The sequence below is a fragment of the Pieris brassicae genome, chromosome 11 (genome assembly GCF_905147105.1).
Source record: "Pieris brassicae chromosome 11, ilPieBrab1.1, whole genome shotgun sequence".
NCBI lineage: Eukaryota > Metazoa > Arthropoda > Insecta > Lepidoptera > Pieridae > Pieris > Pieris brassicae.
In genome coordinates, this window is record NC_059675.1 from 6,778,859 (window position 1) to 6,837,566 (window position 58,708).

The window sequence follows — 58,708 nt, forward strand, 5'->3', positions numbered from 1 at the left end:
ATGTAATAGGAGGCAAACGAGCCGGAGGTTCACCTGATTTTAAGTGATACCGCCGCCCATTGACACTCACGTTGCCAGAAGGCTCGCAAGCGCGTTGCCGGCTATAAGAATTGGAACTCTCTTTTCTTGAAGGATCCTAAGTGGAAATGGTTTGGAAATACTTCAGTGGGAAGCTGGATCCGCATTGTTGTGGTGGGCTGCAAAAACTGACTTAAGAATCGCTCAGTTGTAGAACGTCGGACTTCGAGGTAATACGGATGGTATTTTTTGTTCTGCTATATCTTTGACGTTTGATTGGCTGAAGCCTGAAGGCAACGGCACGGCACTACCACTAGGAAGGGGTTGACTGATTGCGCTGATGAAATAACCTCTGTCACAGATTATTTCACCAGTGGGCGATGGGGTCGGCCGACGACGAAAATTTTTTATAATATATATAAACGTACCGTTTCTTCTATTGAACATTTTTATAGGTAAAGATTAGAAGTATAATGTATTTATACTTCTTTAAATTATTTGTATATTTTCAAAGTTAAGAAACAGAATTTTAAAATATCACACAACTATAAAATATCAGACTAAAATTTATAAATTAAATTTATATTTTCTAATCTCCGAGGCGATTAATACATTACCTTTGAGACCAGGAAAAGCCGTAATGGAATCGAATATGCCGAAGTCTCAATGTATTCTCTTGAAAATCTTTATTCAATGATTTTTTTTCTGCTGAACAAACAATAATATATGCTTCATTGGTTTCCTTTGAATATCAGATAATTGTAAAAAACAGCTTGTTATCTTCAATGACTTTGCGATGCAGTATCGCAGCTACTCTCATAAAAAGGGAAGAAATGTGGTCAGCGAGGGTTGCGGGCGTTTGGAAAAATCTTTTATGCAAAATCTGGCTGAGAAAAGGGTATTAAATATACAACTCTTATGACTTATTCTTTATTAGATAAATATTGCGAATGAATTACCAGTAATTAGCCTTCTGAAGGAAAAAAATATGTATTAGATATTTTGCAAATCTGGCTATTATAATTGCTATAAAAAGTTTAACATTGTTTCAGCATTCCTAATTAAATAGTTAATTTTTTAAAAGATCACCCCAAGAAGCTGTTTTTGTCTGCGGTAGGCAGAAGTGGAATCTATTGTATATTAACAAAAAATCTTGAAACCCCAATGTCTTTTGTTCTACGTCTTGAACAGGAAAATGCGACGAAAACGAAAGTCGGTTACATTAAAAATATAGTCTTTGAAATAAAAGTGAAGTCGTATAAAGAACTGTTTGTAATTAAGAAATAACGGGGTAGTTGTGAAAGTAAAGTCAAACCAACTCTGAGTCAGAGTCGCAACATTCGTCCATGTTGCCACGTCACGTTACTAGGAGACAGACTCTTGCTGATTCAAACGCGACGGGAATTCATGGTCAAATGTGATTCATTCAAAATATGAATAAACTTTAGTAAGTACATTTTCATTGATTAAAGAAAGAGTTCTTCAACCTCCCTTCACACACACACGTACAGGTACAGGAACAGCAGCTATGGTACTCTTAATAAATAATAATAGGCAACTATTATCGAAATAAATACATATTACAAATTAACGTGGGTATACAGAGAGCTTTGTCCAAACTTGAGTTGAAACTGAATTTACTATACTCGTTATAAACTACCTTATCAAGTTGACAGGAGACACACTTTAAACAAATTAATTTCAATTATTTTTACTAATTAACTAGGCTAGTAATTCCTGATACCGTTCCGTATAATTTACAGCGGTTACAGAGAAAAGGGTAAAAACGGTAATACTGACAATTACCACCATTCCCAGTCCCAAGTGCATTGTTAAATCTCGACGATCAGATTACATTTTAACCTTTATTGTCCACTATTTCTGTTCAGAATTTACGATAATACATATTACACAATACGCATTAAAATCGCGTATTAAGAACAATGGATTTACAAAAGTATAACTGAAAGCGAGCTTCATATCTACTGAAATGTCCTTTTAAAAATACTGCGTAAGTTATTTAAAAGTGATGTACAAATTAATCTGTATTATGGTTCGTTCTTTCATTAGAGTAACAAATTCTCAAAGTCGAATTAATGCCTCAATCACGCAACTATTTAATTGTCAATTGTTATATACATTATGTGGTATATATTAATGTACGATATATGTAATGTTCAATAACATTAAGCTAATAGCATTATAATAAGTCTTAATTACATGTATTAATGTATTATAGATTTCACGTAACAACAGATCTTCAATGGATAATGAATTCCTTTGTAATCCATTATTCACCTATTTCAAGTTCTATCATCTAAAGCTAATATGTATTTATATGCGGACGGTTTTCTCTAACTTCAGTAACACTTATACATTATATACAGTACAAATATTATTTCTGAATATCTAGATATTTAAAAGAATGTTTAATTTTTTTTGTTTCAAATGGCTTTATGTGCTGTTATTTCATATACACTATTTGAAACTTACGAGAGACGCGTCGTTTCAATTGGTGTTTTTTGCAAATAGTCGTCAAGGTAAGAACTATCAAGGTACTAAATCAATCTTGAAGATCAAGTAACTAGGTCATATAAATGTAGCACCGCGAATGGGCAATTTGAACAAATCAACGCAAGTAGGTCATTACAAGATAACCGTAGAGTATGAGATGTGGCTTTTACGATTTATAGACCTTTCTAATGGACAAAATAGCAAAAAGAGTATTACGAATTGCTATAGTAAATGCTATTCGTAATGTTGAAATAGGTTAATCATAAAGCTTCTAACAAGTCGATTATAATGTTATAAATCACTTATAACTTAGTGCAAAGTTACATCGAATAAACGTAAATTTTCGCATATATCGAACACAATTAAACCTGACCTTTTTTATCATTGCAAAACTTCTAACTTTCAAAATACGTTCAATTCACTTACACGTTACGCGAAATAAATAAAGATTGCCATTTAATATAGCAGAATGAAATATTAATTAATTAATGATTTATTTTAGTGTTATTAAGGTAAAGCATTATAAGTATTACGTCGTCAATGTGTAGATGGGTAGAAATGCTATGGCATATCCTATGGCACTGTGTACACTTTTAGAAGTAAAACGCAAACATGGCTGTCCGTTAGGTAAGTATTAAATTGTTAATGAAATATAGGTACATAATTTTATTGCTGACTAAGACATCATCCACGATTAGCGTGCATTATTACTGTTAGATAAAGTTCTCCAAATGTTCGGCGACTCTTTTTTATGACATTTATATAGGATTGGCCTAGTGGCTTCAGCGTGCGACCCTCATCCCTGAGGTCGTAGGTTTGATCGCGGCTGTGCACCAATGGACTTTCTTTCTATTTGCGCATTTACATTCGCTCGAACGGTGAAGGAAAACATCGTGAGGAAACCGGCTTGCCTTACAACTAAAAAGTCGATGGCGTGTGTCAGGCACAGAAGGCTGATCACCTACTTGCCTATTAGATTAACAAATGATTATGAAACAGATACAGAAATCTGAGGCCCAGAAAGGTTTTATTTTTATGCAGGATATATTAGACACGTGTCTGCATATGTACTCAGAACATATGTCGTTCTCAAATTGTATGAAAACCTATGTAGCCATCGCCGTACATGCCGATGTCACCGCAAAATATCCTACCTGAATATAAAAACACATAACAATGAGCGGTTTAGGTTCCATATTGTGCAAGATACAATACACTATAGAATGCATGACCAACAAATCCATAGAGAATTCATATGCAATTCGTCAATCGCAAATTGTTTCGCTTTAACTATATGAATATTAATTAATTGAGGTAAGGACACCAACACATTCCAATTACGGCACGCACCTTTTGTTTTAAGTCCTTCATTATGATAACTCGCCACTTCCTGGGCCTAGTAGATATAAAGCGTTGTATATATATTTTGTGATTGCTCTGTACATATATTGCAAAGTAAATAAAGTTTGTAATAAGTGTTAAATTTATTATTGAGTAGCATATAGAATTACGTACCTTGTACGATGTAATCTTTAAAGTAAAAAGTAAAAATTTATCTCGTCTCGCTATCTTTATTTCTTTATAGGTAGATATAAAAACTACTATTAAATTGCCTCGCTTATAAACTTTTAATTTATCCAACTCGATTAAGTTAACAAGTCAACTCCAAGTATCGGCAGTCTCGCCAAACATTCTGATGCCCGTTTAGCGTGTGTAAAGTACTTAGTATGACCAAAGTTCTCGTTAACAATCGATTAGTTTTCTATGAACAAATTAATTTATAAGTGGCCGATTCTATGAAACTCGACTTTATCCAGGTTTAAATTATTTGTATAAAACATTATTGTAACGCGACAGATCGCGTTGGCGTAAACAATATCACACTACGAAAATGACGCGTACACGCAACACACACATAGAAGCGCACGGCTTTTATATAATGCAGGATCACACCAAGCTCGCGGCCTGCTTCCATCCTGGTCTTCAGGAGATTGAACAGCTCGAGACGCCCTTGCGCTAGTTGCGGGAAAAACGCCCATTACGGCCTGTAAAAGCCCGTAAGGCCAACAGCGAGATTCCTTTAAAAAAAATTCTCGTGGTAATCGCTAGACGTCTGCGAGCACGATAGCCCACCGGGTCGTCTGCTCGTGGATCTTTGGTAGCTTTTCTTGACCGATACCCCGCGTTGTTAAGTTAGCCTTAGGTGAACATTAGGGTTGCCATGTCCCGCGTCTTCCCTACGGTTCAATGTAAGGTTACCCATATTGTTTGTACCTGTACTTGTACTGGAATGTAATTAATATTGTAGTATTGTCTTTTGTTAACATAGCGTTTACACATTGAAAGAAAACACTTTTTAACCGGATTGAAGCTATGTATACGTATAATTATTTTACATAATTTAAAAAAAAAATTCTGACGTTTCGCGTGCTGTACCGTGACCGTAGCTTTAGCATAATAATACATAGCTTCAAGCCGGTTAAATAGTGTTTTCTTTCAATTAATATTGTATTAAGAAGAACAATAAATTATTTTCTTAAGGACAATTGAATTTAATTCTCAACAAGCCCTTAAATTATTCAATTGCAGTTACAACATATAAAGAACATATCCTTTAAAACAATAATGCTAAGCATATCTAGACATCCTTATCGAAGATAGAATACTTAAAAATTACAATACACTTAATAAACTAATAATTTTCATCCAAACATTGCAATTTGAACGAATTTGTTCTGTAATGAATACTAATTATAATTATTATTTAAAGAGATCGGTCAAGGTGATACTTAAGTATCATACGTAGGTATATATAATAAAAACGTTTACTTACATTTCAAACAATATCACAAAAAAAGTAAAAAATAAAAGTAGATAGTGGATGTAAATGGGCGGTCTTAATGCCAAGTGCCGGTCCTTCCAGACAAACCAGGTGAAAAGTAGATAACCATTTAAAATATAAACAATTATAATATAAAATAATTTACTAATATAATAGTATTTAGTATAGGATTGAAATAACTATTAACCTCAACACTATGGTAACCTGAAAATAATAATAAAGAAAAAATAATAATTTGCAGATCTATGCTGTGTATCTGGTAACTTCTAATACATAGACGAAAAAAGCTTTACTAATAGGCGTATTAATAAATTTGTATAATGCCTTGTGCGCCATAATCAAACAACAGGTCGCGCGACGTCTCCTATCAATACAATTTATTTCCCATATTTAAGATACTTTTAATCGAATCCGAAAATGTTTCGATTTCAAAAAGTTACTAACCTTTTCGTCCCTTTTACCTAATGTCGGTTGAAACCCTCGTAAAATCCAAAGCACGTCGTGAAATTTTTCGATGTATCATGATAATAATATATGTCAGAAAGATGAATTACTTATTTTATTTCTACTATAAAACGACGAAACTACTATAACACGTTTTAATTTACAAAATACTTTGATGTTTCTTATTCTTTTACTTCTTCTATTTCTTGTTATCTTATTTGAGTAAAGTGAATTGGGCTACCATTTGTTGTGATTTTATGTTGTTAGAAGAAGTGAATATTTGCAACTGTCTGCTATGTTTTAATTGTATATACATACATTAATGCTTTGGCAATATTTACGACAAATAGATATCAAATATCGTCAAACAACTCAATATTTTCAAAACCCCATTGGTTAGTCAAGCAGTTTTTTAGCTATATGTAGATTAATATTCAAGACATTTATGCATTGGCACATAAAGATAACAGGCGAAGTTAAGTCAACTTAAAAGGGGTTGTAAGGCTAAAGTGACCACAATACCACACCAGGCAAGCAGCGCGAGTTTGTTAATGTGAATTGCAAAGCGTAGGGAACTACCTATTACCCCTTACCACAAACAAACTAAATTGTCCACATACAACTTTAACCGAGCAATTAATTCGTTCCCTAGTAAATTCATACACATGAATGTAGAATTGTAACTGATATCTGTATAAAAAGATAACATATGAAATTTTTTTGCGATGGGAAAAAAATTACGACACAAAGCATTTTGTATGTTAACAGATAAAAGTGTAATCTTTGAAATATTATTCGTCTGAAGATTTATGTGCGCACTGTGTATTTATGCAAAGTTGCCCTGCGTCATACGAATACGCACAAACCGACGAAACACATTTTCTAATCACATCATCCATATATCAAACGTGCTAAACAATTTCAATACTCGCTTGAAAGTATGAGTCAAATCCAATAAAACAAATGCAAAATAACAGATGAAAGTCCTCGCGTAGATTGAAATTTTAAAATTCGTATGAATAACTAGGTCGTAACAGACGGGAGGCGGTAATGCAACTCGTTATTGCTGTTTAGACGATAAGTAATTCACGACGTGCGACAAGGCCCAGATTGTCGCGGGAAATGTGAAAAGTTAGCAACTTAACCCGATATCTTGGTCGCACATCTGCTTAGGCACGTGCCCTAGCGAGATTCTAAAGGACTTAGATACTTGCTATGTAATGGCGGTAGCTATTATATAATCGGTGGCTAAGTAATCGATGTATAATTGGAGTTTGGACATGTAAAATTCGAAGTTGAAATTCGTGCGTTGTTATAGATATTTAATTTGGTAATCCTTTATGTAAGTGTACAATTCCTTGAATGTTTGAAATTAAATTACAGACGTCACATTATTATTTGCCGTCGTATTAAGTGTTATTACAAAAAAAGCACATACCACTTATGATTTCAAGATCGTTTGGTATTCATACATACTCTATGTATTGATATATCTCGGTTAAGGAAATTCTGGAAGATTAATTTAGCAGAATTTTTTTTATAAAGTAGAATTGTTACTCACAATTTTTATAAAGCTTTATAGAGAATAAAAACAACCCAAACATTTATAGCCCTTTTAAAAAAACGTTACGTTTTCCTATTTGTGTGTTGAATTAAAATTAATTATACATTTTAATTAAATATTGAAGTATGACCAAGATTGTATAGTATAAAAATATATCCTAATACAGATATCGATGAGAGAAGTAAATGTTAAATTAACTAAACCAGTCTTGGCCCGTGTTCCTGAGTCAGCACCACTTTGTCCACCCACAAGGATATTTTGCAATTGAGTACATTATTCGCTTACGTTAGTTTCCTTTTTAAGATAGCCAAGACAATATTTCCATTATAATCTCTATACTAATATTATAAAGTTGAACAGATTGTTGATTTCATTGAAGGCATAAGACTCAGAAATTACTGGTTTTAATTGAAAAATTACTTGTGTTAAATGGTCCATGATTTTTGTGAACTATGTGAACAAAATTTCGGTCAATCAATTTGATTGTTAAGGGGGCTTTTCGAAAATTTATTAATGATTTGGACATTTGTATTTCAGTTTTTAAGTATGTTTGGAAATTTACTTACACAGAGTAATAATTTCCTAGAAATTTCTTGCCAAAAGCTATCATTTAAGGTTCTTAAGTAAACAATTCAACTTTTTTTTAAATTATGTATGTTACATATTCGCATAAGGATTTTATAAATTTTATAAATTAATAATTATTATGGTATATTTACTGTTTAATACTTATTTTGAACCATAACTACAGTTGTACTGTGTTTCACACTATTAAAGCTTGGTTCATGTGTGTTTTGAATTATTATTCTAACGACGAAAAATTCTTGTAGAAAATTTAAGAAAACGTAATAAACTTCAAGAAGTAGTATTTTAGTATTTCTGAAGTTGCTGCAGCTCATGTATAAGGGAACACCTAACTCTTATGACGGTCTCTAGATTCTGTGCCGGAAAGCTCTTATAATAATTTACAGCTTCAAAGTCGCACGATTTCTTTGCGTTGGCGGAAATAAAGTAAACCTCATCTCATCCTAATTTTAGAAATACGTCCATGTTTGTTATGTAAAATATATTAGTGTCATGGATCATGTATGTCAAGCGTAACTTTTCTAGGTGTCCGAGAAACATCTGAATATTGTAACTTATAGGTGCCTTCATTTGCAATACATTATAGTATTTAGTATAAAAAATATCCAAGAACGATACAACATATGACAGGTGAAATTATTTATTGTTACTTACCATAGGACAATCATATTCGTAAATTCTTTATGCATTTTGTTTTGAATTAGCATCGTAGCGATTTTTCATAAAAAGTGCATAATTTAATTGGCTTAAACGTAGCATAAATTTGACTATGTATTAACAATATTTTATATGGAAGTTTTTAAAAATGTCTAGTTCATTTTATAGAGATAATCTCGGTTGACTGGGCCGGTATACGAAGCTAACCTTATTACTTGGGGATCGGCTAGATTCAGCAACATCGTGGACCGTATTTCATTACCCGCAACTAGCGCCCGGCGCCGATCATTTGTACTCGCCGCCTCGTGATTACTGGAACCCTCAATGGGAATGCACCAATTGCAGTCTGCATTGCACTCTCATTCAACGCTATTTTACGGACATATTATAGCACGTAAGTGTGGGCTCGGTAAGTGCAGTCCTCCAATTTAAATTAACTGTATTTTCCTCGAACAGTTTAACGATGTCGAGACTGCAAATTTTATATGTACTCTGTTAGTTATTTATGAAGTCGATCGTAAACTAAAGGTATCTTTTAATTGACACAAAGATTCTATTTGTACATTTGTAATTGTTAAACAACAACACAAACTTGCAATGCTGACACTACAGAACGTGTAGTATAATAAATCTCGATAAATCATTAAGGTTTAATTAAAACAAAAAGGTTTCTCGATTGACAACAGACAATACTACTTAAAATGCGCATCGATTTGCGGTGCAGTCTGCAATCAGTCTCATTGACGCTGCGGAAGGCTCCGATGCGATGCAGGCAGGGCGACACTGTCGCGACAACATTTTTCATCCCCCTGACATCCGCTCTGTTAGCGTCAGCGCACTCGTAAATTTATTCGGACGTAACTCATGCGTTGGATGGAAATAGTGTTTCACGTATTGCGTAGACTCCCCGTATCAATATAAAGCTAGTTAGCCCGCTAAGGCATCCATCAAATGGGCAGTCTGTCAGGATTTAATTGATTCACATACAACGGCCTATTTTGGCAGACTGGATTGGACAGAGATTTCGTTATAGATTGTTGATATATGTAGATAGTTTGTTAACGACATAGGTACCTACCAATGTAAGACCAATTCTTTGAGTTGAGCTGCACTTCATTTAATGACGTCTTAAATACAGCCAAGATCTTAACTTGCACCTATATCATTTTGTGTTAGAAAAATGTTAGCGGATTTCCAATTTAAATTCCACTAAGAATTGTACCGTATACCTCGTGACTCGCGCTCACAAATGCTTAGTACTAGACTAAGAAGGTAGGAAATTATTGGTTAATTAGTTAGTAATTAATATTTATTTAAATTAGATTGATTTAAGTAATATTTTGTATTAAATTAAAGTAATTAAGTATATATGGTTGAACGTGATACGATCTTATTTACACATATTAACTTCCCTTATTTGTATTTGTAAGTACACAAATAAACATGACTTCAAAGCGAGTTACAAGATTAACAAAACTTGTCAGCTTATAAATATTAAATAAATAAGGGATCTAATTTAGAAAGTTATTGAATGTTACGATTTATATTAATTTCCAGTACCGTAAATAATATTACACTAGATAAAGCTATGGTACAGGACGTGGTATTTTTCAAGTTATTTAGTCATAATATTTATAGATACCTTTTATTTCGCTGATTGGATTCTGACCCTGATATATTGTTGCTGATACGGAAAAAATGCAAGGATAATCATTTTAAAAACTAATGTGCGCGATCTTCTACGCGTTCTCGCGTTTTAAGAAACAGTTAGCCTATTGATTTGTAAGGCTTTATAATAGTTTATTTTTGAATAAACTAATGTAGTATATGTAGTTTACTATGAATGAATAATGTAGTAAATTTAGTTTACTTTAAGGAAACAAAGGAGACATCAGAGGGATGTGTTCTAAAAATGTTTTTCACTTAAATACAAAATGCTTCAACTGAACATTTATCTAATACGTAGACACAACATGTACAAAAAATGTCTATTACATATTGAGACATTTTAAACAATCAAGACGGACACAAAACAGCATATAACACATTTTAACATTTCAAAAATTTGTTGTTTCACATATAAACGTTGATTTCGATAGTAGGTTTCTATGTTAATTATCACCAAGACGGATATATTTCGATTGATGACGATTTGATTGTTCTTGGTTCGTTTACGACTATAAAACAATCGTTTACAACAAATGAATTGGCCATTTTGACCATTTATGTCAAATATTTGTGTAATTGCGGAAAACGATTGCCCAACATTGTAACTTTTTTATACGGAAATATTTTATGTTCCATATAGTACAAAAAGTGTATAATAAAATTAATAGATGTAATTATAAGTTATTATTTTGTTTTTAAATGTTAGTTATATCAACTTTATTACATTTAAATTAGAAAATTTTAAAATTACTATACAAAAATTAATAGAAATATTATTTCTTTATAATAAGATTTAGCAGTTATTTTTAAGTAGTACTTCTATTCAAAGTTTATCAGGTTTATGATTTGACATTTGACATTCGAGATAGAATTCGGAATCAATTCTTTAATGAAGAAACCAAAGTGCATACTATTTTTGTGTACACCATTGTTACATATTTTTAATGTAACTAGTATTTTTTCTTGCTTTGTTATGGTGACTTCAAAATTGAATACTGTGAAATCTTAAATCCCGAATAAAATACAAAATGGTAGCTGGTGAAACTTAGAAACGGTAGGAAGAGTCAGCGACCAAATTATGTGATTTTATTTTGTAGTCAAACATCTAGTTACTAACAAACTACTTACAATGTACTACGTTCTAAGTTAACAAGTCACTTTAATTCTCGCTCCGTTAGTAACGTTATAAGTATACGACAGAATAAATAACGCTTGATAATAAGAGCCCACAAACCACTGATTATCGTTAAACGTATAATCAATAAAATCCATAATAAGTAACGTAACGGACTAAATACTAAGAAGACATTAGATACATATGTGGTGGTTACTAACGGTTCCCGTTACTCGTATTTACACTTATTCCGTTACGAATACTCCGAATACTGACATAAGAGCCGTTTTTCTTCTTCAAATAATTAATCCAGCCTCTAGTTAACATTACTTAAGTGTGTTGACACATAGATTTACCGTTGGAATGAAAATTAATCATTATTAATACGTACTTACATACTGACTGCTTCAAAGACTTACCGATCGCTACTGTATTAAAATCTTATTGAATTAAGTTAAACTTTTTTAAGATAGTGATCTCACTGGGGAGTGAGTACGTATCATCGTGTATTATAAAACAGGTATATTATGTATTACCAAATAATTATTTTGAATAAATTTCGTTACAATTCTAGCTCTGGAGTCTTCTTAAAGAATATACAACTCTAAGTGTAAATGAGTGCAGAGTGCAACCTAACTCCCAGTTGTGGACAAACTACAGAATAAAGATCGAATATTCTGGCAGACAAGTACATTTCTGTATTACACTAACTAGGCGGAATTGAAAGATAGTTCACAGAGTATTGCATAATTGTTATAAAATTTTACATTTTATACCCTATCATTTAATCTGGACATTAATACTGGTCGGTGCAGGAGCATTCATTCCAGTTTTTCTAGCGTCTTGGAATGTGGTCTACTTTGCACCTGCCATTGCGTTTACACCATATCATTAAATCTTGCCGTAACAGATATCTACTTTTCAATGCTAAAGCTACTAGTCCAAATTCCTAACATTCAATATTGGTTCCAAGATGATCTCCAAATTTCTTATTTCCTTGCTTGTAGAAATCTAGGACAATATTTTATGCCAAACTTAGATGCGAGGAGAAAATGCGAATGCAATCCCTTAGAAAGATTTAAGGTAGCATAGGAATAAATTGTTTACATAATCATTAGAATTTAAGTGTAACAGTGTAATAAACACGTTTAAAAGCATACAAGTTTTGACAAGTTTTACCATAAAAATAATCTCCGTAATAACAACCGAAACTTGAAAACGTACATTTATGACAATCACGCATAGATTTTGTGGCCCTTACGATAGTGTATTGCAAAGCTGAAATATAATCCTAAAGGAATTTATCCAATACAAATTATTATGTATGTAACAAATCTCAAACCTCCGAAATGGGATCCCGTACCCCCGGACGTAAGCTAAATTTATAACGCTTAACACAATAAATAATTCATACAATAGACCTAAATACATAATATTGTCAAAAGCTAAGATTAAGTTTCTACCCACATAACCCGCCTGACAATTCGTAACTAAATAACGAAATAATAACTACGCTATTGTGTAAAATAATATGTAACAAGTATAAAGTTTACAGAACTTGTGAAGAATTATACAAGTTCGACGACAAAATGTGTAGATTGTAGAACTAGTTATGAAATTTATAACACGTATGTAAAATGCTTTATAAAGAGCCCAGTATATAAATAATATAAATTGTGAAACATGATAGATCCTTTTTTAAAACTTTCATAATAAAATGTTTAAAACCAATTAAAACCCGCAATTCATGAGTTTTTTGCAATATGACAAGTTTTACTGCACGCAAATTATTCGGTGCATTCGAATTTTGATTCAAATAAACGCTTTAAAATATTTTGTCCGAGTCAGTTGAAAGATTAATTATAATAGCCATTGCCGGTGTGATATTAATTAATTGTTAATTTAATTTGCGAGTGCCGCCAACCACGAATGTCTACGCAGGTTGCAGTCACCGGCTGGCTCATAAATTAGGGGTGCAGGGTGCAGAATCGGTGGCTAAATGCTAACATCACTCATCCTTTCAATTAAAGTAACAAAAATAACCGAACAGATTCCAGGGAACATTATTCATAGTACGAATATTTGGTTGATGCTAACTAACAACGTAGTTAAATATGGATGTGAGCTAGTACATATTTCGGAATTAATAATAATGTGTACGCCATTTTCTCTATAACTAATTTATTTACAATAATTGTTTCTTTATTAACACGCGGGCAAATTTAAATTACAATCTTGTCCGCGAATACATGTTAGAAATAATTCTAGTTAAAATGTGTATAGTAGTGCCATCTATAATCTAAAGTACAAACAAATACAAAGATTCCGTTGTTGCTTTTGTTCATCGTACAACACAGGTGTCTTAATACTAAGTTCGTGTATACGTACGTAGATGTCGCTGATATTAATCATTTAACAATTAATCAATTTATTAACCTTACAAGGTCGGCTTGACGAAGTATGTTAATCCTATTTAATCTAGTTTATGTCCTAGCATAATATTTTTTTCTAATCATAAACAACAGAGAGCAGATAGCATTTTTGAACTGTAAAAAACGTTATGTTAAAAATGATAATGAAACAGGTTTACGCATTCATGAAACTTCGGGTATAAAGAAACCCAATAAGTAAAGACGGAAGCCAATGATAAGTTAAATGACCTATTTATCTTTATCTTTCAAATTTTACCAATAAGACATACAGGATATGGTCTGTAATATTGTAATACCTTAGTTACGTTGGTTGCGAACTTGTATTGCTTATACCATATTAATTTTCTTATTATATTTTATATGTACATGGTAAAAGTATTGTTACACGATATTAGCATTTAGGTCAAAAACAATATTCTTGTTGGTATATTGTATCAAAGAACAGTTTTGCGGTTAGCAATGTCGTGACTAAATAAAAGGCCTATAGAAAGACATAACTATGTATTGTATCCTTGTACTTTTATATTTTTATTATTTGGGAAATGCCTTTTACTTGGTAGTCTAACTGAAAATTTCGCTAGATAATAGATATATATAGTTATAATTGTTATTGAGAATAAACTTTGTATTTAATGAATATTTGTACTAATTATATTATAGCTACACATATCTCTATATATCTGATAATCATAGCCCTTTTTATTTTTTTTCTAAATAGAGATCGAAACAATTTGTCAATAAACAGAAACAAAACGTATAAATATATTAAATACTTAGACTTATTATATTCTACTACGAGTAAGTCCTTATTTTCTATATTTATATTTCTAATTTTAAGTTAGTAATTCCCAAGTCCTAGTTCGAGAATTGTGGAGCAATTCTATACTAAATTGTATCACATCGCATCGTTAGGTCCTATCAAACGTGAAACGAAGTCACAAAGTTATAGGAATCCCTTCAAGATAGACGCGGGCTATTTTTACGTAAAAAATTTGTGAACACGTTTTAGTTACAAATCAACACAATGAAAAATTAAATCTAATCAGCCAAGTTAAAGTGATGCTAAAGTGGTAATCAAATAAATATATAGTTATAATGCCTTTAAATTACGGAGCAACAGATGAAAATGATAATGGGGTTCACAGTGCAAAAGAAATTACTGAAGAATATATAAGGTAATGTTAATATATTCATTGCACACAGTACATAAGCAATTTACAATTCAGCCAATTTGCGACACTCGGCGGATAAATAGGACACAAAACGAGCTCGTATAGTTAAGATGCATTAACGCTTCCTTCATGGTCTGAAAATAGAGTTTTTTATTCCCTGTAGGAATTAATAACTTGAATCATTTTCGTTTATCCTAACCTGAAATGAAGGCTCAGTACAACCACGTTGAGATGAATTAAAAATATTTGCTACCATTTATAGAGTATTTTTAACTTCCGTATGGATTATCATTTATTTTATTTGAACAGGTGTACACATTCGCTATATAGACATATATATTTGAAATATGTATATATCGTTTAGAAGCTTCATGGCACGTGACTTGCATAAGTCATACATTTTGTAAGATTTTTTTTCATAATTATATTTACAGTTATGGTCGTCAAATATTTATTTCTAATAAAGATGTCATTAGGAGTCTTTGTTTATACATGACATGCGTGAAGCTCTATTTCAACAAGTGCCTTAGTAGTACTAAGCACAGGTACTGTACGGGCCAAGGCTGTACATTTTGCTCACTCTGGCTTTCTTAGTTTTACAAGCGTGGCGATTTCTTAAATCGGCGGAGTTACCCCCCGAGAGGATAGCCAGACGCAGGCTTTTTCTTCTACTGTTACATAGCAAACATTTCATTATTTCGCTTATATTCTATTATTGTATACGAGTGTGGATATAGAGTAAAACTAAAATCCTCTATTATTGAAAAGTGCAAGATTAATATTTAGTAAAAGATGAATTCATTATATACTTAACAGTCTCTAGGAAATGCTTATTCTCTAAACTTAAGCTAACAATTCTTACACCATTCCACGGTACTATCACTGAAACTAAGACCTATCGGCGTCCGGTAAAAGGTGGGTTCTCTGGAGTCCATTGATGCCAATGTCGCTACCGATGTCTCCTGCTGCACATCAGCTTTTTGCTGTTTAGGCACCATTGCTATGCCAGATGGTATCTGCTGGATACTACCGCTACCGTATCTGTTCGACGAAACCTCCGCAATAGTACAATCGTATTGGATGACCGTGACTGGCTGTATAATATTTAAAAACTAGATAATCTTGTGTTTTTTTTTAATAATTGTATTTATAAGACGTTGAGTACTAAATTTCCTATTACAATGGCATCAGAGATATTCAACTGTTCGCATTTCAGTGTACCAATAAAGCGAAAATGGTGGGTTGTGAGTCAAAAATTCCTCTTTGGCTTGGGACATGTTTACAACGACCTCTGTGCCGCAATGTGGTTCTCCTATATGATGCTGTTCTTGCAAGCGGTTATGGAAATGCAGGCTGTATTTGCTGGAACCATGTTACTTTTAGGTTTGATTACAACTATAAAATTAAGATAGACTTTATTTTTACAATATTGAGTTATCGAAGTCGCTTCAAAGGTTCGCTTTTCATATTCTTGGAGTAATGGCTGAGGGGCACGTTCAAGTGCGAAGTAACTCTCCCATCTATCTAATGTTCAACGGATACACAACAAACACGGATATAAAACAGGCCGATTATGTAATATTTACTAAAAACAATATTTAGTCTCTTTCAACTGTTTTCTTATTACTGTATACAATTTTATGCTCATACAATGTTATTGCTGTATACATTTTTAGGCTACATTCATTACTACTTACAGTACAGAAAAAATTAAACGTATTTAAGGTTTAGAATGGAACATAAGCCGGATTGTTGGATTTCTTATGTTTTCAGGTCAAGTTATAGATGCTCTAGCCACACCTGTTGTAGGGGTTTTAGCTGACCAGTTTAATACAAAAAAGAGGTGGCATTTAATAGGTAAGCATCTTACGACAGTTGGAAAAAAATAAACTAACTAACTACAAAAAATGAAAAGAGACTTGTGTTTATTTCACTAATTATTCTTCTGAGTAATGATAAAACACTATCATTACCCAGAAGAATAATTGTACTGCATATGTACTTATAATGAATAAACAATTTTTTTTATTTTTTACACGAAAATAAAAGGCCGAGCGACATTTTCGAATCCGATTTTATATAATTGGATATACATCATTATAACATCATTCATAAATAATATTTATTTATAACATCAATAATAATTGAAATGTCTTCCAGGGTCAGTGTTAGTCATATGTTCGTTTCCCTTATTATTTGTGCGATGTTGGGGATGTTGGCCTGAAGCAGAATTAAATTATGTATCAATATGGATGCCAGTATATTATTCAGTTCTTATTACAATGTTTCAAATCGGTTGGGCCGTTGTCCAGATATCTCACCTATCGATGATACCTGCTATATCTGACAGTTTACAAATACGGTCCGAGCTGACTTCTATACGGTACGTAGTTTCTGTACTCGACATGTATCTATGTATCGTACTTACCTATGACCTTTATCAATAACCTAGATTAACATTAACAAGTGACACATTCTTCATTGATCCTTTGGTAAGAAATTAGCCTACTGTCCTGAACGTACGTCGTTGGACTACAGACATACACATAGTGTTAATTGTGAAAGCAAAGGAAAATCCACATGTTCAACATGAACAGCTGAGGTTCGAAATAATTAAGTGAGTCATAGGCAGTATAGAAGTCATAAAAACCTATTTTGGATTAGTATAGCATACAGATTATTGAACTGTACTAGCAACGTACATACGAGTATAACCTAATGGGATAGACACATAACACTGTTTCACTGGTCGCTTGTCGTATTAGGCATTTGATATGCCTATTATGATAGGTAAACTACTGGGCCACTGAGGTTTAAAGTCGCGTAACCGCTCAGGCCCTACTAGGCATAAAACCTTTGAAACGATGAAATTATAACAGATGCCATTTGTGCCTTCCAAAGAAACAGTTCTTGATTGGCTAGGAATCGAATCCATTACATGCAATGTCCGTAAAACTAACGTTATTAAACCGAGATATAACTTACGGTTTATTTTATTTGATTATAATTTAAATAAATATTTGAACTTTATAATTAACTTGCATTGTATCATAGCCATATTAATAATTTCTAATGTATTGCGTCCTTGTATGAAACGATTGTCTCTATCATTTAGATAATTCTTCCGTTTCCCGTAATGGTGGGATCTCAGAAATATAACTTAAGACATCCTGCAATATTATCATAGACATTTATTTTCTTAATATATTTATATAAATCGTGGGAATTATTGAAATGAATACTTACTTATAAATGTATTTTAAATTCATGATGAATTTTAATTAAAGACCAATTGATTTCGACATTACTACAACGATTTCAAGAGAAATAAAATTGTACGCATATGCCTCTTAGTTAAGAGGCATTTATAAGTTACGAGTTATTATCTGACTCATCAGATAAGGTAATATGAGTTCGAGACATCTAATATGCCCCACATATTTAACCAAATATTTTGTATTGGTTTCCAGTTATATGGCTTCTGTGATATCGAGTTTGACCGTGTATTTTATAACGTGGGTTGTATTGAGATCCACGAAATACAGTACTTCCATTGGACCGACTGATGATTATAAATTCCGGGTAATTAAATATTTATTATGTCTTTATCAAAACTTCCTAAGTTGACATAGATTTATCGTAGATTGTAAAGACTTTCAAAATCTTATTACATCAACTCTCTTATAATAGCTAACTCAATTCATTTAATTATTCTCATTTTGCTATTTCTTACTTTTTCTCATACTTAATTATTTAATTCAAAGAGCTAAGGAAGTAAACTTCACTTTTGGGGGTCATTTTATGTTTCATTTTTTCAGAATGTATCATTAATTATTTCCGCAATTGGAGTAATGTGTACTACCCTATTTCACATTTTTTTTAAACTTCGATGTAAAAATGAACGCAAGATGGTCAAGATGGAATCGGGTTCAGGAGAAGAAAATCTTTTAAAGAACACAAATTGGAAGTTTTGGTATTTTCTAAAAATGCCTCTGTTATATCAAACGAGTTTGTTGTAAGTACTTACAATTAGTATAGAAATAACAATATTAATTATATTTACAATACAAGTATAAATAGTGAACGGATTGAAATGAAAGACAAATAAAATTGATTATTGCGTGCGTATGTTCCATGTAAACTTTTAAAGTTATTTTCTATAAAAAACTATATAATATCGAACTATTATAAATAGGTAGATATGATTAAGACGTCGGAAAAAACAAACCAACTGCAGCACCTTTACGATGTTTTACTTATATTTTATATCTATATTTGTACACCTACTTAATACGTACTGAATAAATTTTAATATTATATGTCGTTTTTAAATAAATACAAAACATATATGAATTATTCATATGAAACAAAAAACGGTACCAAAGCAATATTAGCTCACATAATAAAGATAACGCACTAAAAGGATGTTCTGTAGGTATTTTGATTTGTATGTTTGTAAAATTTCAGATATGTTTTCTCTCGTTTATATTGGGCGTTAAGTCTAGTCTATGTTCCCTTGTTCCTGGAAGAACGGCTATCTGTGAACCCTACTGAGGGGTCTGAGCTGGTAGCCAGCGTACCGCTGGTGCTTTATATCTCTTCGCTATTTTTTTCATTTCTCTTAAAAAGTAACATTGAGAAAATTGGTAACCAGGTTGGTAGCTTATTTCCTATCTTAACAAACATTTTTAACTAAACAACAGAATAGTAGGTATTTCAATAAATCTTATTAATTATGCATATTAAATGATAATATTGTGAATTAAGAAATGAATACAAGTACACATTTAAACAACTTCTTTTTACGAGTTAAACGAAAAATTATTAAAAAAAATTTACAACTCGACTCGACTCGTATTGTAATTAGCGAGTGACTGAACTGCTGTCTGTACCTTTAGCAGAGCGATAATATTGTGTTGTTTAAAAGCGTTTAATCTCTCACGCAAGTATTTATCAACACTTAATAATGAATAAGCTAGTAGTAAAATATTGTTGTGAAATATAAAATCTTTCCCCTTGATTGACTTTAAGAGTTCAATTCGATTGCAGGTTGCTTATCTAATAGGAAGTTTCTTTAGTCTGATTAGTTGCATCTGGATAGCTGTTACCATTGATCCCGAGGCGAATGTTACCCAAATTTATTTGGTGGCAACACTGATTGGTAAGTTTTTAGCCAGATAATATTGAACTAAAACCGAAGGAGGATGTAATCAAATCGATGTGAAATTTCTTGTTCTTAAAATTATATTTTAATTTCTTTAAGATGCCAACAATTCTTTAATGCACATTTACACATTACACCTATGACATTATAGCTTTGTTGACGCAAAACATAAAAACTTTATCGTGGGAATCTATATTAATTATGAGGCCTATGAATTCTTCAACTTAAATCTGTGAGATTAATTTATGTATGACGTAGCTTTGTTAGTTGTACCAGCCGAATTAATACAATTTAGTTATTTTTGTTAATTCTTGTGTCAAAATATTTAAATAAATAGGTCACGAATATTTGGTTCAATTTTAGACAATAGAAAATACACACTAATATTGTTATAGTATTGTTATATATAGCGAATTGAAATACCTACATTTATTCAGGACGGCACACATGCAAATATAAGTACAAACAATAACTAACGCCACGGAGGTACACTAAGCAATGAGGCATAAGCTAGATGCAGAATTTCAGTATTCCCGCATTGTGGGAGAAGACGATAGTGGAAAATCGAAAGAAAGTAATAAAATATTGCATGCTCACCGAAAGACTTTAGAGACTTCTTAGAGAACATATTTCAATATGTTTATATTATACCTAAAGATTTTTTTTTATAAGAAACGAGTATTTTTTACAATATCAATTATTATGTCTAATAAGTTCGGAGAATAATCATAATCAATTCTAAGAATATTTTTTCGTATTTCAGGCGCTGGTAGTGCAATTACTCTCGTGTCCAGTCTCTGTGTAACGGCTGATCTCATCGGCCCCCATTCCCACCAGGGCGCGTCTATTTATTCAATTGTCACATTTGCCGACAAACTGGTCACTGGAATTGCTGTAGTAGCTATTGAAAACTAGTAAGCCCATTAAAATATATATTACATATAAAGCAAAATTTTAATATAGAAGTCATCATGTGAAAGATTATTTGAATAAGTGACTTCAAGGTGATTTTCTTTATTAAATACTTAGGTACATGCTTTTGCATCAAACAGACTGCTCACATCTGTGAAAATTATTCAGTAATTGATGCGATTCTATATTGGAATGAACATGACCTAATTTTTTAAATTATTATTTTTTTCAGCAAATGTGATGATGCATTGGACTGTCCTCAATACTACAGGGGCGTTCTAACTTACGCCTGCGGTGGAAGTGCTGTTTTAGGAATATTGTCCTTGGGTTTAACGGCTATAGGAAAAGACAAGAAGAATCAAACCTAGAACTTACGTCACAACTATTTCCCTTTTTAAGTTAATATTAATTTCTTCCTTTTTGATTTTGTAAAAAACCATCAAGATGTGATATTGTAATAAAATTAGGTTATCTCTAACAACATTTTCAAGTTTTAGATGAATTAAATTTTTTTATTCCCATAGGATCGATAGTTTAGTCTGTGGGCAGTGTGAAAAATATGTTACTTGCATCTCTAAAATTCCGACCAAGTAGCATATATATTATATAAGGGATGAACTGTTGTACTGAAAACCAGTTGGAAATAAGAAAATTAATTTAAAAGTGATGGCACTCAGTCATTAGCTAGTAATCTAAAGATATAGTGAGTGAAACTAAATAGTTAAGAATTATATTAAACTCAATGTAAAACATCTTAAAGTAAGGAAATATTTGATTTACTTTTGCAAATATCTGACATAATGAAAATTTGTCCCTGAATTTTTTTACATATATATTTCAAAATCAATTCTACTGGAACTATAGAATTGAGAGTCTTCTCCATGCTTCCTGACCCATACACCTGATTTGAAGTGACCCTCATTTGCCCATTTATTCATTTGACTCGTAGAATGAGGTCCAGATATTTCAGCATCATTGTTTTGGCTCCATTTAAATTCCCATTTTACCTCATTAGAATCTTCATTTTCACTTTCAGCTCTTGTGTCATCCTCTTGGCCTAAAGTTTGCTTTTCTTTCTGGTCAAAGTCATCTGCATACATGTCTAATTCAGCATCTTGGTTTTTCTTTTCAGATTTTGCAATAGTATTTGTAATTTTCTCATATGTCTCCTGGTAAATATCCATATTACCAGTTTTAGTAAGAATTTGATTTGCCAACTCAGTTACTCTTGTAACAACTTTACTGCCCTCATCAACTATACCTTGCTTTTTTCTTTTCCAACGGTCTGCACTTGAAATTTTTGAAGCAGCACCTTAAAAATATACATTTTTATATAAATACAAAAATTAATGAATATTTTAGGAAGTTATAGCAATTATTAATTGCGAGAACTTAAATCATATACAATATATTATATTTTTGAGAGAGAGCAAATCAACTAACAGCACCACATTTAGTAATTATAATCTGTGATTTAAAAATTCAGAAAACATGAACTTGCTATTAACCTTAGCCAATTCTGTAAATTTAAACTTACATAAAACTCAAAATATAAATGAACAATAATAATGTACACACCTAGTCGCTGTAAACTTTTTGCTATGGTCTCTTTAGGTTTCATATGATGTAATATTTCTTTATAATTAGATATAAGATCAAATTTCTCTTCTGGTTCTTCATCTTCACTATCACTGTCATCTAGGATACCTTTCATTTCATCATCTTTATGTACTTTATACTTATCTTCAGGCCGCCCCTTTACTTTGACCCAATCTATATTATCTAGCCAACTATCCCGAATCTCCTTCTCCTTTTTCCAATGGTAGTGGCCTTGTGTATCAAAATGGCCTTCTTCCAATTCTTCTTTCATATTAAATGGTGTAATTGTAATCTGTAATTATTAGAAATAAAACCAATTACAGGTCTAGAACATATTAATTTAAGATTCAGCCAAGTAGTAGTAAGAGCTAAAGTTTTTGAGAATTAATTCCGTAATGTTTTGACATTTGGTGACAATGATTATGACAGTAGAAAAATCTCATTCAAAAACTTTACACTGCTGGTTTGTTACAGAATTATGCTTCTTCTTGGGTAATAACAATACCCTAATTTATTAGATACTCATATTTACAGGTAAATGCAATACTAAAAACATTATGTAGTCTCTTAATTAAAGATATAATAAATAATTAAAAATGAAAAAATATACAATTGTCACTTTATTGACCTTTTAAATAATTTTATTGAACATCTTGTGACAACCTAAACATCATATGTTATATTATAATACAGATTTTAAAGAGATATTTGAATTTCAAATATTCAAGTTAAGGCTCCACATGAAGTCTTCTAAGAATTCTATCTGAGAAAAAATATCAACATGCAAGTTATCATTTGATACATAAGTAATCAAGCACAGCTTATCTGCAAAGGTGGCACGATTCTAGACTTTATCCATCCATGTATAGTATTTTAACTGACCGCTGTAAACCCTTACAGGTATTAAAAATTGCTCGTCTTTTGACTTACTTCACCTTCCATTCCCGCAATACCTTCTTCTTCACCTTCAATGTCGTCGGCATTTAGAACATTTTGTTTTTCTTCTTCAGCGGCACTATCCTCTTCGTCAGAATCAAGGGAATGCTTTTTTCCATCGATAACCTTCGTTTTAGGTTCGTCGAAAGCAACCGTAGCTGTTCTCTTAGCCATGTTTTTTTAATGTTTTGAGGACTTAAATTTACAGACAAGCAAGAAGCAACATAAAGAACAAAGAAGTAAATAGTAAATACTGAATAGTCAAATTAGTAAATTAACTTGGAATAGAGGCCATTGACCACAGATATTTATTTAGTACTCTGTAACACTAAAAGTAAGACTTGAAATAACATTATCATAATAAAATTTAAGAAGATATTTATGACTAAAATATGATAATACGCATAAAAGAGCTTAAACATTTACATAGTTTATCTAATAACCTAATAGAAAAACATATTTAAAGGAATTTTATGTTGCTGAGGTTTTTACTATATTAAAAATTTAAATTCACAAAAGGCTTAGTTCTAATTTCAAAACGTAATAAATATTTTTTTGTTATTGATATAAGTTTACGTTTTACAATGGATATTCACTAAACCTTTTAATAACTGATAACGCCTTTGTAACATAAAAGCGGGGTGATTTTGAATGTCCATCCGAAAAAAGCAGATTTCGTTATACGCAATAGCGTATGAGGTTTTTCACAAGACTGACAGTAATCAGAAATAATCTAAAACACAACCAAGTACCAACATCACCGTTATTATTATATATTATACTATGAGTAAATTGTTACACAAATATTTAAATAATACACAGTAGACAGTTGTAGTTATAAAAATTATATGACATATTTAAAACATACATTTAAGTGGCAACATTGTATTTTTTAGGGCCGTCGTAAGAGAGAAATAAATATAAGAATAAAGTATAAAAATAACGATTACTTAGATTGCCTTTATATACTATTTGGCTAAACTAATTATCCTCTTTAAGCATGTTAAGAATATTTTACTTCAAACCAACACCGAAATACAAAACATTTTCTTTGTAAACTATACCAGGATAATGTAATGAATGTCGTAAAACAACTGCTAAATCTTATAAAAATATCAACAGAAAACGCAATACCAAAAGAACGTGCCGTGTGAACGTGTGAACAAGAGTCAAGAGAGTAGAGACATACTATTTATCTCATATTACTTGTAACCAAAGACAATACAAATGCTTGTACTTAGAACGGAAATTACGTAATAACGTTTTTACAGATGGCAATTTTTTTTACATTCCAGCACCGATGCATTGCGAACAAATGTGAAATGGCAATATGGCTGTAGCTTTCGAGTGTCGGTGGTAGTGCGCGGTATTGAGTCCATTTTTGTAGAGAACAGTGTAATTCTGACGACTTGTACAGTTTCATTTTTGATTTTTTCACGATAACTATCATTATTTACTTTTGTTTTACCTATTTTTAAAAGCAAATTTACTGAATTTTCACTTCCGTCGTCACCATTATTCGAGCCACGACAAAATGGCGTCGCTTGACAAGTTTTTCACTAAATATTTAATTTTCACATTTCTTAATAATGAGTAAAATTACATAAAACAAAATATTTTTTCTTGTTTATTATGGTTTCAATTAATTGATTAAAGCATTTTACTTGATTATACCTCACGCATATATATGTTACGACGTATTCCTTGAAATTTCTGCAAAATGCTCTTGGTAAGTGTTTCTAAGCATTATTTGTTATTGTTGTGGTGATTTTTTCGTTAATTTGATTGTTTTTGAGGTTTTAATTATTAAGGAATGTTCTGGAAGCTATGGGTGTGGCACTAAAATTAAATAAGTTTTTGAGACGTAGAAGCGAAAATATCGTTTTCTACGGTTGTTTACATTACATTTTTAAGTTTTTATGTATTAAAATGTAATTGTTCCACGCTAGGAAAGGTTTCCTTCAATACTTAGTTACGTAATCTTTCATAGGAGCACAATTAAATTTGATTTCTTGATGGACCCATTTTAGCAATATCACTTTGAAATTTAGTCTTGATTTGAGGTGTTAAGGTACACAGACAAGCCTTAGAATATAGGCCATGTATGTGATAAATAATTTTTGAATTAGGCTTCTTTGTATGGAAAATATTTAATATTTATATTTAGATATTTTGTAAGGGGAAATTTAAATAATTTATTCATATTTTTTTTGTTTATTCTGCGTTTGATGTTCAAGATTGAGGTTTGGTTTGGTTGAGTATTAAATATACTGTGTTTTAGTTCATATACAATGGCATTAAATGTTTTGTGAAATTGAACATAACAAAGCGAAGTAATTATTACCACATTTTTAATAATTTCCCAGTTATTGTGCATAGTTTGAGAGTACCACAGTATACTAATAGAATGACAAAACCATGCATATTATTAGAAAAAGCAATTATTTGATTTTTAAATAAAATCTTCACTTTTATTACATTGTTTAAAAGTATGTTCAAAATTGAGTTTTTAGTTTTTTGTCACACAATTTTTTTTTTGAATAATTTAATGTTATGGTACTATTAAACCAATTGTTTAGTCAGTATCATAAGGAATGTTAAATAATTATTACATAGCTATAAATGCATATAATATGCTAAAAATTTTCAAAGTATTCTATTCTTTTAGAAGGGCTTTATGAATGAATCTGAGAGTGAGTCTACAAGTGAAAAGGGTGAGAAGACGGACTCCAGTGGATCTGGATCCGGAAGCGAAAGGTACTTTAATAGCATTGTTATTAAATTTCTTTGATTGCTGAAGAATTTTCCTTGTTTAATGGTGTTTGTTAGTGACAGTGGCTCAAGTTCATCTGGTTCAGCTTCGGGTGCCAACTCTGGATCAGAAAAATCTTCAAATGCAGGGCAATCTCACTTCAGTGAGGATGGAAAATCATCACTAAAAGATAGTCATGCCAATTCATCTAAATCTGATCACCACACTGATAAGGATTCATCTGATGATAGCATTAGACATAAATCCCGAAACAATCGTGATAAAATAAAGTCAGATCTTTGGGAGGATAACCCTGACATTTATGGGGTAAGAAGATCTGCAAGGTCTCGTAAAGAACCGGATAGGTTAAAATTGGCAGATAGTGATTCAAGTGACAAAGGAAGAAGTAATGGTAGAAGAAATAGAAAGAAGAGGTAATTTCAATCAATATTTTACATACATTGCATTTTCTAAAATAGTAGGAATAAAAAAGTTTTGCACAATTATAAGACACTGGATCTTGTTATTTTTCTTTTTAAGGATTTTGTTTCTACATGCAATAAAAATAGTGAAAGTTATTGTTTAAGGAGTTCAAAGCTTGATATGTTGTATAGTTAAAGAAGTAGATAGGTCAGGACCTCAGATAGTATTAAAATCCCATGGGCTTTTTGGACTATTTTTCTCAACTCTTGTAGTTAAAAATTATGTTCTATTTACCTACATTAATATTAGCTTCATTATTATTCCGTTTATGTTCCGGCTTGTAGGACCATGTTAAGATTTTATAAGGATAATTGGTTTTCAAGTAAAATATAACCAGATTCTTTGATTTTAGCGATTCCTGGAATTCTGATACCTCAGATAGTGATAGTGATATTAAAGGGTCACCACCCCCACCTTCCAAAAGACCAGGCCAAAGAGGAGTACCATTAAGAAAAAAGAAACCAACGAGAAGAAGATTTACTAGTGATGAAGATGAAAGTAGTGAACTTTCCGATGACGCAAAGAGGTAAAGACAATACTCATTTTATGGGTCCAATACACTTAAGAAAGATATTTAAACTTTTTTTTTATTTCAACTAAATATATAAACTTAACATTATTCGTCTAGTCGAACGGCCACTCGTCGCACGGGAGCTGCTGTTAGTTATAAAGAAGCCAGCGATGAACAAACAGATTCCTCGGATTTGCTGGAAGTGGATAATGTTGAGGGCGATATGGAAGCTGAACCTGAACCTGAAGAACACAGTGAAACAATAGAAAAAATACTTGGTATTCGACGCGGCAAAATAGGAGGTATGTAATTTGTTATTGACGTAAATTTTCAAACAATGTTATGCATGTAACTAAATAGGCTATTATGGTATAATATATAGACATTATCTTCTTTTTTTAAAAACATTTGCAGTCAAGTATAAAATTTTAGCTAATTGCTTCTTATCATTGTGCAGTCACGGGAAATGTGACTACAGTTTACTATATAGAAGAAAATGGTGATCCAAATAAGGATTGCAATCCAGACGATGAAGAGACTACAGAACCACAGTACCTCATTAAATGGAAGGGATGGTCCCACATACATAATACATGGGAATCTGAGAAGTCGATTATGGAACAGAAGGTTAAAGGGTTAAAAAAATTGGAAAACTATAAGAAAAAAGAATCAGAGTTAGCATGGTGGAGAAAACAAGCTGGGCCAGAAGATATTGATTATTTTGAATGTCAATCAGAACTGCAACAAGAATTAGTCAAGTCTTATAATTTTGTAGAGAGGATATTTGGTAAGTGCACTAAATAAAGTATTTCAATTTAGATCTTCATAAAACGTTGCATTTCACAATTATTATTCTTTTAGCTGAACAGACTCGGGAGCTTGAGGGAGGTGGAACAGCACATGAATATTTTTGTAAATGGGAATCACTTCCATATGCTGATGCAACATGGGAAGATTCTGCACTTATAGAAAAGAAATGGCCTGAAAAAGTTCAGCATTTTAAGGCTAGGGAAGCAGCAACAACAACCCCATCTAGACATTGCCCTGTTTTGAGACGAAGGCCAAAATTCCATCAAGTTAAAGAACAGCCAGAATACATGGGTAAAGACCAGGTACTAATAATATTAATTAAATAAGTCTTTAATAAATTAAATAAATAATAGTGAATACAAATATTTAATTCTAACTTTACACATTTTGTTTTCAGACATATATATTAAGAGATTATCAAATGGATGGGTTAAACTGGTTAATACATTCCTGGTGTAAAGACAATTCTGTTATTCTTGCCGATGAAATGGGTTTAGGTAAAACTATTCAGGTAAATTGATTGTAAATTGATTTTTCTTATTCATATTTTATTGTACTGAATAATAAAAGTTCTTACTATTTTTAGACAATATGTTTTCTGTATTACTTGTTCAAAACACAACAATTATATGGACCATTCCTTTGTGTAGTACCATTAAGTACAATGACTGCATGGCAAAGAGAGTTTACGCAGTGGGCGCCTGATGTGAATGTTGTTACCTATATTGGAGATGTTTCTAGTAGGGATATTGTAAGTAATATTCGTTAATGATGTTATATTTTCCATAAGAAGCAGAATGTGTAAATATTTGTGTTTTTCAGATCAGACAATTTGAATGGAGTTTTGCTAGTTCAAAAAGGCTAAAATTCAATGCAATTTTGACAACATATGAAATTTTACTAAAAGATAGACAATTTTTAAAAACTTTCAGTTGGGCTTGCCTGCTTGTAGATGAAGCTCATAGATTAAAAAATGATGATTCACTTTTGTACAAGGCACTTAAAGAGTTTGACACAAATCAAAGGTTACTAGTCACAGGAACACCTTTACAGAATTCACTTAAGGAATTATGGGCTCTACTGCATTTTATTATGCCTTACAAGTATGTTCTACTTTTTTTAAAATATTTCATGAAAGTTTTATCATCAGTAATATTGTAATATTTATTACAGATTTGAATCTTGGGAGGAATTTGAAAAAGATCATGAAGATGCTGCAACGAAAGGCTATGAGAAACTCCACAAACAACTAGAGCCATTCATATTAAGAAGACAAAAAAAAGACGTCGAAAAGTCCCTACCCGCTAAAGTAGAACAAATATTACGTGTAGAAATGACGTCAATACAAAAACAATATTACAAGTGGATTCTTACAAAAAACTACAGTGAATTACGGAAAGGCGTAAAAGGTTCAACAAACACATTTATCAATATTGTAATAGAGCTGAAAAAGTGTTGCAATCATGCTCTCTTGACGAAACCGGAAGATTTTGAATCGCGGGCTTCACTTGCGACAACTGATGCAGTCGAGGTATGATTTTAAACAAATATAATGAAGCATAAATATCAAGAAAAAAAAACCATATATAACCTTTTTATGTTTTATATTTGCAGAAACTATTAAGAGGATCTGGGAAATTATTATTGCTAGATAAATTGCTATGTAGGCTTAAAGAAACAGGTCATAGGGTATTAATTTTTTCACAAATGGTTAGAATGTTGGATATACTAGCAGAATATTTGCAAAGGAGACATTTTCCTTTTCAAAGACTGGATGGCAGTATAAAAGGGGAGCTAAGGAAGCAAGCTCTTGACCATTTTAATGCTGACGGATCTCAGGACTTTTGTTTTTTGCTATCGACTCGAGCAGGAGGCTTGGGAATTAATTTGGCAACAGCTGATACTGTGATAATATTTGATTCAGATTGGAATCCTCAGAATGACTTACAAGCTCAAGCAAGAGCTCATCGAATAGGTCAAAAAAATCAGGTAAATTTTATTAAAAAGCTAAAAAAAAATTATGTTCGTGTTTTCATTTTAATTTTTTAACGATATTTGTAGGTCAACATTTATCGGTTAGTAACTGCCAGGTCCGTCGAAGAAGATATCGTAGAGAGGGCAAAACGAAAAATGGTACTAGATCATCTCGTGATCCAGCGAATGGACACTACTGGTAGAACGGTCCTTAATAAACGCGATGCGTCCGGTACAAGTGCTAATAATCCGTTCAATAAGGAAGACCTCAATGCTATATTAAAGTTTGGAGCCGAAGAACTGTTTAAAGATGATGATGAAAATGATGAAGATCCAGTCGTATGTATATTTTTGGCGAACGTTTTCCTGTTTAGTATCAAGTGGCCAAATATTTAAAGTGTTTTTATTATTGCAGTGTGATATTGATGAAATCTTACAACGAGCTGAAACACGAGATGAAGGGCCTGCTATGGCGGGAGATGAATTGCTTTCTGCTTTTAAAGTCGCTAGTTTTGCATTTGATGAAGAAAAGGCTGTCATGGGTGTGAAAAAAGATGGAGGAGAAGAAGAAGGCAAAGATTGGGTACGCACGCAATTTTATCGAATGTTATAATTTCATGGATTGTGTTTACATTAGTGTATATTATATTATTTTAATTTAGGATGATATCATACCAGAAAACGTCCGTAAGACGCTAGCGGAGCAAGCGAAAACCAAGAAAATGGAGGATCTATATCTACCGCCACGTAGAAAAACGCAACAAAACAATTTGAACAGTAAGCTATTAAATCTTAATTAGTTATGACATCTTTCTTGTTCCAAATAATTATTGGTATACTTATAGCATTTTCGTCTTACTTTCTACAATATTTTAGAAGCATCGAGTACAGCTAACAGTTTTAAGTATCACACATATTTTTTGGTAAGTATGTGACTATATACTGCATTGTATATAAGATTCTTATTTAGAATACAAGCTACGTATTATTATGTATTTGGCGGATAATATTAATACAAGGTACATGACCTTGTAATAATATTGTCCGCCATTTTGTTGATCGCGTAGAATCAAAATGGCGAAAACTCATTTGGTCTGGGCCGTTTTCAGTGAATTCAACCTGGCGGACTATTTTAACGTTCGTTTTCCGTTTGTATTTCTTAATGTACTATATTTATATTATATTAACATGGAAAAATTTCTGAAATGTTTTAAAATTTGCTTTTGTACATATTTGCGGAAACACACCTCCACACTTCATGAAATAAGGAGATTCTCGTATTAGTTCTTATTTTAAACTTTACTTATTTTTTGTGACAATGTTCTCTTTTTAGTTCAAGATATCCGTACTTTTAAATTATTTACCTTAGTTTTATTTCTGGCTCAGAAGGTGATCGCAAGAGGCGTGGCCGGGGTGGGGAAGCTGACGGTGCCGATGGGGCAGACGGAGATGCTGACGCCGATGATACTGATGTTTCTGACGCTGATGTCAGCGCTGATGATGACCGCCCTAGGAAACGTGGTCGGCCACCGGCCAGTCACAGAGAGAAGATCAAGGGCTTTACGGATCAGGAGGTGAGTTCATCAATGTCTTTAAATGAATTATTATTGCTATGTCTTACACAGACTTTAGACTCAGATCTACTAGCTCTCTAACTAAGCTTGTGTAAAAAAACGCCTAGTATCCAAAGAGGTCACATTAAACCATTATGATATTTTCCAAACAGATAAGACGATTTGTGAAAAGTTACAAGAAGTTTTCGGCGCCATTGAAACATTTAGATAGCATAGCTTGCGATGCAGAATTACAAGAAAAACCTTTAGCGGAATTAAAGAAGTTAGGAGAAATTCTTCAAGACAGGTGTAGATCGGTTCTCAATGACACAGCTGATACTTCAAGTAAGTTTTTAAATAAATCTCAAGTAAACAGAACTTTTTTCATAAATTAAAGCTACAGTTATCACTGAAAATGTTTTGGTATTTGGCTTGCTTTTTTTAAAATGTCTATAAGAATAAATAAAATAGTCCATACTTGAATTAAATTAGTAAAATATACTAAATAATAGGTTTAGTTGTTCTAAACTAAACTAACCATGACATTGGTTCTTTTTAGATGATCATAGCGATGGCCGGAAAAATGCAAGAAAATCGTTTAAATTGGGCGGCGTGTCTGTAAACGCCAAGACGATGGCAGCATGCCAAAATGAACTCGCGCCATTAGATGAATTTCTTCCCGAAACTAAAGAGGAAAGACTTAAGTGGCATTTAGATTTTAAGTAAGTTTCACAAGATTTTCCTATAAAAATTCTTCCTGACAATTGAATTTAAAAATTAAATAAAATGTTTTTATTCAGAACGCGACCGGCTAATTTTGATGTCGCCTGGGGCGTAGAGGATGACTCTAAACTACTTGCAGGCATTTACCAATATGGTTTGGGATCCTGGGAGGCTATAAAAATGGATTCATCCTTTGGTATTGGGGATAAAATTTTAACAAATGAGGATAAGAAGCCGCAAGCAAAGCATTTACAATCGAGAGCCGATTATTTACTTAAGCTAATCAAAAAGTTGCTTGACCAAAAGAATGGTAAACAGAAGCAAAGAAAGCCCCGTATGAAGCGAGGCACTAAAGAGCCAGTCACCAAAGACATTGTTGAAGATGATGTCAGTTCTGGTGATGACCATAAAAAAAATAACAGGGCTGCAAAGGAAAAGGTAAAATAATTGAATATTAAATTTAAATATCATATTTATAATTTATTATTAATGATTTTAATTTTTATAAAATAAGTTCGAGTTCCTATTTTTATAATCATAGTTTATAAAAAGTATACAATTATATTTTATGTACATTTAGGGTAAACTCAAAATGGAAGAAGTATTAACACACGATGAAACCTCGTGTGAACGAAAGGAAAAAGATAAGAAAAGGTCAAAGAAAGAGGGTAAAGATAGGACAAAAAACGACAAGGTAAAAAAGAATAAAAAACCAGCCGGGCCTATGCATTTTACGGCAAATAATGAACCGCGGGCTTTAGAAGTATTAGGAGATTTAGATCCATCAGTCTTTGAAGAGGTAAATTTATATTCCTTCTTTTCCTTTGTGGGTCTACTTGTGGATACTTATGTATCCACAAGTAGTGGGAATACAGGGACAACCCATATAAAGTACTAATTATTCCTATAAATTATTTTGGTACATAAATTTTTGTTTTTTTGATATCAGATTATAAAATATTCTTTGATATAACCTTTATAATCCACATTTCGCATTTTAGTGTAAAGAAAAAATGAGGCCAGTTAAGAAAGCCTTACGAGCCCTTGACAATCCAGATCAAACTTTATCAGAAACAGAACAAGTATCGAGAACAAGAGCATGTCTTTCGCAAATAGGAAGTCAAATAGATATCTGTTTAGACGCTTATCCTGACCCTGAAAAGAAGGTTGAGTGGAGAAGTAATCTCTGGTACTTTGTCTCCAAGTTTACAAACTTTGACGCAAAGCAGTTGTTTAGGTTATATAAGTATGGTCTCAAGAAAAGTGATACAAAGCATAAGGATGGAAAACACAAGGAAAATGTTAAGGTATGCACTTTAATCTTACACTTAAAAATATATTTTTTAATCAGGTGTATTTAATTATAATACATTTTCAGGGAAATGCCAGAAACAATATTAATTCTAACAATCACATAAAATCAAGAAAAGATGGCAGAAACGATGAAAATTCCGAGCGAAAGGAGAAACGACAGCGGCTCGAGAAATCTGATAAAAATAATGATAAAGCTGCACATGCTTCCGGTGTTAAGAGAAAATTGGAAGAGGGTGAATGTGATCCTGATCCAAATGATAGTAAAAGACATGAAAGGTAAATTAAAAAAAAAACATTCACAACTCCATATATATGCATAACAATAATCATTTTTCATACAATCTGTTTGCTTAATTGTGTTGGACAGCTCCAGCTTTATTTCATTTGTGTAACATGCATGATTCTATCACCCTACCTCGGCATCACTAACACTTCCTGCTCATCATCTCGCTTCGCCACAGACATAAGCACAAGCATAAGGATCGCAAGTGTAGGGATGGAAGCCTGAAGCGAGATGATTTGTCCCATAGAGAGCGGAGTCGGAGCGAGCGGGAACGAGAGCGGGAGAGGGATCGCGACCGGGAGCGGGATCGTGATCGAGAGAGGGACCGGGATCGAGAACGAGATCGGGAACGGTCAAGAACGAGGCGGGATAGTGGAGGTGGTGGTCCCCGAGTGCGACAACCCTATGCGCATCCGCATTCGGATCATCCCACACACGCTCATCCGCCTCACTCCACTCATCCCGCACACCCTGGTTGGACGCCTCCAGCCTATCCGGGCCCCAGGCAGTACCGGAGCGATCGAAATCCTAGAACACACGATAAGAGAAGGTATAACTCATTTTATAACTTAACTTATTTACTATTATTTACACACATGTATGTCATTTTATTTGTAATTGATAGCAGGTTCGGGGGTTATCCTCCCATGGGAGGCCCCTACAGTGGGTACTACGACGGGGCGACGATGCCGGGCAGCATGGGATTCCCGCCCGTGAGGCCATATCCCGAAGACTGGCGGGGGGGCTACGCCCAGCCGGAGTACCCCTACGAGGACCGGGAATATGAACGGGAGGTCTATAGACGAGATTACGATAGACGTGCCCCACCTACATAGCTCACGAGTTAGCGATCTTGGACGCTTTGTAAATACGTACCTGTAAATAAAATAGCTGTTAGAGATTTCTTTCCACGGACACTGGTTTAACCGTAAAGTGTAAGTGACAAAAGTGCTGTGTTTTTATCTAAGTGATAACTAAGCAAGGAATTGGACCTGAGCCAAGGATTATCATAATGATGACTTTGTAAGTAAGACTGTATAGTAAATTTATTTATTACCAAGTCTGTCGATTACATGTACAGCATTAGATGTAGATGAATACCATTAATTTTATATTGTTTCAATTGTGTTGCCAATCTATCAAATTAATATTTTTTTATCTGGTGTATTTATTTGATGTTTCTGTTTTATAGATTCTTGACAAGTGATATAAATAGTTCAGAGTCGAGTGTATAATATGATAGCTTCTTTCCAAATATAATAAAATCATGTGCAACTCTGAAATATGTATAATTAAAGTAACGCAGACGAGAATCACAAAATTTTTTCATTGCATTTTCGCAGTGCACTGGAGGGAGTTATTTCATTTCTCATATACATATGCATTTCCGAGTCCAATAGGGCTCGTATGGTCCTATTTTTATACAAATATGTAAAGTCTTTTTCTGTTACATAAAATTGAATGTAATAAGTGAAAACGTCTTAATGTGGTGTAAACCATGATAATAAACTTATTAAAATTGTTAATGTGATTTATTTACTTTCCTTTTTCTTCACGGTCACTCAATATGTTCACGCTGTGAAGTTACGTAATACCATTAAGAATCCACTACAATGTCCATGGTTATATTTATATATAAGATAATATCTTATAAATATGATAATTTTTTACGATTTTACGAGTTTTTCAAAAATAAACTTATTTGGCAAAATAGAGATATTATAGTTGACCATTCGCAATTGCTTCAATAATTATTGAACACTTATGATTATTAAAAAGTCAGCTATTTATACATAATTTCGATTAATAAACAAAAAAGGTGTACTTACGCTTATATTTTACTAAGTTCTGTGTATATGACCACTGTTTAAAGTTCCATTAACAGTAGTTATAAAAGAGTGCATTTATTGTGTCCTTAAGCCAAGCTCCCTAGGCTCAGGCCATTATAGATTGAATAAGAATATTTCGTATTCGCATTTTCAAGTAATTACACTTTTCAAAATGCCTTATTTTTATTTAAATATGAGGAATCAATTTTGTCTCGTGAAATACGATACTCCATATAATTACACTATGCCCCCACTGATCACTATTTATCAATGATTTTCGCGCATGCCTCGTAGTGCTTTCAGCGACAAAGCTGCAGACCAGTGTCTGTCTTCTGGTAATAAAAGAGGCACGAGTTCCTAATTATCTGATTTGATTCCTGACAATAATAGCCTAGCAATGTGGTGTAAAAAATTGTGTAAATAGACATCTGCGTTTAATTAGATTAGAACTATTGAGTAATGGCCGCGTATTATTTTATTGATTAAAGTTCCTGCTGTACGTAGGTGTCTTATGACATCCAATTTTATAGTTGGTAAGAATAAAATATAAATTATATTAATGTATATTTTTAAATGAACCATTCATATCGTAGCAGTTTTAGGTATATTTCTCTAGCTTACGTGTATTTAATTACCCACAACAACAAAGAAGTTGTTTAATACTGTATATGTTACAAAGACGAACCCTAAAGAAGACGTACCTACGCATACGTTGTAAATTCAACTAGACCATGAGGGGGAAACCGTTCATTTTAACATTATTCATATCAACAACATTTGGATGCTATCTATTTCCTAGCGGTAAGTGTATTTGATAAGATGCATTCATTAATTTAAAAGAGTAATAACATCACTTAAATATCTTTTCCGAGTCAAATAATATAGCAAAAATTTTTCTGTACCGAAAACTATGCCGACTGAAAGCTGTTACAATGTTTCGTAGATAATAATATTTGTTACAGTTTATTGATGTGTTGTGGCAGACGTGCCGGATCCGTGCCGCGGTGTGACGTGCGGCCCTGGAGAGTTGTGCAGACCCACATCTGATGGACGAAGTTACATTTGCGAGTGTCCGCCTTCCTGTCCTAGCTATGGGGACCACGATGGAGCCAAACCACTTTGCGGCAGTGATGCTAGGGATTATAACGGTGAATGCGAGATGCGACGAGCTGCTTGCGAAGCAAACACGAATATAACTTTTAAGTATTACGGAAAGTGCGGTGAGTTATTTCTTATTTTATTAGATAATTTTGCTACTATTACCTACCTACTTATTAGGTACCTCTTCTGTTGGTAAGGAACAACTAACGTTTCGTTAATATTGGTACCTTAAGGTGCTTGATGATTGGAAATTGAACTGGAGGAAATTAGCCACTTATTAGCTATATTTTTTTCGACGTAAAGACGCACCTTCGTACAAAAGCACGCGAAAAAAATTTTATGTAGAATAATTATAAGTTTATAATAATACATAACTTCAATCCGTTGAAAAAGTGTTTTTTTTAATGTGTAAAAGTTATTTTAGACAATAAAATATTTATTGAAAATACATTTTTTTAGATCCTTGCGCAGGAGTTACCTGTCCAGACCCAGAAGTTTGTCAGTTAGATGAAAAGAGATCTCCTTCCTGTCGATGTGCAGAGCCCTGTTCTCTAGAATTTTCTCCCGTTTGTGCGTCTGACGGCAAAACATACTCTAACGAGTGTCAGATGCATAGAGAGTCCTGTCGAGCCAGAAAACAGTTGAAGATTATTTTCAAAGGACAATGCAGTACAGGTAACATTCTTTACATATGAACATACATTATCGTCTCTTATTATAATAAGGTGAGAGAGGTATTAGATTATATATATATAGATATTAATACTAGATATCTCACACGTATAAGTTATTATTATTTTATTGTTATATCTATAAGTTATTAGTTTATTCCGGAATTAGAGCCTCGGTAAAGCGTTTAAAAATATGAAACAGGTGCTATATGTGAAAAGTTTTAGCCTTTATATTTTGCTCTACAACGAGCTAGTCAAAGTAGTAAACGCTTAGTGTTAGTGTATAATAATCTCCGCACCTAATTTGGCAAGATTTGCAGAGTCCGGAAAGGTTTGAAGATATACTTATAGTAGGAGAAAAACAAAACACATAAATTCTCTTGTATCCTTTTTGCATGAAACTACTATATGAGTCTATTTTGGTAGGTGTTAACCCATGTGCAGAGGTGGAATGTCGTCACGGCGCGGAATGTCGAGTTGAAGGTAGTGGCGCAGTGTGCGCGTGTCCGACACCCTGTGAACCCGTATTACGGCCTGTGTGTGGTTCGGACGCACGCACACACGATAGCGAGTGCGAATTGCGCCGTACTGGATGTCTTCTTGGCAGAGAGCTGAAGGTGCTTCATGCCGGAGCTTGTGGTATGTATTCGTCTGTTCTATCGCTGCTTGCTTGAAAGTTTCTGAGGCCCGTTAAAAGTTTGAGTACCAATCGATTATTATTTGTTATTTTCTATGTATTAGGTTCAAACGGCGTTTGCGCAGATCGTAACTGCCCTCACGGCGGAGAATGTGTGTCCTCTGGCGGTCGCGGTGTTTGTAGATGTCCTCGTTGCTCCAACGAATTCGCGCCTGTTTGTGGATCAGACGGAATATCATATGGGAACAGATGCAAATTGCAATTGGAAGCTTGTAGACATCGACGTGACGTCCAAGTGCTATATGACGGACCCTGCAGTATGTATAGATCTCTTATAATGCAATATAAGAGTGGCCCGAATGTCTTCCGCATTACTTTTGTTGCTAAATAGTTACAGTAAAAGTTTTTTATTCCCGAATTATATATAGGGAATACGTTCCTAGGTGACGTGAAAAAATAAAACAATTCAATTGAAGTTTTTCATCATATTGAATAATTATTATCTTCCGGCTTAGGCAATGGTTTAAAAACTTTTTCTTGCTTACCAGTTTTTAGAAGGTACTTCAATTCAGACTGATATTCAGCAGTGACATTAGCAATTTGCCTCTTAAAGAAAGACTTCGTTCCATAGAAGGATCAATTTTTATAAAGAAATCACAAAGCTCATTTGGCATTTTTAAAAATTCACTTCAATTTTTTTTAAATTAAACGTCACGTTTACAGTGCTTGTTGAAGCCTCGTCTCCAATGGGCTGTGAATTTAACATTTCCTCCATGAGGATTATTATGTATACAATGTATGATAAGAGCCTCGAATAAAGAAATCTTTAGCCGCGAATATAGGAATTATGTCGCATATTAGTCTATGAATAGTGAAAACGCGAATGAAGGAAGCGCTAATAAGGAATAAGGAGCTGTTACTGTACTATAAAAAAAACCACAGAGGGTATGAGGTTTTCGGTTAGATTGATTTTTGGTATTTTTTTATTTTATTGCTGCAGTAATCAGAAATAAATTATTATGGGTCGTATTCTGTATGTTGATCACTTGATTGATAATTGACACTTGCAACACCGGGGGCTAGTGGGTATAACCTTTTAGGGAATACGCTCTTTTCTTGAAGGTTCTTTGTCTCTCTTTTCTTGGAAATACCGTTACTGGTTGCTGCTAGAGTACATCAGATGTTGAAATGTTTCGATTTGAATGTTAAATTAGTTTCTATTTGTATGGTATGGTGATAGTAGTATTTTATCAACTTAATCCTTGAATAAATGAATGCTCTCATCAGTTATAAGATGTTTATTAAATAATTAAAGTTACACAACATTTAAAATGGTTGGTTTCCAGATGGTTGCGAGAATAAGAAGTGTGACTTTTATGCTGTATGTGAGAGCGATGGAGTCTCAGAAGCCAGTTGCGTGTGTCCTAAGCACTGTGAAGAAGGGACTGTAAGTATTTATTAAAAAACAACATTATTTCAACATAAAACTATACCTTTTTTCTACTACTATTTTCTACTTAACCAATAGCTTTTTTGACATAGTATTAAACGCAAACGTAGAAGTGAAATAGAAATCATAAATAATTAGACAAACAAGGCTGATAAGGAGTTAATAAAAAAATATGTGATTTTTTTTTATATGAAAGTTTAATTAGTTTAAAATTTTCACCATCCAGGATAGTAGATTAGTGTTATTTCGTTTTTTAATATTTTTTTGTTGTAACTGTGTTGCTAGCTTTAAACATTTTTAAAGGAAACCGAGGAAGTCTGTGGAAATGATAATCAAACATACAGCAGCGTGTGTTCTCTCCGTAACAAAGCTTGCCGTGAAAAGAAACGAGTTTTTGTGAAGCACATGGGTTCTTGTGGTAAGTTAAATTTTTCAGTTATCACGTTTTATTTTTAGCATCAACAATCTGTTTATTACGTTTTTTTAAAGAGGCTCACGAATTCAGTACAAGAGAAACTTTATTTAAAAATCCCTCTTTTAGCATGGTCGTAGTCTCGTCGGTAGTATGTAAACACTGCATGCATCTTGTAATTAATTTAAATATGCAATCCATTTACAACGAAGAGCGGTTCGAATCGTCGATGACCAATCACTCTCTGAGCGGCTCGATCCTTTGGCGTTGCGTAGAGATGTGGGGTCACTCAGCATCTTCTACCGCATTTATCATGGAGAGTGTTCAGAGGAGTTGTTCGGATTAATACCTGCAGCTGAGTTTCATCATTGGACATCGAGGCAGAATACAAAATTCCACCCGTATCACCTCGACGTCCAAAGTTCCACGAGTGAGCGTTTTTCAAGGCAATTTTTGCCGCGTACCACCGCTATGTGGAACCAGCTGCCCACTGAAGTATTTCCGAACCAATTCGACTTAGGGTCTTTCAAGAAAAGAGCGTACAAATTCTTAAAAGGCCGGCAACGCACTCGCGAGTCCTCTGGCTTGAGAGTGTCCATGGGCGGCGGTATCACTTAACATCAGGTGAGCCTCCTGCCCGTTTGCTCCTCCTGCCCATATTATATTTAAAAAAAATATCATTCCGCTCGTTATTTTATTTACTTTAAGAAAAGTAAAATTATCTCTCTACTATATTTACCTGTCTAAAATTTTACTCTTCACCAACAGAATCCTGCCAGAATGTCCCATGCCCTAACGGTATGTGGTGTTCTCGAGGGAAATGTGCGTGTTCGGGTCACTGCGAAAGTGGGGCTCATGAGCCAGTCTGCTCTGATACAAAAAAGACATTTCCTAACGAATGTTTCCTACTACAAGCCGCTTGCGAAGCCAAAATGAGGGGAGAATCGCCTATACGGGTTGCATATTATGGGGAGTGCTCGGAAGCATTGGATGATAATGGCAATTCTGGTAAGTTGATTGTGTGACCATATAAACAACACTGCTATATATGCGATTATACCTGTATAAAATGTTCCAGTATCTGGATGGTTCTTTCATTTTGTTTTTGCTAACTTCAATAAATCTGAGATCAACTGGTTTCTATTGAATAAAGGTCCTGGTCTAACTCCTGTTAGTATCTATGTACTTGCTGCTACAGTGAAGGTAAAAACCTTAAGGAGGTTCCATAATATTTAGATTCAAATAAGTTTACTATGTTATGTTAAAACAGATATTGGTAAAATCATCAACTATATTTGCAGGCAACAAAACAAGACTAAGGGACAGCAATGATATAGTTCACGGGACGGACACAACGAAAGTGGCTACTGGGGCCGTGTGCGCAAGAGTGCAATGCGCATATGAAGCTACATGCGCAGTAGATGGAAATGGGCAACCGCGTTGTGCATGCCTGTTCGATTGCGCAGCCGCTAGCGCAATATCCGCTCCGGTTTGCTCATCCGACTTGCGACTGTATCCCAATTTGTGTCATATGAAGCTTGAAGCATGTCGCCGACAGGAGGATTTACGATTGAGACCGTTAGCGCTATGTCGAGGATTAGAGGTGTGTAATTAAATATGTTTTATGGCCATTTGGTATTAGGTGATATATAGCAAACCAATTAATCCCGTTTCAAATTATTTTTACATTGACAAAGCACTAAGTCTTTAACACCCAAGGTAAAATCACCATAAGATACATTATATGTTTGCATATTGAAATAAATCAAGATTAGTTAGTAAGTAAATATACAAACAAAAAAACTAAAAGTTTCCAATGAGAGCTATAACTGTTTATATTTCTACTATCACAGTTGTGAGGTTTTTATACAGTGACGAAGGCATATAAGGATCGTACAGAGAACCTGCTTTTCGGAATAGTAAGTGTTAGGAGTCCAGTTTGTCTCCATCTTGATGATTATTTGAATAGTTCCGACCTTGCGGTGACGACGAACCGATGACTGATGCTGAAGGGCGAATAATGGACTGTGGAGGTGGACCACATCGAAAGGACTGTCCTGCGGGTAGTTACTGTCATCACACGGCGAAAGCGGCTAGGTGTTGTAAAAAAGGTATATATTGTATATGTAATCTATACAAAAAAAAAACTTCCGTCATGTTTTATAAGTAACGTTATTATTGAGTATATATATATATATATATATAGGTGTAGGTGTAGGTGAGTATATATATATATATATATAAAATAAATCAATGGCGCTACAACCTTTTTAGGTCTTGGCCTCAAATTTCTGTATCTGTTTTATGATCATTTTATTTTGTTATATGAGTATGTATTTAACTAAAAATTTTCATCTATATTCTAGAAAATTTATGTGTTTTTTTTATTAATTTAAATTATTTAGGTGGAATTATAAAACTATTCTCTCTCACGTGTGTGTAAAATAAAAAATATACAGCCTAAATTTTAATAGGTAAATTTTAAATATTTGTTTTATATCTGCTTTTTACAATTGGCGTAACCTTTTTGCCCACTGCTTTGGAGTGTGTGTTCTCTGTCTGTAATCTGTTATCATCTGTCTTTTTCATAGACAAAGGAGTAATAGAGAAGAAAGACTGTCAAGAATCATGGTATGGATGCTGTTCAGACGGTATAACACCAGCGAAGGGTCCAAGTGGAATAGGATGTCCATCTCAATGTGGGTGCCATCGCCTTGGTTCAGAAAATGAGCAGTGTGATGCTGAGGGCCAGTGTGTTTGCCGACCTGGCGTTGGAGGGCAGAAATGCGATAGATGCGAGCCTGGCTTTTGGGGTCTGCCTCGTATTGGGGCTGGTCATACTGGCTGTATACGTGAGTATGGATTTTTAATATTGTCTTGAATCTAAGCGATAGAAAGTATTTATTTAAGGCATTTCTATAACCAGAACAGAAAATGTTTCTGCGAGTTTACTATAAACTCCCCGAGGTGGCATTGAAGGCAAAGGCTTATTTTCTTTAAATGTTACGTCGGTTTAGTTCATTTTGATATCTGTTTAATTAAAAATGAATCGCAAAATATGTTGCTAAGCGCACTAAATCAAAGACGGCAGGTCCAATTTGAGTATTTTTAAAATTTTTATTTCTTGAATTCTGAGGAAGGTTTTTATGGAGATAAAAATGGGAAGAAGTAAAAGAAGTTGAATTATTATTATATTATTTAGTGCTTATTTTGTTAAAAAGCAAACAGTCTGTATGGGGTAGCATAGCAAAATTTTCCATATATTGCCATGTAGCTACTAAAAAATATATAAAGACGAAACGAAGCTTACACGGAAGCTAATGTAACGTATACATTTTTGAGAATGAATGACATGACGTGTAAGAATTATAGTTCCTCTAACCGCCTATTACGCACTCTGTAATATGGTTTTTTATTGTTTTTTTCACGTAAACCGTAAATCTTTACTTTTCTTTTCTGTTTAGAATATTGTGTTATAGCTATCCATATATAACAACTCGGTATTTTTCAATTACTATTTTAGCTTGTGGATGCTCAGCATTTGGGTCGGTGAGAGAAGATTGCGAACAAATGACAGGGCGATGCGTGTGTAAGCCGGGGATCCAAGGTCAAAAATGCACCGTTTGTTCTAACCACGAACATTCTCTTGGACCAAGGGGATGCTTTGATCGTAAGTATTGGTCGAATAATCGATGTTGCAAATTCTGTTATTTAATAGAATACACGTATTACTTTGAGACAATATTGTTGCTAAAATCAATTCTTTATAAACAATTGTTTAAATAATTAATAAATTATTATTTTTAATGTTTGGTAAACTTATAATATAATTAGGAAAAACCATTGTTCCGGGAACTTCAAGATATAATAATCAACTTTCCTATTTGATTTGTAAATCCACATTGGTTGCCTAGAAGAGATCGGTCGAAAGCGATAAGGCAGCCATTTCATTTAATTATGTCAACTGTATTATATTTCTGTATGGACGGAAGTGAAATGCATAGTGCCCAAAAATAATGGATTAAATCGTGTCTGTATTTAATATAAGCTTAATACGATAAAGGTATCGCTAATAGTTAAATGAATTTTAATTCATGACTTGCGTAAAACGTTATATAACTTTACGAAACGTATTTTATACTTTAATTTAACAAATATATTCTTATTTGAAATTGTGTTAATTTTAGCCGCAACATATAATACCTTACTGCTAATTGTTTCTGAAAACTATTTTACAAACTATAAATAATAACGTATGAACCAATACCTAATATTTGTTTAACAGCGGAATCAACTCAGCTGCCTGCGACTAGCTGCGAGCACATGACGTGTTACTTTGGTGCTTATTGCGTAGTCCGGAGCGGCATGGCCACTTGCGAATGTCCAAGCATAGAGTGTAAAAAAGACCAGCCTGCTGTATGTGGAAGCGACGGACGCACTTACCTCTCAACTTGTCATTTAAGGGCCGACGCTTGCAGGACCCAGTCAGATACAGTGGTCCAAGCATTCGGTCCTTGTGCTGATACACCCAGTGTACGGCGAGGTAGTCGTTCCATAGTTAACAGTAGCCGCTCGAGTCCTGTTCAGAAGAAATACGCTGATGCTTCAGTAGATACCAGCGATAGCGGCAAACCCGACAGTCCAGAACCCCAAACCTGCGTCGATCTGCTCCCACCACTCGAGTATCGCTAGAATTTGTGGCTAATTGTAGAATTTTTGACTTATTAGAATTATGTTTTTTTTTATTATATTCACAGAAAATTTACGCACAATTCACACTGTGCAGATAAAAAATGATATAACGAGCACTTGTACTAAAAAGGCTAAGAATTATTTCGAGTACGAGGATGAGCAATTTGGTACGAACGACGTGGAGGATGTGTACCCTGTAATATATGACGAGTATTTCTACGAACACGAAAACAGTTTGTATTCGGCCCCATTGTTCGATGGGCGTGCTGGAATGACAGCAGCGATGTTATTACCGGCTAAACGATTCGATATATGGGCTGAAGTGTCTGCCGTGTGCAGCAAAGGCACTTTAATGAGCGCCTCAGGCGTGAGGGATTATTTATGGCTTGGTATTATAGATGGCAAGGTCGAAATGCGTTTTGATGCCGGTAGCGGGCCTTTGGAGCTCCGTTCGGGGAAAGTGAATATTGATAACAAATCAAAATTATTGGCGCGGAGATACAAGAAAGATGCGATGTTGAATGTTGGGAGTATCACTGCGAGAGGAACGACCCATGGGAGAATGAGCTCACTCGATGTGGAACCTTACGTTCATATTGGGCTGCCACCGATGAATTATACATTGTGAGTATGATGTATATTATATATAAAAATAAATGTATAAATAAAACCAAGATCAAATGAATTTAACGTGATACACTCAGAAACATTGGGTCAAATTAAAAAAAAATTGTGATCTATGTTTACTTTTTATGATAGGAATAAAAAAGGGGAGTAATTTTGTCTTGAGCACACAACGAAAGCTTCGTTGTGTGCGCTATGCAGTTTACTTAACATGTAAAGTTGACTAACTATATCCATTTTTATCGTAATCTATTGTGATAAACTAGATTAATTTTTAGCGTTTTTTTTTTGTATAGAGTATGTTAATCCTTATCAAAATTACTACGCTATTTCAAATCCACAAAATAAAACTGTATGGGAAGAATACTCGCACACAAGAGCAGTAAATAAATGATTTAAGCGTCGCGTCGTTATATATCATTCCAAAATAATATAAGAAAATGTTCAATTTTAATATAGGTGCATATTGGCAGGGACTTTTTTGAAAATTAATTTAATTTGTCAGATCCAAAAACGACGAAAGAAAAATAATTAACTAAATCTTGACTAATAAAATCAGGTTATCCAACATCGGATTCCCTGGGTTCGTGGGATGTGTACACCGGCTAAGGGTGAATGGCCGTGACGTCATTCCGCCTTCCCGGGGAATGTCTATCACTTCACACGGCCTACGAGCGTGCACACCGCAGAATCTAGCTGAGGTAGTATGTCCGTGATACATAACCAGATGATGTTATTAACTTTGTTGAAAAACTTTTACTTCTAAAATCTAATATTACTTTGTTTCAAGAAAGATCGTATTAAAAAAAAACTGTCTGCCGTATCGTCTATAAGTCCCTTTTTTTGTTTTCAGACTTTGACAATGTCATGTTGTTTTTATGTAAAGTAGGTTTGATTTGTGCGCTGCTAACATTTTTTTATGGTTAAGTGGAAAATCTACAGAATTACGTCTAACTTTTTCAAACATACTTTTTTCGTTCACTATAAATTGTCGCTATAAAGTAGATGTTAGAAATAACATTTAAAATATATTATGAATTATATATTATGTAAAATTCAATTCGTATTTAATGAATTTACAAGTATAAATACATTTTATTTTTTCTAAAATTATAATTATAACAAATTTCGTGTGATAAATAAGACATATTATTTTGTCAAATCTTGTTAAATAAGTAGGTATTTTAAATTACACATAGCATTCGTGAATATTGTGATAATTATAGGTGTTTAGTCATTATTATAAATTTTAACATATCTACAAAAGTCTCCAGAAAGAAATCTTTAAAACTATTTTCAAAATCTTACCATGCATGGATCAATTTTTTAAAATAAGTTTTGGAACTATTAAAGTTTATAATTACTCGTTATTTTATTTCAATTGTACTGAACAAACTGAATCCCTTTTCCTTATTTCGACGCTAGCCCATTACTTTCTTATCTGAATTTCTCCTTATTCCCTTTATAAACCCTCTTATCGCTATCTCCTTCATAAAAGCCGGGCCTTCAAAATTTAAATCTATTTTATTGTCCAGCGGACAACGTGAAGCAAATCGTAAAAACTGTAATTTACAAAAATTCTATTGTCCATACTTAAATTACGTTCATCGTAAAATATTGAACAAACAGATAAAAATGTTCTCTCAATAAATTACAGCGTATCTATCTTGACATCACCTATTGTTTATATTGCATTTACTGAGATTATAGTAAATGTGTTTATTACTAGGTTTTAGCTAAGTATAGAGTTCTCAAATTATATTTTTAAGCGTATGATACATAGAACTGAGAGTGAATATATTTTTTAGCATATTCATTATCAAACATATTTTTCCGATTACAAATCCAACAGCAATATCAAGTTTCAAATGCATTTCGACTGGGTTCACTGTGCCTCTTAAATAAAACGTCATCTTATTGCTACCATCAATTTTTACGATCAATATGAATATTTTACGACTAGTGAAAGTTCTCATATTTGGTGAACTCAAGTGCCACTTAACATTACCGGCAGGTACCAAATGTACACCACTCAAGCGGGAAGCATTAATTTTGTCATTACAATCGCTCTACTCGCTCGCTCTTCCAAGGTTTAATACAGCTAAAAGCGCCATTCATATCTTTACCCTACCACTTTTTTAATGTGTCATCTTGATGTATTTTATCAGAGCGTAATTTTATCACGACATTACTCTCTGCTTTTAAAACTTTTAACATCTGTTATGTATGACTTATTTCACATATAGGCGTTAACTCTAGCGCAGTTGGTACTAGTTATTCCATGCGTTATCGCTTAGTACTTTGGTTCTATTTTTGGGTAAGCAAATTCATTTTTCTGTACTGTTTTGACTGTAAGTATGTATATATATTAGAGATGTTTATGATATGTAGATTATTATAATAAACTAACAGGGTTCTATGAGATAAGTTATCGTATTTACAGCGTAATATAAAAAATGCATGTATCACAGTATACTTGAATATATATTACCATAAGCCGGTATTTATAGTTTGCTGGTCCTGAGAGCTTGAAATAACTAAGCGAAACATAATGAGTTGTTTAGTGCATTTTCAGAGAGGGCCTAATACGCGACATTGTTAGAATTTTCAAACGGGTTAATATCAAGAGAGGTTGTGGAATGTTTAATTACCGCAGTGACATACAGCGGGATGCTTGACGCCACCCAAACCGTTATTTATATTCATGCAAATGTCGGTCTTTGCGCGTACGTATAGACTATGCTCTCCAAATTGTTTTAATACCTTTTTAAAAATGAAAAGAAATACTTGTTTTCAGTGTCAGTAACCAAGTACAACTATTATTCTATAATTCAACGAAACAGACAATATTACGAAATGCTTTAGAAAGAATCATGCAGACCAACTTTTTAGAGTTTCCGGGAATTTGCACATCGCAATAAATTATTAAATTGTACCACTAAAATAATTAATCTTCAAATTATTTCGTCGACAGTAAGCAAATTGCAAATGTATGTACTACACCTATCTACTCTGGCTACATTCTCATAGATTTCATTCTCGGCGGAGAAATATCGCGAAAGCCTCGACAATTATTTACAGCGCACCAAGCCGAAATTACAACACGCTGTTCTGTGGGCTTTTATGTTTATTCACAGGTTATTATTCCGTAGCGGATTATTTGAAAATGCTCACCCGTATATCACACGCCGCGCTTTGGTGGCAGAATGTAAAAGTAATCGCAGTGAACATGTCGGAAATTATCCTGTTGTAGGCTTAGTGCGGTTATACGAGCTCGTTTGTAATGCTCACACAGAATGTATTATGGACTTTAGACTCTAACTCTCCGATATGTGTGACATACATGATGATTAATACCGCCACAGACTAGCCTATTTACTAATGTATCTGGTTTGATTATGTACTGCTAAAAGCCAGTGATAAACATAATCTGCGCGTGGATTTGAGTAAAAATTGCTATTGGGAATACCACATAACACTATTTCTTGACTTTTTGAGCATGTTATCGAAAGGTATAGTTTATTATATTAGTTACGATCAATTTCAGTATGTATCAAGTAATATGTTCACTGAAAGGGTGTAGCTATTAGATTAGACAGATTTCCGCATCACTTTAAAACCATTATAAGGTCTGAAATCTTAATATCTTTTGCAACTGGGATTTCCCGTTTCACGTGTTACTTAAGCTAGAAGAAACAGCAGCGTTCTGATATAAACGTTTAGTTATATAAGTGAAATCGAGGAAATTCAGATAATGTGACAGTTGTACCAATAAATAACATGCCATCAGGTAAGGCGTTATCGGGAGTAACAAACGGGGACCATTATAACCACTGTTATTACGTTCAAAATGACTCGCTTTAGGAAAATGTGGATAATAATGTAGCCGCGACTTTGCAAATATGTTTTAAAAAATTATCATAATAAATCAAGCTTTGGTGAAATTCCATTCTACTATTTAATAAATTATTGCAGGTACATACAATTAGGTTAATAATATTTCTTAAATACCTCTTACACTTTTGTATCTCGGTTTGCGAAGTTACTTATTGTAAATATTATGTAGTTGCACAACCGTCGAAACATAGCTTGTAAATTAAAAGCAATTATAGTATTCAAAATGGCAAGGATACAAAGCACGTAATTATTATTTATAGAATTCTTTGATATGTGCTGAAAAATTTCATAAACTGAAATTTAAATTGCTGACGGTGTCATAAATATCCAAATTTTAATTGCAATTTACTAGAGAGCCTTTTGTAGGCATGAATTTTAATTCAATGGGGTCATTGGAACAGGAGGGTGTTACGATGGATTGTGAATTATATTATATGTGATATTATTTTACGTTTTCTGTCACTATATTTAAAATGAATTAATAATATGGAATCATTTCATAATTTTGATTACCAGATATTTACATAACGTGTAAAAGCGCCTTAAGCCAGAGGCAAATTGATTTTTGATGTCGCCTCTTACGTCGCGATAATTTTCTCCGGCAGTCTGCCGCCTCATTTACTTACAAAAACTTATTTTGTCGGTAAACATTAATAACGCTATGTAAAAGGAGCCTACTGAAGTCATTATCTCGTGATAAATTAAATTATTAATTTCACCTCCGACTTTAATACGTTAATTACGCTGTCCAATTTCTGTAAAAATATTTAGAAGTTGTCCATTCACCTTGATTAATATTTAAAATTTTGTGGAATTATACCAAGTATCCTATGCTGATTATACATTTATAGTTTTATTTTCCTACGTATCCATTAATCACCTTCACAGCGATTCCATACGCGGTTGTGTAACAGTCAAGGGAGTCGTATATTTCTTTGTATATATATGAAATAAATAAATAACTATAAATGTTAACGAAATAAACACAAACATGTATCGGTAAGACGTCTTAGAACAATTGATTTAACGTTGGCTGGAAAACATTAAGCGTATATAGGTATATTGATTGATATTATCCCATTACCAGGTGTCTTATATCTTGTTATTATAATATTGCTATCGCTGTAGAACAGCACCAATCAGTATGTAAATATGTGGGGTAAGTGAACGATCTGGAGTGAGTGGGTGCGCCAGCGAGCAACAGCCTCCGGCGTGTTCTGCGCCCGTGCGCACGCTCCCATCGCTTCGATACCAGTTCTAGTACACGATTTATCTTGTCTACAATAGACATGTAGCGTTGTATTGTGAAATGTTTTTCCTAAACACAAAATGCGGTTCGCGGTGAAGTTTGTGCTGGCGATATTTACGCTCAGCGCTGTCAGTGCGGCGCAATTTTCCGTATCATCCACCCCCTACAGACACCATCGCCACACATCTCCATGTCCCACAAATGTCACCTACGATAGGGTGTTGTTAAAGCGTGTTAGTCTGATATCGAAATATATATTTACGGGAAAGGTGCACGGTGTGAATACAGGAAATACCACAAGGGTGTATAAAGTTAATATACGACGTGTTTTAAAAGGCGATCTGAATGACATTGGCATTACGGTTGGGTTCGGGAAAGCGGCGTCGCTGCGATTCAGCGATGCTACAATTTTAGTGCAAAGTTCGATAGACTGGAAATGTAGACCTTTACGAGTGCGTACGTATGCTATATTTTTAACTGAAAAGCATCGCGGCAGTATTGAAACTCCTGTACGACTGAAGTTAGTTGTGGAACCTGTATTGCTGACGCTACGCAGCATAGACATTATTGAAGCTGCTATCAAAGGTGAGGGTATTTAGCTTGGACTTTAAATCAAAACATACATTTTATCGTAAACTATTAATGCTTTAATGTGTCTTTTAGTCTATTTAATAAAATATCATATTATATTAAAAGCGTGGTGTTCGTGAATGCGTATATCAAAGACACAATATGCTTATTTATTTGTAAAATTATGCCATTGAAACGGTGAAACTCTGGTAACATGTAAGCTATATATAAGTCCCAATTACCTCCAAGTACACCACTATTTGCATGTCGACCTCATAGCAACGAAATTACTATTGTTTCGCCAGAATCAAACCCAGGACATATTTACATATAATATCTATCACGTGAGTTAACTTTTAAGTCAGGAGTACATCTCATAACATGTTTCGTAACGAAATCGCAGCCATCAGTGTCAGTACGCTTATAACGTAGGAAAAGAAATTGATTAGAATAATTATAAAACCTACTGTATCAAGCCATTTAAGTAAGAGTTAATGGAAACGCTGGCGGTTTAACGGTAGTAGGTGCGTTGTAAGCAAACAAGTAGGCGGCAATTAGTTGCAGGGCGGGGCAAGCGTTAATGTCGTTTGCGATGACGGAAAACTTATTGCAGTTATAATATGGGAAAATTTAATTACTGTTTTCATTATCTTAAAACGATGTATCTCATACGATTTAATTGTTAATTTTTAATTTAAAAAACTGACAGCTGTACTCAGATTCATTCATTAAGAATTAACTGTTATTTAAAGCTTTCAGTAAATAAGTTCACCATTTATAAATAAATACGTCAAAAATTAAAAAAAAGCTTTTCTCGGTTTGGGCTTAAATGAGTCCCCCAACTATTATTAAAAATGCGCAATTTGTACCTGTATTTATTTATTTCCGAGGACAGCTGGCTCAAGCAGCTTTTCACCAATCCAGAAAACTTAATAAAAATATTTTAAAACTACTTAAACTATGTTAAATAATAGAATCGAAACATTTTTTTTATTCATTATTAGATGATCAATGAAATTTACTAGAGATCTGATACGTATGTACGTTTAATTGGTCTATTCTAAAAAACTAATCTGTAAGATATATATCTTTACGATGATTATTACACGAAATTAAAACTTGTATATCTAATAATTGTATCTATCTCCTCTGTAGTTAAGTGATATTGCGCCCATGGAAACTCACATTGCCAGAAGAAGGCTCGCAAGTGCATCGCCTTTTAATAATTGGTACGTTCTTTTGCAAGGCACTAAGTTGAATTGGTTCGGAAATACTTCAGTGGGCAGCTGGTCCCACATAGTGTTGGTGCCCGGTAAACACTGCATTAAAAACGCTCAGTTGTGAAACGACGGACGTCTTTGTGATGTAGGTAGATATTCTGCCTTGACGTACGATGATGAAACTAAGTTACTAATTTTAGTTGACAGATCTGAATACTGCAATCATATTTATTTTATCATGGTTAAATTAAGAAATGTTGTGTAAAGATAATCGATTGTTAACACTGTACGTTAGCTAAATGTAACAAAATACCGAATGAATACTCCTTATAAATTCCTGACAATGCTTAGGTTTATTAGGAGAATTATTGAATACAGATAAAGCAATAGTGACGGGGCGGTAAATGTATCTAATGCAGGTTGTTAAATTATCGACCCCTTTCAGAGTGTTGCCTCACTTAAGGGAAGTAATGGTTAAGGCCAATAAAATATATCCATGTAGTTTGATTTTGGGTAAAACAATGACTGTTTAGGGTTGCTAGACACATGGCGCATCACGGATATGAAATGGGGATTTTTTTAACTTGGTTCCAGTACTCATATTTCATACAACACCTCTAATCCAATAATCTACCTCAAAATTGCTACATTACTAGGATCTAGTTATTGCATTATATACCAGTACACGTGGGTAGTAAAATTCTTACCCTATTGTAAGGCAAGCTATAATTCACTATAAGCAAATTGTGATATATAAAATCAAGTTGATAATAAACATGTAGGCACAATAAAACATTCCTGGGAAGGTTACATATAGGTCCGTTTACGACAAAACATCATCCAGCATAAACTGGAGATCTGACAATGACTTATTTGCCGAGTTATAAAAACGCTCTCAAAACATTTTTATGTTTATTTCGCTCTTATATTTCACACGTCGTCTTTGCTAAGATTAAAAGAAAACATAACGTATGATGGCATTGAATGTTTAAAGTTGATCCTGACTTTAGTCACTTTTATGAAGCCGCGCATTCTTAGAAATAATCATAAATTAAGTAGCTTTTAAATTAAGCCTTTTCATTTTAGAGTCTATAGCAAATAATCGTTTTGAAATATAGTTTGACATTACTTATGAATATGAATAATCCGTCAATATAGCTTACATAATAAGTATTCTTATAAACAAATCCCCTAATTATTCCAATAATAGTTCCAACGAGCGAAATGCCCTATTTAACAAAACTATGGAATAAGTATAAAGAAAACAGAACTTCCCGCGTAGCGAAGTGAGCATTATCATATTCATGAACAACTAAAAGATAATCAAAATATTAGTAAAAGTAGAGAGCTTAATGTCTAAACTTCGCAGGTCATTAAAGTTGATGATGAAGTTCGTTTCAACTTGGCTTGGCAACTTCAGATCCTTTGGGAAAGCAACACCTCCCAGACTCACCCGAATAGTTTTTGTTATGAAAGTTTTTCAATTTGCTTAAATTGATCGTTTTTATCAGACAGATTCAATCAACTCGAGGTTATTTTAAATCGAATCGTAAAACAACACTTTATTGAGTGGTAATAATTGACTTGTCTCCATTTTAAATGGTCGAAAAACTTGACGAGCCGAGCGTTGGATTCAATGAATTTATCGCATATAAATCGGTCTTCCATAATTGTTTATGTGGGATTAATCGTTCGTTTTGGATCGATCGCCGCCGGCGCGCCCCTCTCTCGTATATATCACTAGCTTGACGTGCGATTCAATTAAAGCTACAACTGACATAGGCCGCTCAAATGCATAAGATTCATAAAACACATTCTTACATATTTCTTTTGATACCGTAGATGCTGTCATAGCATGGTTGCATAAGTGATGAGATATGCACGATCTTGAATCGTGGTTTCTTTAATGAATATGATTGTACTGGCGTATTTAAAAATAAGCAACGTAGTAAGAAGGTCTTTCCAAATGAGTGCCCGTGTACTAAAAATATTAGTATATATTTGTTTTATTTGCCAGGAATTTATTCTAAAATAAGAAATAAATCTATACTAGGAATATTGTTTTCCAATTAATTGGACGATGCAAGTTGCTGAGTGAAAGCCAGGAATATTTCAATTAAGTGTCGGAGCATATGCTGGCAAGTTGGTGAGTAACGTCTCATCCGAGAGCGGTGGTTAAATCTGCTACAGATAATAAAGTGAACTGTATTTACGACACGCTCCTAGCCAAGTTATCGGTTGATTCGATTAGCCCAATAGAGTATACTGAGCGTGTCTACAACATCCAAACAAATTACGTCACTATAACTTAACCAAAGTTTCAGTTGCATTAAAGTGGCTTATTTATATTTCGAGGCAAAGCAATTCATTAGTTTCGCCTCCAATAACTTGATATTGTGAGGTGTCGTTTGGACGCATAAATTGAAAACGGTTTTTATTATTACAGCTTCCATTAAAACCTTTTACGATTCGATGGCAACTCCCATTTCACCGTTTCAAAACACGCCAAATAATTAAATTTTAAACGGTTTATGTGAATTGTAATAGAAAAATATACTTTCAATTTCTGTTGGAATAGAGAAATTCAAAGTATTTTAACGAATATTTATGATCATCACTTTACTCAACTTTAAGTCATAAACGTATTAACATTATTGTTGGATAAAGCTTTGAAATGTAATGCAATTACTGGGCTCGTATAAAACGAATAATATAATGGCTTGTTTCGAAAAACTGAATAATTTATATGTATTAAGTTAGTCAGTTTTTCGTAAGCCTTTGACGGCATTAAAAAAACATATTGGAAGTAAAAATATACATTGGAAGTGTTTTCGTTTATATAAAACGACTTATGTACCATTCAGAGCTGAAACTTGGCGCTTAGTATGACAATGGTGTGTCTAAAACTTATTGGAGTATTTATTATAGCGCTATGATTTAATGCAAGTAAATATTTATGTTTCCTAAACCATGAATGAATTGTATTGCACGTGCTATAAATAATATATATATTTATACACATTTATATATACAATACCTTTGTGTGTTTTATTTTTAAATCGATTAATTGGAGTTTAAATGCGACACGGCGGTGTATCCGCTTTGTGCGGTTGAGCGCTTTTGCACGAATAGTGTTTTATTGTACCAGAGGATTATTGGAAAATTCGTCAGGCCCGTATATTCTTTTGTTTACTTTAAATAATTAAATTCTGCGTTTTCCTTTGGCAGTTACAATTTATGAATTGTATTAAATATTTGTATTCGGTTGTGCTTGTATTTCCAGTTTTTTGTTGTTTTTATTTTTAATAATTAGAAATAACAAAATTAATAAAATTATTCCGTTTTATTGTATATAAAATTGAATTTATCAACATATCATGTGCTTATGTAATTTTGTAAATGTTATGTGAAAAAATTGATCACAACAGCCATATATTTTAATCAAAATAAACAAAAAACTCAGTTGAACCCAAAGTCGTCCATTAAGGGTTAACGCCCAGTTAGGCCATATAGTAAAGATTTTAATGGATTGCATCGTTTAGTTATGTCTTATTATATAGAAGACACGAGACGATATTTATTGAGGATCAAAGTTTAAATATATTATTGCTTTTGTATCCGAACTATCTTTGCTAATATGGTTTAAACTACGCCATTTCGAGAAGAGAATATGAAGCTAGGTCATTGTTATATCTAAGTTTTATGGAGGCAGCAAACGAGCGGTATTGTGTTGAAGCGATCGATTTAAGCGGCGATGCAATATTGTCAAGTAAAACGACTACAAAAGTTGATTGCGCTTTTGAATTGTACGAATACCGTACTTACTCTGCGCCGACATACAATAGCTAGCCTTGTATTTTAGGGATTATCTTAAGATAAACATGCGTAGGTGAAATCATATGAAAAAAAATATCCTTTAGTTAGAAGATGTAAGTTTGTTTATTACTTGGTATTAATTTTAGCACCTTCTAATTATACAGTACTCATTAGTTGTTAAAGCGTAATAAATGTAAACAATATATAAATATACCTAAAGTGACTAATAGCCAATGAGATTTAAATAAAGTATACAATATCAAGAATAAAGCCCCCGTTCATGAATATAGCATATCATTGCCTAAAATATTGGCAACACAGCTGTTAGACTTTGCAGCGAAAGCAGACGCGTTGCAGGTGTCCATGGGAGGCGATTATCACTTTATTTAAAACCCGCCTGCTCGTTTGCCTTTTCTCTATATCACAAATAAAAGACACTGTTAAAACGTCTGTCAAGAGATTTCATATGAATTTATATTCTTCTTTGTCAAAATTATATTAAACTTATATTATTCGGATGGAAGACTAGATAACTCAGCCAATAGAAATATGAAATTAACGTAGTATGCTCAGTGCAGTGAACTCTGTGGCCACGGAGAGCACATTTTGGTGTGTACCTATTACGAAATCTCCAAACTGCTTTTGAATTTGTTTGGCAAATGTGCAATAATTTTAATACTCTGTGATATTCGTATTGTAGTTTAGGACAAAGTTTTCCTATTATAATTGAAATTGAATAAATTGTTTATGTGACGCTATGTTCTAGAAAGCTTTTTTAAATACTTTTTTTATACTTACACATTTGGTAAAAGAAAATATCGTTCGAGACGGCATGTCATGTAACCCACGGCGTATGTAAGACAAATAATACTTATTACCTACTTGCCCGTGTGTTTGAATTATTAGTAGAAAATATGCAGAAACGTGAGCTCTATAAAGCATTGTAGCGTAGGAATGTTTTTCTTTATATAAAAAAACTTAATTATGATATAATTTTATTGTCTTTTGTTAAAATAGCATTTACACATTAAGATAAACACTTTTTGAACGAATTAAAGCTAGAGGACACCGTGAGTAATTTTTGAAAAAACCCGTCATCTTTTAGTCGATATCAACTTTGGGGCAATAAATACAGATAACACAATTTTCTCTGCAGCTGTGATACTTTTGACATTTAACACCTTTTGTCATCAGTCACCGTGACCACGCACGCTGAAAAGCACGCGAAACGTCGGAAAAAATGAAAATTTAGAATTATGTAAATAATTATAAGTTTTTAATAATAATACATAGCCGTATCATAATACATTAATCCGTTCAATAAGTGTTTTTCTTAATATATTATTTCTCGAAAGTAACACGAAACAAGAAAGAGCTAAAAACCTTTCCTTTGATCCTTATAATGTAAACAAGTTGAATAATGTTTTTATTGATCTTGTAAGACTTCAGGAAAATTTCCCTCACCAAAATATAACTGTACACGACACCAAAAAACGAAAACCACAAACGTGAGAAGAATGTAATTTCATGCCTTTATTTAATAGCAGATTACTCTCTTGAATTTTCAGCATACTTACATAGAATAAATTTTGGTAATATAGGCCTATTGGCATTGTAGGCACGGCCGCTTTAGCCTTTATGCAAATAACACGGAGACACGAAGAAACCGATCGTGTATGTTACTTGTTCACGAAACATTAATATCATCTACATAAATTTTGTACAGTAAAAATTTACAGTATTTATAGGTTTATAACAAATACAGCTTATGGAGTACGTTTTATTTGATGCAGGGAATATATTAGCACAATGTCTTCGAAACCATTTACGAGAATTTTAATGTATTTAATTAACCATAATATAAGAATTAATTATTAATGAACATTTGACTAGGCCGCTACATACACGTTGATCTGTGTTGTGTCAGAAACGCGTTGTCAATAAAAAATGCTATTCGTACTATGAAAATTTGAACAACAATAGCAATATGTAAAAAATATTCATAACACTGTTTTTTTGGTTTGATTAAGTTATGTTTATTTACTGTCTCTAAGATACGAATACGAAATTCATCCCATATCCGTCGTTCCAAAACTGAGCGTTTTTTTAAGGCAGTTTTTGCCGCGGTGGTTGTGAACGGCTACCCACTGAAGTATTTCCGAACCAATTCGATTTAGGGTCCTTCAAGATAGCGTACCAATTCTTAAGAAGCCGGCAACGCACTTGCGAGACTTCTGGCAATGTGAGTGTCCATGGGCGGCGGTATCACTTACCATCAGATGAGCTTCTCGCTGGGGCTATTTTGAATCTCGGGGGACCTGGGTTCGATTTTTGGCGAAACAATAACTATTGTGGGTTAATACCGAAACCCATCTAATGTATCCATAAAAACCGATCGGTCTGTTACCGTCTAGTAATGACACTGATTTGTAATTTCTGTGTATTGAAATAGTATAAGTGCCTAAGTAATATAACTGTATTAATCTTCTTTAAATAAAACTGAGGCCATTGCTGCA

At 33.3% G+C, this 58,708-nt stretch overlaps 5 protein-coding genes across 12 annotated transcripts; 4 read left to right on the plus strand and 1 right to left on the minus strand.

The window, feature by feature from the left end:
* The first annotated feature begins 14,790 nt into the window (after positions 1-14,790).
* Positions 14,791-22,915, plus strand: LOC123716414 (major facilitator superfamily domain-containing protein 12-like). Its single transcript, XM_045672148.1, has 10 exons — positions 14,791-15,013; positions 16,227-16,393; positions 16,784-16,867; positions 17,171-17,393; positions 18,481-18,592; positions 18,829-19,025; positions 19,478-19,664; positions 20,060-20,171; positions 20,938-21,088; positions 21,319-22,915. Exons 1-10 carry the CDS (start codon positions 14,934-14,936, stop codon positions 21,452-21,454), a joined length of 1,449 nt encoding a protein of 482 aa, XP_045528104.1. The 5' UTR covers positions 14,791-14,933; the 3' UTR covers positions 21,455-22,915.
* LOC123716415 (CD2 antigen cytoplasmic tail-binding protein 2 homolog) lies at positions 21,847-24,008 on the minus strand. The gene is made up of 3 exons (XM_045672149.1): positions 23,616-24,008; positions 22,665-22,977; positions 21,847-22,398 (listed from the first exon to the last, which is right to left on the minus strand). The coding sequence occupies exons 1-3, from the start codon at positions 23,793-23,795 to the stop codon at positions 21,911-21,913; spliced, it is 981 nt and encodes a 326-aa protein (XP_045528105.1). The 5' UTR covers positions 23,796-24,008; the 3' UTR covers positions 21,847-21,910.
* A 930-nt stretch (positions 24,009-24,938) lies between these two features.
* On the plus strand, positions 24,939-35,546 carry LOC123716435 (chromodomain-helicase-DNA-binding protein 1). Of its 7 annotated transcripts, XR_006754567.1 has the most exons (25): positions 24,939-25,350; positions 26,290-26,378; positions 26,451-26,807; positions 27,209-27,382; positions 27,485-27,669; positions 27,825-28,154; positions 28,229-28,479; positions 28,575-28,688; positions 28,764-28,928; positions 29,000-29,280; positions 29,351-29,708; positions 29,792-30,166; positions 30,239-30,490; positions 30,567-30,734; positions 30,814-30,928; positions 31,532-31,725; positions 31,878-32,049; positions 32,264-32,426; positions 32,505-32,865; positions 33,008-33,226; positions 33,429-33,734; positions 33,806-34,017; positions 34,203-34,574; positions 34,650-35,047; positions 35,217-35,546. XR_006754567.1 is itself a non-coding variant. In XM_045672187.1 (24 exons), the coding sequence occupies exons 1-24, from the start codon at positions 25,342-25,344 to the stop codon at positions 34,858-34,860; spliced, it is 5,433 nt and encodes a 1,810-aa protein (XP_045528143.1). In that variant the 5' UTR covers positions 24,939-25,341; the 3' UTR covers positions 34,861-35,546. The 7 variants fall into 7 exon arrangements, 6 of the variants coding, with proteins under 6 accessions (XP_045528143.1, XP_045528144.1, XP_045528148.1 ...); XM_045672187.1 differs by having other exon boundaries at positions 34,650-35,546; XM_045672188.1 differs by having other exon boundaries at positions 34,653-35,546.
* Positions 35,547-36,171: 625 nt separating this feature from the next.
* Positions 36,172-44,816, plus strand: LOC123716436 (agrin-like). Of its 2 annotated transcripts, XM_045672193.1 has the most exons (14): positions 36,172-36,386; positions 36,456-36,654; positions 36,837-37,073; positions 37,414-37,629; positions 38,052-38,264; positions 38,367-38,579; positions 39,609-39,709; positions 40,016-40,130; positions 40,893-41,132; positions 41,426-41,727; positions 42,094-42,235; positions 42,716-42,976; positions 43,648-43,794; positions 44,410-44,816. In XM_045672193.1, exons 2-14 carry the CDS (start codon positions 36,585-36,587, stop codon positions 44,814-44,816), a joined length of 2,664 nt encoding a protein of 887 aa, XP_045528149.1. In that variant the 5' UTR covers positions 36,172-36,386; positions 36,456-36,584. The 2 variants fall into 2 exon arrangements, with proteins under 2 accessions (XP_045528149.1, XP_045528151.1); XM_045672195.1 differs by lacking the exons at positions 42,716-42,976; positions 43,648-43,794; positions 44,410-44,816 and having other exon boundaries at positions 41,997-42,135.
* Positions 44,817-44,856: 40 nt separating this feature from the next.
* Positions 44,857-46,447, plus strand: LOC123716437 (agrin-like). The gene is made up of 2 exons (XM_045672196.1): positions 44,857-45,440; positions 46,000-46,447. The coding sequence occupies exons 1-2, from the start codon at positions 44,857-44,859 to the stop codon at positions 46,154-46,156; spliced, it is 741 nt and encodes a 246-aa protein (XP_045528152.1). The 3' UTR covers positions 46,157-46,447.
* The last annotated feature ends 12,261 nt before the right edge of the window (positions 46,448-58,708 follow it).

What these genes read in the sequence shown, in the direction of transcription:
- LOC123716437 (XM_045672196.1), top strand. Translation starts at nt 44,857, where the DNA reads ATGTTTTTTTTTATTATATTCACAGAAAATTTACGCACAATTCACACT. An exon ending in CCACCGATGAATTATACATT is followed by an intron (nt 45,441 to 45,999) that starts GTGAGTATGATG and finishes TAATAAAATCAG; the next exon opens with GTTATCCAACATCGGATTCC.
- LOC123716415 (XM_045672149.1), bottom strand. Translation starts at nt 23,795, where the DNA reads ATGGCTAAGAGAACAGCTACGGTTGCTTTCGACGAACCTAAAACGAAG. An exon ending in TTGCGGGAATGGAAGGTGAA is followed by an intron (nt 22,978 to 23,615) that starts GTAAGTCAAAAG and finishes TAATAATTACAG; the next exon opens with ATTACAATTACACCATTTAA. An exon ending in AAAAAGTTTACAGCGACTAG is followed by an intron (nt 22,399 to 22,664) that starts GTGTGTACATTA and finishes TATATTTTTAAG; the next exon opens with GTGCTGCTTCAAAAATTTCA.
- LOC123716436 (XM_045672193.1), top strand. Translation starts at nt 36,585, where the DNA reads ATGAGGGGGAAACCGTTCATTTTAACATTATTCATATCAACAACATTT. An exon ending in GCTTCATGCCGGAGCTTGTG is followed by an intron (nt 38,265 to 38,366) that starts GTATGTATTCGT and finishes TCTATGTATTAG; the next exon opens with GTTCAAACGGCGTTTGCGCA. An exon ending in GCTATATGACGGACCCTGCA is followed by an intron (nt 38,580 to 39,608) that starts GTATGTATAGAT and finishes GTTGGTTTCCAG; the next exon opens with ATGGTTGCGAGAATAAGAAG.
- LOC123716414 (XM_045672148.1), top strand. Translation starts at nt 14,934, where the DNA reads ATGCCTTTAAATTACGGAGCAACAGATGAAAATGATAATGGGGTTCAC. An exon ending in AAAGAGGTGGCATTTAATAG is followed by an intron (nt 16,868 to 17,170) that starts GTAAGCATCTTA and finishes AATGTCTTCCAG; the next exon opens with GGTCAGTGTTAGTCATATGT. An exon ending in TCCGAGCTGACTTCTATACG is followed by an intron (nt 17,394 to 18,480) that starts GTACGTAGTTTC and finishes ATTGGTTTCCAG; the next exon opens with TTATATGGCTTCTGTGATAT.
- LOC123716435 (XM_045672187.1), top strand. An exon ending in AATACATGGGTAAAGACCAG is followed by an intron (nt 28,480 to 28,574) that starts GTACTAATAATA and finishes TTTTGTTTTCAG; the next exon opens with ACATATATATTAAGAGATTA. An exon ending in TGACACAGCTGATACTTCAA is followed by an intron (nt 32,050 to 32,263) that starts GTAAGTTTTTAA and finishes GGTTCTTTTTAG; the next exon opens with ATGATCATAGCGATGGCCGG.